At 45.1% G+C, this 72,089-nt stretch overlaps 1 protein-coding gene across 1 annotated transcript; it reads right to left on the bottom strand.

Annotated features, from left to right (window-relative positions):
• Positions 1-13,015: 13,015 nt before the first annotated feature.
• LOC121864027 lies at positions 13,016-69,402 on the bottom strand. Its single transcript, XM_042362913.1, has 6 exons — positions 69,306-69,402; positions 69,016-69,222; positions 68,614-68,687; positions 19,773-19,777; positions 18,687-18,882; positions 13,016-13,048 (listed from the first exon to the last, which is right to left on the bottom strand). The coding sequence occupies exons 1-6, from the start codon at positions 69,400-69,402 to the stop codon at positions 13,016-13,018; spliced, it is 612 nt and encodes a 203-aa protein (XP_042218847.1).
• Between the last annotated feature and the right edge of the window lie 2,687 nt (positions 69,403-72,089).

Below are 72,089 nucleotides of genomic sequence, written 5' to 3'. Positions count from 1 at the left end.
TGAACGCCCGCTTGTGGAAGCCATGTTGGGAATCATTGATCAACTTGTGCTTCTCCAGGTGATTTCGAATAGAGTTTGAAATGATTGCTTCCAGTAATTTGCCTACAATTGATGTTGGACTGATTGGTCGGTAATTAGAGGATAGTGATCTATCTCCCTTCTTGAAAATCAGTATTACATTCGCTATCCTCCAGGATTCTGATATTACACCCGTTTTTAAGGACATGTTAAACAACTTTGCCAAAGGCATACTAAGCTCTTCCTTACATTCCTTTAATACTCTGGCAAATATCTCATCGGGACCTGGTGACTTATTAGGCTTTAGTTTGTCCATTTGCTTACTAACATCGTCACTAGTTACTACTATCGCCTCTTAATTTATTTTCTTCGCTATCTCTGTATAGAGTCGGTGCCTCGGGTATCATGTTGAAATTTTCGGTGGTGAAAACTGTTGAAAAATATTTATTCAGATTATTATTCATTTCTCTGTCGTTGTCAGTTAGCTCGCCGGTATCTGACTGTAATGGTCCGATCTTTTATCGTGTTTTAGTTTGATACACTTGATAGAATCCCTTGGGGTTTGCCTTCGCTTCCCTTGCTATCTTTAGTTCATTATTCCTCTTTGCTTTTCTTATCTCGGTCTTAACCCGACCGGCCAATACCTTATAATAATCTCGGAGGTAGACTTCACCACGATTCATTCTCCTACCTATAGCCTTCCATTGTCCAATAATATTCTTTAAATAATTATTTATCCATTTAGGGTCATTGTTGTTTGATCTGAGTTTTCTATAGTGGCTTAGCACCCAAGTATGACGTAACGGCCATCCAGACAGTGGGTGCCAACATCAGGTCACAGGAATGTTTACAAGTCCAGCTCAAACATTACCAGATCTATAGTTAATCTATATGTTGATTCTTTGTTTATTATATTTTTGTATTGAAAGCTTCTGTCAATCAAGTGACCTACTCCCCGCTTCCACCATATGTAACCTGTCACCTCTGTTCATTGTATATTTTCAGCCTTCGGGCTGCCATATTATCTTAATAAACCGTTAATTATTATTATTATACACCAACACACACACATACACCAACACACACACATACACCAACACACACACACACACACATACACCAACACACACACACACACACATACCAAACACACACACACACACCAACACACACACACACACACATAGACCAACACACACACACACACACACACACACACACAGGAGGTATCATGCACACACATACACACATACACACACACACACACATACACCAACACACACACACACATACACTCACACACACACACACACACCAACACACACACACACACATACATACACCAACACACACACACACACACACACCAACACACACACACACACACATACACCAACACACACATACACACACCAACACACACACACACACATACACCAACACACACATACACCAACACACACACACACCAACACACACATCCTACATCAATCCTACATTAATCTGTATGTTCACTGTATGTTCCTTTACCTTTCTCTAATGAAGGCTTTTGTTAAACCACCAATGTATGTAATAAGTCATTCATATCCAATGTATATTTTCAGCCTTCGGGCTGCAGAACTTTTTCAATAAACCGTTAATTATTATTATTATTATTATTATTATTACACAAACATACACCAACACACACATACACCAACACACACACACACACACACACACACACACACACACACTCAACACGACCATCAATGCATTCTACATAATCAAGTCCTCAATATTAAGGGTCACGCCTCTATGGGAATTATTGACGAATTATGGAAGCTGCTTCTCTGATATGGACCTGGGGGGGTGACTGGTGGTTATGAGGAAGAGGGGGAATGGGGTGGAAGAAGTGAGAGAGGAGGAGGATGAGGAGGGAGAGGAGGAGGGAGAAGGGGAGGTAGAGGAGGAGGGGGGAAAGAGGTAGAGGAGGAGGGGAAAGAGGAGGAGGAGGAGAGAAGGAGGTAAAGGAGAAGGGAAAGAATGAGGAGGGGAGAGAGGAGACGTAAGATAGAGACGGTAAGATAGAGACAAGTAATGCATGGGAAGAGTGGAGAGGGTAGAAAGGAGAAGGGTGGAGGAGGGAAAAGGGGTGGAGAGGAAAGACGATCGGGGGAGAGGAGGAGGTCGGGAGATGGAGGAGATCGGGAGACGGGAGGAGATCGGGGAGGAGGTCTGGGAGATGGAGGAGATCGGGAGACGGGAGGAGACTGGGAGACGGAGGAGATCGGGGAGGGGAGAGATCGGGGAGAGGGGAAGAGGCCGGAGAGAGAGGAGGCCGGGAGGAAGGAGGTGAGAAGGGAGGAGGTCAGGGAGAGGGGTGGAGATCGGGAGAAGGGAGGAGATCGGGAAAAGGGAGGAGGTCTGGGAAAGATGGGAGGAGATCGGGAGAGGGGAGGAGATCGGGGAGAGGGGAGGAGATCGGGGAGAGGGGAGGGGGGAGAGGGAGGAGATCGGGAGAGAGGGGAGGCAGGGAGAGGGAAGGAGGTCGGGGACAGGAATATACTGAGAGCGGCAATTCTCACTATGTTTTGTCGACAGCAGGGTGTGTAGTAGAGGGAGGTGGTAGTAGAGGAGGGTGTGGTAGGAGGGAAGGTTGGGTAGTAGAGGAGGGGGTGGTAGGGGGGAGTAGAGGGAGGGGGGGGTAGTAGAGGAAGGTTGTGGGTAGGAGGGTGTAGTAGAGGGAGGGTGGGTAGTAGAGGAGGTGTGGTAGTAGAGGGATGGTTGTGGTAGTAGAGGGAGGTGTGGTAGTAGAGGGAGGGATGGTTGTGGTAGTAGAGGGAGGGTTGTGGTAGTAGAGGGAGGGGTGTGGTAGAGAGAGGGTGTGGTAGGGAAGAGGGTTGTGGTAGTAGAGGAAGGGTTGTGGTAGTAAGAGGGAGGGTTGTGGTAGTAGAGGGAGGGGTGGGTAGTAGAGGGATGGTTGTGTAGAGAGGGAGGGTGTGGGTAGTAGAGGGGAGGGGTGTGGTAGTAGAGGAAGGTTGTGGTAGTAGAGGGAGGTGTGGGTAGAGGAGGGTTGTGGTAGTAGAGGGAGGGTTGTGGTAGAGGGAGGGTGTGGGTAGTAGAGGGAGGGTTGTGGTAGAGGGAAGGGTTGTGGTAGTAGAGGGAGGGTTGTGGGTAGTAGAGGAAGGGTTGTGGTAGTAGAGGGAGGGTGTGGTAGAGGGAGGGTTGTGGTAGTAGAGGGAGGGTTGTAGTAGAGGGAGGGTGTGGGTAGAGGAAGGGTTGTGGTAGTAGAGGGAGGGTTGTGGTAGTAGAGGAAGGGTGTGTGGTAGTAGAGGAGGGTTGTGGTAGAGGAGGGTTGTGGTAGTAGAGGAAGGGTTAGGTAGTAGAGGAAGGGTTGTGGTAGAGAGGTGAGGGTTGTGGTAGTAGAGGGAGGGTTGTGGGTAGAGAGGATGGTTGTGGTAGTAGAGGGAGGGTTGTGGTGGTAGAGGGAGGGTTGGGTGGGGAGAGGGAGGGTGTGGTAGGAGGAGGTTGTGGTAGTAGAGGGAGGGTTGTGTAGTAGGAGGGATGGTTGTGGTAGTAGAGGGAGGGTTGTGGTAGTAGAGGGAGGGTTGTGGTAGTAGAGGGGAGGGTGGGGTAGAGGGAGGGGTGGTAGTAGAGGGAGGGTGTGGTAGTAGAGGGAGGGGTTGTGGTAGTAGAGGGGAGGGTTGTGGTAGTAGAGGGAGGTTGTGTGGTAGTAGAGGGAGGGTTGTGGTAGTAGAGGAGGGTGTGGGGTGTAGAGAGGGTTGTGGTAGTAGAGGGAGGTGTGGTAGTAGAGGGAGGGGTAGTAGAGAGGTTGTGGTAGTAGAGGGATGGTTGTGGTAGTAGAGGGAGGGTTGTGGTAGTGAGAGGATGGTTGTGGGTAGTAGAGGGAGATGGTTGTGGTAGTAGAGGGATGGTTGTAGTAGGAGATGAGTTGTAGAGGGGAGGGGAAGTGTGTGTAGAGGGAGGGTTGTGGTAGTAGAGGGAGGGTTGTGGTAGTAGAGGGAGGGTTGTGGTAGTAGAGGGAGGGTTGTAGTAGAGGGAGGGTTATGGTGGGGGTAGTAGAGGAGGGGTGTGGGTAGAGGGAGGTGTGGTAGAGGGAGGGTTGTGGTAGTAGAGGGGAGGGTGTGGGTAGAGGGGATGGTGTGGTAGTAGAGGGGTTGTGGTAGTAGAGGGAGGGTTGTAGTAGAGGGGAGGGGTGTGGTAGAGAGGGAGGGTTGTGGTAGTAGAGGGAGGGGTGTGTGGTAGAGGAGGTGGTGTGGTAGTAGAGGAAGGGTGTGTGGTAGTAGGAGGGGAGGGTTGTGGTAGTAGAGGGAGGGTGTGGTAAGAGGGAGGGTGTGGTAGTAGAGGGATGGTTGTGGTAGTAGAGGGAGGGTGTAGTAGTAGAGGGAGGGTGGTAGTAGAGGGAGGGTGGTAGTAGAGGGAGGGTGGTAGTAGAGGGAGGTGTGGTAGAGGGAGGGTTGTGGTAGTAGAGGGAGGGTGTGGTAGTAGAGGGAGGGTGTGGTAGTAGAGGGAGGGTGGTAGTAGAGGGAAGGTGTGGTGGGGAAGATATAAACAAACTGTTTTACCAATATATGTTGTTTTCATTAACAGCATCAACAAAACGTTTGATGTAAACAACAGCACTAAAACAACTTATTTAAATCAAGAGCATAATAAAAACAACTGCTGTAATAAAAAGGAACATGACAATAACACAGCTGCTGTAACATAGACGAACAGCATTACCTGTGATCGCTGTGCCGCACTCTACAATCTGGCAATTTTCTGCTTCAGTTAGAACCAAATGATAAGATTTTACGAGATGTTGTAAACCCTAACACAGACAAGTTCCTCGGCACGTTAAAACAATTTATTTTATCCCTCTTGTGTTCTAGTCAACAGCCATGACCCGGCCACCATCACGTTGTAATAACATATGATAATTACTTAGACACTTTTTTATTATTAATACACGTCTAGGGACCAGAAATTGGTAGGAAATGTGGACGTCACTTGTAAGGAATGTGAGAAACGTGAAACTTGCGGCCATAGTTGTGAAGACGACTGGGTGGAGTCTTTGGGCTGTTGTGTTTACCTTATAATCCCATACCTGTACACATTCCCCACACCTGCATCACTCACCACATACCCCCAACACCTGCGGACAGTCACACACCTGCATCACTTATGTCATACTCCGACACCTGCAACATTCACCTCAGACTAAAATACCTGCGACTCACATCTACAACACCCCTACAACCATAACACCTCCATGCTTATAACACTACTATCTACACTGAATGTTTTTACGAGTAAATCAGAGTTTGCGCCCGCAGCCTCATGTGAGCTTACCAATTTGAACCCACGGTAAACGATCATAGCAGCTCACATCTACAACACCAGAGGGTCATCACACTCCAGCACACACGCGACGTGTTAAGGGTTTCTTCAGGTACAGTATATATTTAAAGACGGTCATTAATAACGTGGAAGGTTACGTGTTTGTGTTAGTATAAACAACCTTGATGATCACGGTGCCTAACCCGAGTCTTGACAAAAGGCTAACCTTATATAATAAGTTTTTTGTTTCTTGAGATGAGAGACCAGATTTAATAATGGTTACAGTCGAGTCTCAGAACATGTGTGATACCGTGTTGGCCGCGAACTTTGTGTCGTATCTTAAGTGAGAGCCAGTGTGTTCTTACGCAGTTAATGATTAATAACATGAACTTGTGTTACTCTGAGTGGTCATTGATGAGTCAGCTGTGATTTACCTCCGAGTCAATTGTTACTCACCGAGTCAGATGTTATTCACCACCGAGTCAGCTGTTATTCACCGATCTGTTATATATCCGCCGAGTCAGCTGTTATTCACTTCCAAGTCAGCGGTTATTCATCGTGTTAGCTGTTATTCACCGAGTCAGATGTTATTCATCTTCGAGTCAGCTGTTATTCATCGCCGAGTCAGCTGCTATGCACCGCTGAGTCAGCTGTTATTCACCGCCGAGTCAGCTGTTAGTCACCGAGTTACCTATTATTCACCGAGTCAGCTGTTATTCACCGCTGAGTCAGCTGCTATTCACCGCCGAGTCAGCTGTTATTCATCACCGAGTCAGCTGTTATTCACTGTCGAGTCAGCTGTTATTCACCGAGTTACCTATCATTCACCGAGTCAGCTGTTATTCACCGCCGAGTCACCTGTTATTCACCGCCGAGTCAGCTGTTATTCACCGCCGAGTCAGCTGTTATTCACCGCCGAGTCAGCTGTTATTCACCGCCGAGTCATCTGTTATTCACCGCCGAGTCAGCTGTTATTCACCGCCGAGTCACGCATTCACCGCCGAGTCAGCTGTTATTCACCGCCGAGTCAGCTGTTATTCACCGCCGAGTCAGCTGTTATTCACCGCCGAGTCAGCTGTTATTCACCGCCGAGTCGCTGTTATTCACCGCCGAGTCACCTGTTATTCACTGCCGAATCACCTGTTATTCACCGCCGAGTCAGCTGTTATTCACCGCCGAGTCAGCTGTTATTCACTGCCGAGTCATCTGTTATTCACCGCCGAGTCACCTGTTATTCACCGCCGAGTCACCTGTTATTCACCGCCGAGTCACCTGTTATTCACCGCCGAGTCACCTGTTATTCACCGCCGAGTCACCTGTTATTCACCGCCGAGTCACCTGTTATTCACCGCCGAGTCACCTGTTATTCACCGCCGAGTCACCTGTTATTCACCGCCGAGTCACCTGTTATTCACCGCCGAGTCACCTGTTATTCACCGCCGAGTCACCTGTTATTCACCGCCGAGTCACCTGTTATTCACCGCCGAGTCACCTGTTATTCACCGCCGAGTCAGCTGTTATTCACCGCCGAGTCAGCTGTTATTCACCACCGAGTCAGCTGTTATTCACCGCCGAGTCAGCTGTTATTCACCGCCGAGTCAGCTGTTATTCACCGCGAGTCACCTGTTATTCACCGCCGAGTCAGCTGTTATTCACCGCCGAGTCACCTGTTATTCACCGCTGAGTCACCCATTATTCACCGCCGAGTCACCTGTTATTCACCGCCGAGTCACCTGTTATTCATCGCCGAGTCACCTGTTATTCACCGCTGAGTCAGCTGTTATTCACCGCCGAGTACCTGTTATTCATCGCCGAGTCACCTGTTATTCACCGTTGAGTCACCTGTTATTCACCGCCGAGTCAGCTGTTATTCACCGTCGAGTCAGCTGTTATTCACCGTTGAGTCACCTGTTATTCACCGTTGAGTCACCTGTTATTCACCGTTGAGTCACCTGTTATTCACCGCCGAGTCACCTGTTATTCACCGCCGAGTCAGCTGTTATTCACCGCTGAGTCACCCATTATTCACCGTAAGTTATACTCGTAAGGTCAACAAACACAGCCATTAATAAGTCACTGAGAAACACACATCTTTCTTCTCTGGATATTTGGTCCAGATTAAAATACATTTCCTAACGTTAACAGTTGTGCTTTAAGATATACTGCACTGTTGTGGTTAGGAACGATCAGGTGTATGAACTGTTGTGGTTGTGAACGATCAGGTGTATGAACTGTTGTGGTTGTGAACGATCAGGTGTATACTGAACTGTTGTGGTTGTGAACGATCAGGTGTATATACTGAACTGTTGTGGCTGTGAACGATCAGGTGTATGAACTGTTGTGGTTGTGAACGATCAGGTGTATGAACTGTTGTGGTTGTGAACGATCAGGTGTATATACTGAACTGTTGTGGCTGTGAACGATCAGGTGTATGAACTGTTGTGGTTGTGAACGATCAGGTGTATGAACTGTTGTGGTGGAACGATCAGGTGTATGAACTGTTGTGGTTGTGAACGATCAGGTGTATGAACTGTTGTGGTTTTGAACGATCAGGTGTATGAACTGTTGTGGTTGTGAACGATCAAGGAAACTGTTGTGGTTGTGAACGATCAGGTGTATGAACTGTTGTGGTTATGAACGATCAGGTGTATGAACTGTTGTGGTTGTGAACGATCAGGTGTATGAACTGTTGTGGTTAGGAACGATCAGGTGTATGAACTGTTGTGGTTGTGAACGATCAGGTGTATATACTGAACTGTTGTGGCTGTGAACGATGATATAGAAGTGTTCCCTAACCTCCAGTTTTAGGTCAACATGAGGTCCTCAACTATTGTGGTTGTGAATGTGAGTGTAGGAGTATTTCAGCACCACCAACACCATTATTACCATCAATACTATCATGACCCCTTAACAATCGCCGCCACCAATCTCTAATGGGATATAAAGACAAAAAACATAACTAATTTCCCGTGATCAATATTTTTCCTGTCATATTAAACGCATTACTAGTTACACCAATTAATTCTTGAAAAACAATTATGTCAGGTTGGCGTCTTTCCAACCACACTCCTGTTGCTTAACAAAACACGTATTGCTTTATCAGACATACGACCGTTGCCTCACCATAATAATGTTTCCTCAACACACCCTGCCTCGCAACACTCCTGACTCGCAACACTCCTGACTCGCATCTCTCCCGACTCACAACACTCCTGACTCGCAACACTCCTGACTCGCATCTCTCCCGACTCACAACACTCCTGCCTTATAGCACTCCTGCCTCACAACACCCTGCTGCAACTCCTGACTAACACTCCTGACCACAACACTCCTGACTCACAACACTCCCTGACTCACAACACTCCTGACTCCACCTCTGCCTCACAACACTCCTCTGCCTCACAACACCCTGCCTCACAGCACTCCCGCCTCACAGACTCCCTGCCTCACAACACACACTCCTGCCTCACAACACACACCCCTGGCCTCATAGCACCTGCGCCCTCACAGACTTCCTGCGCCTCACAACACACTCCCGCCTCACACAGCACTCCTGCCCACAGCACTCCTGCCCCCACGCACTCCTGCCTCACAGATCTCCTGCCTCACAACACACACCCCTGCCTCCACAACACTCCTGCCTCACAGCACTCCTGCCTCACAGATCTCCTGCCTCACAACACACACTCCTGCCCACAGCACTCCTGCCTCACAGCACTCCTGCCTCACAGCACTCCTGCCTCACAGCACTCCTGCCTCTGCCCCCACACACACCCCTGCCTCACAACACACACTCCTGCCTCACAGCACTGCCCCACAGCACTCCTGCCTCACACACTCCCCCACAGCACCTCCTGCCTCACAGCACTCCCTGCCCCACAGCACTCCCTGCCCCAGCACCCCGCCTCACAGCACCCCCCTGCCCACAGCACTCCCGCCTCACAGCACTCCCTGCCCCACAGCACCTGCCTCACAGATCCCTGCCTCACAACACACTCCGCCTCACAGCACCCCGCCTCACAGCACTCCTGCCTCACAGCACTCCTGCCCCCTGCACTCCCGCCTCACAGATCTCTTGCCTCACAACACACACTCCTGACTACAACACCCTGCCTCACAGCACTCCTGCCTCACAACACACACCCTGACTCACAACACTCCTGCCTCACAGCACTCCTGCCCCCACAGCACTCCTGCCTCACAGCACTCCCGCCTCACAGCACCTCTGCCCTCACAGCACTCCCTGCCTCACAGCACTCCCGCCTCCGCACTCCCGCCTCACAGCACCCTGCCTCACAGCACTCCCGCCTCCACAGCACTCCTGCCTCCCACCTCTGCCTCCACACCCCTGCCTCACAGATCTCTTGCCTCACAGCACCCCTGCCTCACAACACACACTCCTGCCTCACAACACACACTCCTGCCTCACAACACCCCTGCCTCACAACTCCTGCCCACACCACTCCTGCCTCACAACACACACCCTCCTGTCTCACAACATTCCTGCCTCTCACCACCCTCTGCCTCACAACACACACACCCCTGCCTCCACAGCACTCCCTGCCCACAGCACCCCTGCCTCACAGCACTCCCGGCCCCCACAGATCTCTTGCCTCACAACACACACACTCCCGCCTCACAGTACCCTGCCTCACAACACTCCTGCCTCACACACCACTCCTGCCTCACAACACACTCCTGTCTCACAACATTCCTGCCTCACACCACCTCCTGCCTCACAACACACACTCCTGCCCACAACACACTCCCTGCCTCACAGCACTCCTGCCTCACAGCACTCCCGCCCTCACAGCACTCCTGCCTCACACCACTACTACCTAACACCACTCCTGCCCCACAACACACACTCCCGCCTCACAGCAATCCTGCCTCACCACACTACCACCCAACACACACTCCCGCCTCTGCACCACCCTGCCTCACAGCACCTGCGCCTCACAGCACTCCTGCTTCACAACACCCCTGCTTCACACAACACTTCCGCCTCACAACACTTCCGCCTCACAACACCTCCTGCCTCGCAGCACTCCTGCTTCACAACACCCCTGCCTCACAACACTTCCGCCACAAACACTTGCGCCTCACAACACTCCTGCTCACAACACCTCGCCTCACAACACCCCTGCCTCACAACACTACTACCAAACACCACTCCCTGCCTCACAACACACACTCCCACCACAGCACTCCTGCCTCACAACATTCCTGCCTCACAACACTTAAGACCATAAGAAAAGAAATAAGGAGTCTGCACAGGCCGGCTGGCCTGTGTGGCAGCTCCTGTCGAGAGTACACCACTCTCTATCATCCATGAATCTATCTAGCCTCACAACACTACTGCTTCATAGTACTCCCGCACAACACCCCTGCTTCACAATATCCTGTCTCGCAACTCTCCTCGCTTGCAACACCCTCCTGCCTTACAAGACTCCTGCCTCACCACCCCCTGTCTCACAACACCCTGCCCCATCACTACCCCCTGCCTCACAACATTCCTGCCTCACAATACCCCCTGCCCCACAACACCCCTGCCTCCACCCCTGCCTCACTACACCCCTGCCTCACAACACCCCTGCTTCACAACACTTCCGCTCACAACACCTCCGCCTCACAACACTTCCGCCTCATCACCCCCTGCCTCACATCACCCCCTGCCTCAAAACACCTCAGTCTCAAACACCCCTGCCTCACAATACCCCTGCTTCACAACACCTCTCCTTCACACCACCCCTGCCTCATAACACCCTGCCTCACAACACCCTGCCTCACAATACCCCTGCCTCACAACACCCCTGCCACACAACACCCTGCCTCACAACACTCCTGCTCACAACACTCCGCCTCACAACACCCTGCCTCACAACACCCCTGCCTCACAACACCCCCCCTGCCTCAGAACATTCCTGCCTCACCTTGCTCGTCAGACTCCAGGGTGACGTTGACAAGAATGACAGGTGATCAATAGCCCAGGATAGCCATCATATCTCCCTCCCAACACTACATTTTATACTGTTAAATATTACCTGGGAAATTTAGACAGCGTGTCAGTGTGTGAATAGTGGATAGCCTTACAATTATTTTAGATGCTGTTGTAACTTTGACTACGGATACCTGTGTACTGATAGCTCTCTCTCTCTCTTTTTGGTTTACTTTTGTGTGTGTGTGTGTGTGTGTGTGTGTGTCTCTGGTACAATGAAAAGGTGTCAGATGGGTGTCATACAAGAGAGGATTATGTATCAGATATGTGTCATATGAGAGTGATATGAATCAGATGTATCATATGAAATGGTTATGTGTCTAATAGGTGTCATACGAAGATAGGTTTGTATCAGATGGGTGTCATACGAGAGAGGGTCATGTATCAGATATGTGTCAAATGTTTCATAGTTATACAGGTTCCATACACTAATGACATATACCAGCACTAGACACCAGGTGACTCGCTTTATACGTGACTGAAGTATTAGTGATCAAGACTCACACAGTGTATACGAACGCCACTGCAGGCAGAGGGTGGGATAAGGTTAGTGTTGCCGACATAAGGGCGTTATTGCTAGATTTAGGAGAACATCGGGGGCTGGTGATTGCTCGTGCTGCCGGTGTTTTATAAGTGGTGGGTCTGTCGTGTTTATCTTTATGTCTCGTTTATTGTTGATGAGGAAATATACTGTATATATATTACATATATACCTGAATATAACAGTATATAGTGTTAGTAAAAGTACATTTATGTATTACAATTGTACTGGTATATAACACTTTACAATACTTGGTACACTATATATGTTGTTATTCACTACCGAGAATATATACATAACAATGTAAACTAATTAATAGGAGGCAATCACCAGCGGCTGGCATCCTTCACTGAGTAAGGATACGCGTGTGAACTACGCCAGACGAACAGAAGGGTCTTGACAGTCCAATGATTCATACACTTACTATCTTATGTGAACCTTGCTCGCTTGGTCTCTCTAACGCTCGTTGTAATTTCTTTGTTTTCTCATTTTTTCTCTGTTTATTCCTTTCTTTCTTCCTGTATTTTATATCACAATTTTTAATGATAATAAATGCACTGTGTTACAAGCGGCAACATATCATAATACTGAAGGTTCTATTGAGAGGACCAGAACTGTAAAAACCCCGCCTTACTGACCTGGCGCCCATACACCTCCTGATTGACACCTGGATGACATCCACACCTCCTGACACCCAGACTGACAACAACTCCTGTCACTCAGGCTGACATCCACATCTCCTGACACCCAGATTGACATCCACATCTCCTGACACCCAGATTGACATCCACATCCTGATACCCAGGCTAACATCCACACCCCTGGACAACCAGACTGACAGCCACACCTCCTGATACCCAGATTGACATCAACAAGTCCTGACACCCAAATTGACATCAACAACTCCTGACACTCAGACTGATATCCACATCACCTGACACCCACACTGACATCTATTCCAATGATATCCATACTCTTGACACCCACATTAACATCCACACTGACTTTGACATCCTGACTGACACGCTTAGCCCCTTGACACACCACGTCATTGTGTTCTGGACCCTCATAGGGGGAAAGGTCACGGCAGCTTAGCTCAGCTCCCGGGGATAATTACTGTGATATGGCTAGTGCTACTTGTAAGCGGGGTTATGCCCTTCTGTGGGCTGAAATTAGAGAATACCTCAAAGAGAAAACCAGAAATTGTACAAAGAAATCTTTGAAAATTAAAGGGAAGAGATAGCAAAGATGAAGGAAGAATGACGAATGGAAGGTTGTGGGAGGAGAGGGACTACCAAGCTGGTGGTCAAGAAACACACCATGATACAAATAACGACAACAACAGCTAAGTGTACCAACTCGTTCAGTCCCTTGATAAAGCGAAAATGGATGTTAGTGCCAGCCAGACACAGGGCTGACAAGGAAGGTATAAAAACTTTTAATTGTTGGTGACTCACAGTTAAGGTACTTGGACAGACTTTTGCGGTAAAATAAAAATAGGATGAGGGTGTGTTTGCCAGGGCTGTGGGTGGGGATATAGTTGATGGATGGGAAATATCTTATTCGGTAATGTGGAACAAATCCATTATCTGCCTTAGTGCAGGAGGCAAACGATATTGGCCGGTGTTTGAGTGAAGAGCTCTTGATAAGTTCACATTGCAGCTATAGATCGTATTAGTCTATGAGGATCCCTATCATATGTGTACTGCCCAGAAGGAAAAGTTAGCAACAGTTTTGCCATGGCAGTTGGAGGTCAACGGTCGTCTTGACGGATACGCAAGTCATTATCAGTCCCATCCACACATCGTAACTGGGACACTTCTACGGCAGGCACCCATGCTAGGGATGGGGCACACCTGTCTCGGGATGGGGTGGCAACCCTGGTTGGGTCTCTAGAGGGGGCAGTTCAAAAGATATCGAAGTCTTTAAACTGCTAGGGGAACATACGGGCACGGGGGTGGAGGAGACTGCAGTGGGAGTGGGTAAACAAGGTGAAAGATTACAGGGAAATAGTGTTAGGAATGATGACAAAACTAAATTAGACGGAGTTTAAACCTAAACGCGGTAAAGGGAGGACTCACAACAAGACTAACTTAAATGTCTACTATGCAAACAGTAGAAGTATGAGAAACAAAATGGATGATTTAAGGGCCATGGTATGTACCGAAAAAATCGACATACTAGTATTCACTGAAACATGGATCAACCTAGACTCACGTGAGTTACCGGTCGAATACCAAATTGCGGGTTACAAATTGTTCCATACCGATAGGCAGACCAGGAAAGGAGGCGGAGTAGCAATCTATGTCAGGGATAATCTGAAGTGTGAAATAAATAAGGAAATAAAAACTGAGCGGAATACAGAAACAATTTGGATAGACTTAATCGACGGTAGGGAAAAATTAATCACAAGAGTAATATAAGAACCTCCCAATCTTGATAGAGTCAATGAGAGACTTATCTGGGATGAAATGCGCAGGGCATCTATACACAACAAAGTCTGTATAGTAGGCGACTTTAACCTTGGCCAAATAGATTGGACTGACCTTACGGGTAACTCAGAATCAGAGGATTTTCTCGAAACGATCCAGGACTGTTTCATAAGTCAACATATAACCGATCCCACCCGGGGTAATAATATACTCGATTTAGTTCTGTCAAACAGAGAAAACCTCATTAGCAAGGTCGAGGTAGGGAACGAACTTGCAAACAGCAATCACAAAGAAATTAGATTCCAGCTAGATTTTCATGGCAGACGTAAGGAAAATTCCACTAAAGTACCAGATTTCAGAAGGGCAAACTTTGACAGTTTAAAGAGGCAGCTGAGAGAAGGGGTGTCGCGCTTGGGCGCGAACTTGACAGATGACACCGACCTGATAATGAGATCTGAGATTGCCGAGTTCCACGACAATTTAAATAATGAGTTACTTAATGCACAAAGGCAGAACATACCATACAAAAACTCAGATCAGACAACAATGACCCTAAATGGATAAATAATTATTTAAAGAACATCATTGGCCAAAGGAAGGCTATAGGTAGAAGGATAATTCGTGGCAAAATTTACCTCCAGGATTATTATAAGGTAGGGTTAAAACCGAGATAAGGAAAGCCAAGAGGAAAAATGAGGTAAGGATAGCAAGGGAGGCGAAGACAAACCCCAAAGGATTCTACCAAATGTATCAAACTAAAACACGAGAAAAGATTGGACCAATACTGTCAGATACCGGCGAGCTCACTGACAACGACAGAGAAATGAGCAATAATTTTAATAAATATTTTTCAACGGTTTTTACCACCGAAAATTTAAACATAATACCCGAGGCACCAACTCTATTCAGAGATAGTGAAGAAAACAAATTAAGCGAGATAGTAGTGACTAGTAACGATGTTAGTAAGCAAATAGACAAACTAAAGCCTAATAAGTCACCTGGTCCCGATGAGATATTTGCCAGAGTATTAAAGGAATGTAAGGAAGAGCTTAGTATGCCCTTAGCAAGTTGTTTAACATGTCCTTAAAAACAGATGTAGTACCAGAATCCTGGAGGATAGCGAATGTAATACTGATTTTCAAGAAGGGGGATAGATCACTATCCTCTAACTACCGCCTAATCAGCCTAACAACATTAGTAGGCAAACTACTAGAATCAATCATTTCAAACTCTATTCGAAACCACCTGGAGAAGCACAAGTTGATCAATGATTCCCAACATGGCTTCACAAGCGGGCGTTCATGTCTAACTAATCTATTAACATTCTTTTCATCAGTTTTCGAATCGGTGGAAGAGGGGCACAATTATGATGTGGTATATCTCGACTTTAGTAAAGCCTTCGACAGAGTCCCCCACGAAAGACTAATTAGAAAGGTAGAAGCACATGGCATCAAAGGTAATATCCTTAAATGGATTAGGGCGTGGTTACAGGACAGGAAACAGCGAGTGAGCCTTAACGGCACTAAGTCCCATTGGAGCAACGTCACAAGTGGAGTTCCCCAAGGCTTAGTACTTGGACCATTATTATTTATTATATACATAAACGATATAGATATCGGCATAGACAGCAACATAAGCAAATTTGCTGATGACACTAAAATAGGACGTGTTATAAATCTGACGAGGACTCCGCAAAACTACAGGAAGATCTAAACAAATTTTTCGAATGGTCTGAAAAATGGCAGATGAAATTCAACGTCGACAAATGTAAAGCACTCAGTATAGGAGATGTAAACAGGGAAACCAGATGAACAACGATGCCATAGACACATCCGACTGCGAGAGAGATTTAGGAGTAATGATAAGTAGGAACCTTAAGCCAAGTAAACAATGTGTTTTTGCTCATAACAAGGCTAATAAAGTACTTGGGTTCATACAAAGGAGTGTTAGTTACAAGACTAGCGAGGTCATCCTAAAACTGTATCTTGCACTTGTGAGACTACTCCTGGATTACGCAGTTCAGTTCTGGTCACCGTATTACAGAATGGATATAGAATCCTTGGAAAGAATTCAGAGGAGAATGACAAGACTAATCCCGGGCATTAGGAACCTTGAGTATAGAGACAGGTTAAAGCATCTTAATTTGCACTCCCTCAAGAGACGTAGAGCGAGGGGCGACCTGATAGAGGTGTATAAGTGGAAGGCAGGGCTAAACAAAGGGGACATTGCAAAGGTACTCAAACTATCCAACCAGGAGCGAACTCGTAACAATGGTTTTAAGTTAGACAAATTTAGATTTAGGCGCGAAATAGGTAAACACTGGTTTGGAAACAGAGTAGTGGATGAATGGAACAAGTTACCAAATATCATCATTAACTCGAATACGCTGAATAGCTTCAAACATAGGTTGAATGCTTATATGAGCAATTGGCGGTTGGGTGTAAACGGGACTGCCCAGTATGGGCCAATAGGCCCGCTGCAGTTTCCTCCATTCTTATGTTCTTATGTTCTTATACCCATACACACCAACAACACCACTTCCTGATAGCTACGAACGCTTAGACATCGCGGACAGACAGACAGACTGTAATGATTGTTTATCAGACCACAGCTTTCAGCCCAGAGAAGTACAGCACATATAGCAATGACCGGAAGCGCAGGTGTGTACACCCTCGTAAGTTGACCCACCCTTCGTAATTAAAGTGAGATTAAGACCTGACCCAAGAGAGGTCGCGGTCACAATGAACCAGAATTCTCCCCGCCGCGTCATTAGGTAACCCGGCGACAGGACCGTGTTATTCAAGAGACTACCCTCCAGCCAGTACACCTGTCACCTGGCCAGACACACCCATATTATTGACGTCATCTGCCGGCTTGAGATCTCCAATATAAGAGCCCTGCAGCTCCTTCCAAGGGGTATTATAATTATTATTAGAACAGGGAAGGGACCGACAGCTCCTTCTCAGAGACAGAAACAGATGGAGACAGACAGGGAGAGACACAACTCAGAAGAAGACAGGAGCCACGCTCGTCACTAGTCGAGGTAAGGAAGGAGAATTTCCTCCCCACTCCCAGCACCGAGTCCCCAGCTAGCAAAGTCTCCCACAGGAGTCAGAGCCCAGCAGCACCTGCAGACATTCCCCAGCCGCTGGGCATCCCTCAGGTCACACGTGAGTCATTGTCAGAGCGATTCAAGGGTGAGTAACTTACGGGAGGAAGTGTATCCATTTCATGTTTGTGTCCGAGAGTCATTGTCTAGTAACTTAAATATAATTAGTTATTAATTTGTCCATGCTATTCAGTTAACTAATAAATAGTTGAACTTAGAATTGGTGTTTAGAAAATTCCCCCTAAGAATATATTAATAGTTAAATAACTAATCGACCACGCTACCACATCTTCCTTACTTTATCCTGCAACTAATAATTTTTACTTTACTTGTAACTTTTAATTTACACTTGTTATAAGACACACACACACACACACACACACACACACACACACACACAGTTTGAGTGCGTCCCACTTTCGGGGTGGATGGACGGAAATAGTATGTGTGTAAACATGGCTTCAGTAAAAGTCACGCGTGAAAATTGTCAGCGTGTTGGTGTTGGGTTATGGTTGACTGAGAATGTTTGTTTGGTGGTGTGTGTATGTATGTGTGTGTGTGTGTGTGTGTGTGTGTGTGTGTGTGTGTGTGTGTGTGTGTGTGTGTGTGTGTGTGTGTGTGTGTGTGTGTGTGTGTATGTATGTGTGTGTGTGTGTGTGTGTGTGTAGCTACGGCGTCTTTGTCGTGGTTTATGTATGTGGGTTCGATACCAAGTTAATAACCAGTCACTAGTCAACAATTTACATGAAGCTTCGACACCTACCTCAGCTTGTACACTGAGCTAACGACAAAACACAAAATAATCCAGAAACTATAACATGTCCTGCTTTGCTGTCCATATCATTAAAACTCTCCACCCACGCACTATAACTCTGACAATATGCATCACAGTTTCAACACTCGGTACGACCATTCTTGAAGTCATCATACACAAACTGATATAAAAACATTGTCTTCATTGTTATTACCACCGTTTATTTCATCCTAACATACCGAGGAAACCACAGTACCTGGCCGTCCTCACCCTCTCCCTTCACCATGTATATTCCCAGGAGACAAAATAACATTGTTCTCTCCCTCACTCCCTTCAACCTAGAAACCACTTTTTCACATTAATATTAAAAGCTTTCTTGTTGTTAATATCTCCTCTTTGAACTGTTGTTATTCGTGGTGGTAAAGTGGTAGTATTGGTGTAGGAATAAGCAGCAGATATTATTACTGTGTGGTAGTAGTAGAAGACACACTGGATGCTGCAGGACACACTTGGTGCTGCAGGACACACTGGGTGCTGCAGGACACAATAGGTGCTGCAGGACACACTGGGTGCTGCAGGGCACACTGGACGCTGCAGGACACACTTGGTGCTGCAGGACACACTGGGTGCTGCAGGACACACTGGGTGCTGCAGGGCACACTGGATGCTGCAGGGCACACTGAGTGCTGCAGGACACACTGGGTGCTGCAGGAGACACTGGGTACTGCAGGGTACACTGGGTGCTGCAGAACACACTGGGTGTTGCAGGACAAACAAATGTACTGTGTTAAGTGTCGTAAATCTGGGAGAGTGACAAGAGACGCATGTGGTGAGGTCAAGTTGTACACACACACACACAGGTAGTAAATTCTTAAGTGTCGAGGGAGCGAACAGAGAAGTAAGGTGTCCAGTAACGTTTGGTGAACAATATAGAGGTGGGAAAATCATGCCCATTTCCGGTTAGTAATATGACGCCACAGAACGAGGTTGGGTCGTGTACTGGACACAGTAATATGTCCATAGTAATACGTAAATCCATCACACCTGCCTCAGTCACCTGGAGTACACCTGGTCACCTGCCTCAGTTATATGTGTAGTGGATAGGCATCTATCACACCTGCCTCAGTCATATGTGCAGTGGGCAGTTATCCATTACACTACACCTGTCGTCATCTATGTAGTGACCAGGTGTACACCACATCTGCCTCAGTCACCTGTGTAGTGGCCAGGTGTCCTGCCTCAGTCGTCACCTCGTAAGACCAGCGCCATAAACTTGAGCGTCACAGGTAAAAGTGACCAACACCTCCACTATGACCTGCTAGCAAGACATATTCCCCCCCCATAAACCTGATGACCGCCATTACTTCCCCGACGACGACGGTGTCCAGCGACAGTGTGACATACTGGTCAGTTTACCTCCCCCCTGAGGCTCGCCGGCCCTCCTGCCGTCCATCTCCCCTACCGCCCACTGCCTTACCTATATCCAGCCTCCTTACCCAGCTTCCCTTCCTCAGCATTCTTCTACACTTCAGTTCCACTTCCCAACAAAGTCCTCTTCTCTCCAACCCGTCCGTCCTCAAGCTTTCAAAACTCACCAGACCTGTTGAGAGTTAAGTGAATGGCAACATATATTCTATAGTGTAGCCGTCGCCATCTTGCTTCTCCACAATACGTCTCTACACTATCTCACCTGAGGCCGCTTGTGACACTGCCACTTGAACATGTAACACCACCACTTAAGGAAGTAACGTCACCACTTAAGTTTGCAACACTACCACTTAAAAGTTACACCGCTACCATTTGAGACAGACAGTGAGTAACAGTAAGTCAATAAGTGTTGTCTAAGGCGACCTTCCTCCCGACACTTTACCACCTCTCTCCCGCGAGGATTTTCTCAGAGCCCACCTGAAATATTCCACCAATTTACCTGTCAGTCACACCCGCTGCTTCGAGTAAAGTAACCCAAGGCGCTGGCGGATTCCTCTCTCACTCTTTCACTCTCTGTCTTTTTATCTATCTCAAATTTTCTCAATTCACCTCTATCTCATTTTTTTCTTTCTCACTATATCTCTCTCTATCTCTTATTCTGCCTGTCTTTCTGTCTGTCTTTCTTTTTCTAATTAAGCAGTAAACACTAGTTTAGTCTTTGTGTTCATCAGTGCACCCACTCATGCACGCACGCACTCACATCATCCTAGACAAGAGAAAAATTCAGTGGTCTGTTTTATCTCTAATTTCACCCCCAAATTAAAAATTCGCCCCATAAAAAAGGCGTCTGATTTAATCTTTGATAAAATTGTCCTATGTTTTTCACTGACAATTTTCTTAATTGGCTCTCGTAGGGCGGCCACCAGCATCCTGTGACACAACACCAGCACACGGGACTATTTCTAGTCTCGTGTGATCCTTTGTGTACATTATATGGGTCAACCACTCGTGGCGCAGACCTCCTCCGCTCATCCGACGGTAACTCCCTAATTAAAGACGATGAAGGCCTCCTTCAGCGCTGGAAAGAGCACTACCATTCACTGCCCAACAGAAACACCGGTGTGGATGTCCTGACTACCCAGCAGGTCCCTCAGCATCCAGAGTTGACCCACCTCAGCTATCCTCCATCCCTGGATGAGGTAGCTACTGCCATCAAACAGATGAAAAATAACAAAGCCTCAAGGCCTGATGGAATCCCAACCGAGGTGTATAAAGCAGGAGGACCTCTGCTTACCAGCCATCATCACTGTCTCCTGGAGAATATACAGTATGGGAAAAGGAGGAAATCACCCAAGCTCTTAAAGACGCCTCCATCATTAATATTTATAAAAACAAGCGACCCGGCCAGACTATGGCAACTACCGCGGAATCTCTGCTGTCCGTAGCTGGCAAAATTATATGCCAAGTCCTCCTAAACAGACTTCTCCCTGAAGTGGAAAAATTCCTCCCAGAATCTCAATGTGGCACCACTGACATGATCTTTTCTGCCCGCCAGATACAGGAAAAGTGCAGAGAACAGCTTCGTGACCCGTACATGGCTTTCATCGACCTAACCAAAGCCTTAGACTCGGTCAACAGGGCAGCCCTCTGGCGGACCCTCAGCCGTTTTGGCTGCCCACCAAAATTCATTGTCATTGTGAGGCAACTCCACGGTGGCATGAACAGCAGTGTCCTGCACAGTGGCACTCAGTCTGAGTTCTTCCCCATCCAAACGGGGGTTAAATAAGGGTATGTACTGGCACCAACTCTTTTCCATTTTCTTGGCTGCCTTCCTCACTCGTGCCAATGCCAATTTAGCCGGCGGGGTGGACATCGCGTACCGGATGAAGGGTCTTTTCAACATAAGACGACTCCAGGCAAGAACAAAGGTGTAGGCAGCTTCCATTACTGAACTTCAGTATGCAGACGACCTCACCCGTGTTGCTCACACTAAACACGACCTACAGGAGATCCTGAACACCTACGCAGATACATAAGCACACTTCGGCCTTGAGGTGAATGTACGCAAGACTCGGATGCTCTTTCAATCTGCTCCTGGTTCAGATACACCTCCACCATCCATCCAGCTTAACAGTACTACCCTCTGCAATGTTACCCACTTTCAGTATCTCGACTCCCACCTCTCCACCACCGCAGACATCGATGAAGATTTTCAGCATCGGATCAGATCTGCATCTCAAGCCTTTGGAAGACTCCGAAACCGTGTCTTCAGCTGTAGGAAGCTGAAATTATCTACAAAGTTACAAGTATATCGAGCAGTGGTCCTCCCCACCCTGCTACATGGCAGCGAGACATGGGTCACATACAGGAGGCACCTCAAGGCACTTGAAATTTTTCACCAACGTAGTCTACGTTCCATCCTCCAAGTTCGCTGGGAAAACAAGAGAACAAATGCCAGTATTCTTGCTGACACCGACTGTAGGAGCATCGAGGCTGGACTAGCCATGTTACCCGCATGGACGACAGTAGATTGCCAAAGCAGCTACTTTACAGTCACCTAACGAATAGTAAACGTAATGCCGGCGGGCAACTGAAAATGTAAAAGGATAGTCTTAAGACAAATCTGAAAAAGGGGCCAAATCGTAACGCTTGGAGGAGCACCACACGAGAAGGTGTCAATACTTTCGAGTTAGCCCGACTGCAAACCGAGGCAGACAAGCACCAACGCCGGAGAGACGCTACCACCGCCCCTCCTGCACTCGATGTAGCCCTCCATATATGCAACTCATGTGAACGACGCTGCGGGTCTCGAATCGGCCTCTTTAGTCACCTCATCATTGAAGGTGACATCCCTCATAACTCATATTATTGTATCATAGCTGGATGATCGTCATACTCGATTCTGAGTGACAGCAAAGTAGTAGTAAGTAGCACGTGTGTGTTTGTGTGCTTGTAACTGATTGTAATAATAATAATAATAATAATAATAATAATAATAATAATAATAATAATAATAATAATAATAATAATAAACGGTTTATTGAAAAAGTTTGCAGCCCGAAGGCTGAAAATATACATTGGACACAAATGACTTATTACATACATTGGTGGTTTAACAAAAGCCTTCATTAGAGAAAGGTGAAGGAACATACAGTGAACATACAGATTAATGTTTACACACGTAGATCATGTAAGCTGAGGTGTTGAACAGCAGACACATAGTGTAGTAACTCCCTCACAGATGGCGTTATGAGGGGCCTGATGTGGTGTAGTAATTCCCTCACAGATGGTGTTATGAGGGGCCTGATGTGGTGTAGTAATTCCCTCACAGATGGTGTTATGAGGGGCCTGATGTGGTGTAGTAATTCCCTCACAGATGGTGTGTGAGGGCCCTGATGTGGTGTAGTAATTCCCTCACAGATGGTGTTATGAGGAACTTCACATGATGCTGTAGCAACTCATTCACTACGTGGTGTCGTAGCATCATGGGGACACCACGTGGCCTGAGGTGTGGTCCCAGGCCTCTCTATCGTGGAGTCTCAGGGGAATTATCACTGGGCACCTGGGACCTCACTGTGTGAAGGTTGGCTTGGGCAAGACTCAACTGCCGAGTTGTTTTTCACTGACTTAAGCACTTTTCACCACTATTCAACACTGGTTCCATTCCTTTCCCAAATGAAATAGTAATTTCTGGCGAGAACTTGTTGATATTCCGGTGGGGAGGAGGGTTCAGGGGAGGGAGTTGGTATGGGCCAACAGAATAGTTGACGTGGCTGCTGCTGAGCAGTGCCAGGTGCGTCTGACCCGTCTTGACACACACACACGCACACACACACACACACACACACACACACACACACACACACACACACACACACACACCGCATGTACACACACACACACACACACACACACACACACTAATAGATATAAGAACAGCACCATCCCATCTATTTTTAAAATAATAAAACAGCTCCTGATTTATGTACTGTACAGCCCTGGAAATGTATTGAACGTATATTATTATGTCTAAATCACATGTAAGTTTGTATATTTTCAACCAACGGCTGCAACTCTAATAAACCGTTATTATTATTATTATTATTATTATTATTATTATTATTATTATTATTACGTAATATGTTTCTACACACTTTACACAGCTTCACGTATTTATCCAATTAGCAGGTGAAAGTGACTGTTCTGGATCATCACTGACAACCACCCTTCTCATGCATGTTTATATGTGGCCCAGGTGATGTGTGGCCCTGGTAATGTGTGGCCCTGGTGATGTGTGGCCCTGGTAACGTGTGGCCCTGGTGATGTGTGGCCCTGGTAACGTGTGGCCCTGGTGATGTGTGGCCCTGGTGATGCGTGACGCTGGTGATGTGGCCTAGGGATGTGGGGCCCTAGTGATGTGTGGCCTGGTGATGTGTGGCCCACAGTGTGGGGCCCTAGTGATGTGTGTCCCTGGTGATGTGGCCTGGTGATGCGTGACCCTGGTGATGTGTGGCCCCTGGTGATGTGGGGCCCTGGTGATGTGTGTCCTGGTGATGTGTAGCCTGGTGATGCGTGACGCTGGTGATGTGTGGCCTGGTGGTATGTGGCCCTGGTGATGTGTGACCCTGGTGATGTGTGACCCTGGTGATGTGGCCCTGGTGGTATGTGACACTGGTGATGTGTGACGCTGGTGATGTGGCCTGGTGGTGTGGGGCCCTGGTGATGTGGCCCTGGTGATGTGTGACCTGTGGTGCGTGACGCTGGTGCTGGCCCTGGTGGTGTGTGGGCCTGGTGTGTGACCTGGTGATGTGTGACCCTGGTGATGTGACCCTGGTGATGTATGTGGCCTGTTGATGTGTGTGGCCCCTGGTGATGTGTGGCCCTGGTGGTATGTGACCCTGGTGATGTGTGACGCTGGTGATGTGTGGCCTGGTGATGTGGGGCCCTGGTGATGTGTGGCCTGGTGGTGTGTGACGCTGGTGATGTGTGGCCTGGTGATGTGTGGCCCTGGTGATGTGTGGCCCTGGTGACGTGTGGCCCTGGTGATGTGTGGCCCTGGTGGTATGTGGCCCTGGTGATGTGTGACCCTAATTAGATAATATATGTTACTCTACACCCATCTAGAAGGAACTGTTTCTGGTCCACTCATTATCTCTAACTGGCTGAGACAGAACGTTATGGCAGAAAATGTGTAAGAAATATTAAGAAAAACTATCAATAGCGAGGCGCCAACATTACACTGATAATTAGCTACATCATCTGGGAAACACCACAAATTTACAGACACAAACTGAGTCCAAAGGTACAGGAAGTGAAACAAGTAATGCAGCTGTGAGTATTATCGGGAGTTGCTGTGTCATCTTCACCTGGTAAAGTGCTCACACCCTCATACTCAACCACCATCACAGGTGCTGTTCAGTTCACGTCTGAGCACCACAGGTATGGGGTGAACAACATCAACAATATATCTGGTCTTCATAAGTGTTTACTACTAGAGCCGCGGTAGAGAGGAACAAGTGACTTATTCCGGCCATAGAAAGAATAACTTCCTTCACCAGACACACACACACACACACACACATGTAGCACCTTATCGCCACATCGTCATGTTAACGACCAGTCTGCCGTTTGGCCACAAACAATTTGGTCGTCACGAAACACCATCACGCCAGCGCTCGGCAATTAATTTCCCGCGGAAATGAATTTCACACATCAGAGCAGATCTCAGGAAATAACCAAGATTTATCATTACTGGCGGTGGGTCATGTGAGGTCCGCCATGTTGGCTGTATGACAACACCTAATATACGGTGCCACAGCTACGGTATATAGTGCCGCAACTTACAGTGATACAGTGTATAGTGCCGCAGCTTACAATGATACAGTGTATAGTGCCGCAGCTTACAGTGGTACAGTATCGCAACTAACAGTGATACAGTATATAGTGCCGCAGCTTGCACTCATACAATGTATAGTGCCTCAGCTTACAGTGCTACACTATACTGTATAGTGCCCCAGCTTATATTGATAGTGTATAGTGCCGCAGCTTATAATGATAGTGTATAGTGCCGCATCTTACAGTAATAGTGGCTAATGCCACAGCTTACAATGGTACAGTGTCGCAGCTTACAGTGATACAGGATATAGTGCCGCAGCTTACAGTGATACAGGATATAGTGCCGCAGCTTACAATGATACAGTATATAGTGCTGCAGCTTACATTGCTACAGTATATAGTGCTGCAGCTTACAATGATAGTGCATAGTGCTGCAGCTAACAGTGCTACAGTATAGAGTGCTGCAGTTTACACTCGTACAATGCACAGTACCACAGCTTACAGTGATAGTGTGTAGTGACGCAACTTAGTGACACAGTATACAGTGCAACAGCTTACAACGTTGCAGTATAATGATATAAATTACAATGATAAAATTTATTGTGGTAATTTACAATGAAGCAGACAACAGTGAGAGGCCCAGAAATGTACAGTACTTAAAGTCATTTGCTATATTAAGTTCCTCTATTATAAAAAAATATACTGCTTACTTTTACGAATCATTTGCAGCTCCTCTTTCACGTCCAACGTAGGGTCACGAAAATCAGTTTTTGCTGGGAGGCCTATGGGGGGTCAGAGGGGAATTAGCGTCCAGGTGTGGCGAAGACAGTTGCTTCTCGTCCTGTGGCATATCATTTCACTCCACCTGCCTCTGATATGAAGCCAGTAATAAGAGCTGCCATCCGCTCGAGTTGGCAATGCAGGTGGGATTTTGTCAATGCAAACAAGCTCCGCGACATCCACCCTGCAGTGGGTGCCTGGGGGTGAGGATATCAGGGAGACTGCTTTGGCCCGCCTCCGCATTGGTCACACACGGCTGACTCATGTTTTTTTAGTGAAGAGGGCACCCCCTCTCCACTGTGATGCCTGCCTGGTACTACTGACTGTTCGACACCTCTTGGTTGAGAGCCCCAGTCTCAGAGTCCTTCGTCATAAGCACCTTTCTCAGTGCCGGGAGGGAGACGGATCCTATCGTCTCTATTTGGTCCTGGGGGTAGGGGGGGGTAGCGTGGGAGGGGACGTCCTCTCCTTCGTGGAGGAGGTCAGCCTTCTACACAAGCTTTGAGTTTTATCTGTTAACGTCTAAATGGTTTATACAAAAGTTCTGTTATTTACTTGGGATTTTTATCTTGCATTATTTGATTTTAGTCTCTTAAGCCTTCATTTTATTTCGGCGACAAAAGATCGAAGCTGTTGCGTCGCCAGGGATGTAATTACCACAATAAATCAATCAATTTACAGGTCTCAACGATATATTTATTTATTTTTTTTTTTTTAACTCTAAGGGAGGATGACAGCTAAAACAGGTAAATCAACTATAAAAAAGATATCTTTTAGAGAAACTGACATCAAGCGCTGTACTGTATATTATATATATTTTTTTTTTACGGGAATTAGCCCACCCGGGCACAGGTCAAACGACCCACAACTTAAGATTTAAGAGAGAACAGAAAGAAATTGAAAATATAGACAAAAAAGGCTATACTGTATTAATCAACACCACGAAGAAAACTCAACGGTACATGCAGTTAACTAAATATTCAAGTTTGTGGTTATATGACAGACATAACTAGAGTGGTTCCTTGTGGTGAAATGTGTTCTAGAGGTGATTTTAATAAGATAATTATGGGTCTACTTTGAAATATAGGCATACTTTGAAGAATGGGCCTACTTTGAAGAATGGGCCTACTTTGAAGGATAGGCCTACTTCGAGATATAGATCTATGTCACAGTTTCTGGCTAGCAGGTGATGCAATAAGGTTGAATGATCGACCACATATTAAATTTATATGGTGATCTTCTCAGTGTCAATAAATCGTAGTTCCATTAGTAATCTGGTTCTCGAGGAAGGGCGACTTCACCTGTGATTGCTTTGGAATAATTCAGGTGAATATAGAACGTGGACGATTCCTGGAGGCTGTTAATTAGTGAAGGGATCCTACATGAAAAAAATCCACCTGCAGGTAAAGCGAGAGAGATAAGGATTCCAGGAAGAGAGAGAGAGAGGCGGACTGCAGGAATATATATATATATATATATATATATATATATATATATATATATATATATATATATATATATATATATATATATATATATATATATATATATATATAAAAAGAAGAGAGAGAGACTGCAGTTATACCTGTCGTTGATAATTAGATTTATCAACACAAGTATTGCGATCATGAAATACCTCTTCAGGATTTACCTTAGAGATAATAGGTCCCGTTAATGCCCGAATATTCTGGTACATTACACCATGGACCACTTAAGGGGAGATAAGATACGACCCAGATCATGGTTGCTACAAGTATCATCTTTGGTAATGTCATCAGCAGGCACCACAGGTCATGGTAGACACAAGTATCATCCTGGTGACGTCATCAACAGCCAACACAGGACATGGTAGCTACAAGTATCATCCTGGTGACGTCATCACCTTGAACATACAAGTAATATCAAGTCAACGTCAACAAAATTACTTTAAGGTCTCATATCCAGCAGAACTTTGCCAGTGAAGCTTTCTATTAAGGCACAGAGCGACCATTAAATTTTATATTAACACTTACAGGAGAAAAAGTGGAGTGAGGGGGGTGTTATGGGGAGGGGGAGAGAGGTGTTATGAGGAGAGGAGGGGCGTTAGGAGAGGGTGTTATGGGGAGGAGAAGTGTTGGAGGGGTGTTATGGAGAGAGTGTTGTATGGGAAGGAGAGAGGGGGGTGTTATGGGGAGGAGCGAGGGAGGGTGTTATGGGGAGGGAGAGGGTGTGTTGGAGAGAGGGGGTGTTATGGGGAGGGGAGAGGGGTGTGTTATGGGGAGGAGGAGGGTGTGTTATGGGGAGGAGAGGGTGTTATAGGGGAGGAGAGAGGAGGGTGTTATGAGGGAGGGAGAGGGTGTGTTGGAGAGAGGGTGTTATGGGGAGGAGGAGGTGCTTATTACTAGAAGAGAATTATTGGGAGGGAGAGGAGGTGTTATGGGGAGGGATTGAGTGATGGAAGGGGTGATTGAGAAAAAGAAAGAGGGTGATGGAGAAGGAGGATGGGGTGATGGGGAGAAGGGATGGGGGTGTATTGGCGAGAGAAGGAGGTTGGTGTTGAGGAAATGGGGAGGTGTGTGTTGGTGAGATTAATGGATGTGAGTTGGGGAGTGGAGGAAGGTATGTGTGTGGGAGGGGGTGTTATGGGGGGAGGGGGTGCGTTGGAGGGGAGTGGTATAGGTAAAGGGGAGGAATGTGTTGGGGAGAATAGATGGGGTGTTGGGGAGATTAAAATGGGGTGTTAGGGGAGAGAAGTGTGAGTATGACCCAATGGTAATACAGACAGATAAAGATGACAGGTAGGCAACAAGGACAGGTAAAGATGACAGGTAGACAACAAGGACTGGTATTATAGCAGGTAAACAACAAGGGCAGGTAAAGATAACAGGTAGACAACACTGACAGGTAAAGATAACAGGTAGACAGGTAGTGGAAAGTGGGTCAAGGGACAGGAAACTACAATTAAAATAACCAGCTGTTACACCACACTTTCTGACGTATATGCTATATTGTATCTCTTCAGCTCGATTTATATCCCGGAATGTAAGAAACGTCGCCGCTGGCAGTAGGACGGGTAAACGTTCGTCGGTCGCAGCGTCTGTTAGAGTCACTGCAGAGATCTAAAGTCGAAGCTAACGCCAGACGGTGTTGAATACTCGTGCTGGCGACTTTATTTTAATGCAAAGAGCTCTAACCACATCCCTTAGTACGCATCAGCTGGGTCACGCAAGCACGAATTTTATTTTTTTACCTGAGAATAACCCACCCGGGCACAGGTCATCGACCCACAACGGGGCCTGGGGGGCGAAAAAATAAGAGTAAAAAGAAATTAAAAATAGAAAAGAATAATATTATATTAATTTACACCACGAAGATGCCTGAAAACCAACTTTTTGAAGTGAGACAGATTGTATGTGTATGGAAACACAGAAGGCAAAGCATTCCACAGTTTGGCTGTGTGAGGAAAGAAGGATGCACTATAACGGGTTATTCTAGTGTGACCGACATCCACAGAGATTCTGTGGGCACCGTGGGCAAGACGTGTGTTACGAGCCCACCGGTCCATGCGCCTTACTCACATCCAACCTGGATAACACACCAGCAACCCTACGAGTGGAATTATAGTAAAGTGCATAGGTTCAGTCGGAGCAGCAGTAGGAGGGATAGAGTTGGAATCATGTCTTTGGTTAAGGACCAGAAGGATTTACTAGAAGAAGAGTTAGTCAGGTCAGCGGTCTTTCTTTTCATAAAATTCCGCTTGGCCCTATGAAGAATAATCTTACAACGATTCCCAGAACTAATGTCAGAGGAGTGGGTAATAGGAGAAGGAGATAGTTTCATAACTTGATACGCCCTATCTCTCTCCTTACATGCAAGAGAACAGGAGCGATCAAACCATGATTGTAAAGTGAAAGTTTGGGTAGAAGATGGGATAAATGCACTCATGCCACCCAGTATAACCCCAGCAATGCTGTCAGCACATACTGAGGCGTCCCGCGTGGAAAAGCAACATTCATCCCAAGGAAAGTCGTAGAAGAATTCTTGCAAGGATTGCCAGTTTGCCCTCCGATAGTGCCATAGTTGACGTTTAGAGGGGGGTGGGGAAGGTGGTCGTGCCCAGTTTGGTTTAATAGAAATAAGATTGTGATCAGAAGACCCTAAGGGGCAGAAATTGAGTATGAATAGAGTGAGGGGTTAGAGGTTAAACAAAGATCAAGAATGTTAGTAAGTTGATCGTGTCGATCTGGAACACGCGTAGGGTGTTTAATTATTTGTTCCAGATCATTAAGTAAGAAAACAGAGAGTGCCTCAGCTCCACCTGGGTCATCTTTTGCAGAGCCAAGCCACTCTCTGTGATGTACATTGAAATCCCCTAGGTAGAGGATCTCGGTGTTGGGGTGTGTGGATAGCAACGACTCATGGCAAGAAGTGAAAGTCAAAGAGTTCTAAATAGTTGGTAGAGTTGGGAGAACAGTATAGAAAATAAGAAAAATAGACATAGTTGGGAGAGATATTCTGAGCCAGATGACATTATAAAGAAAAGATTCAAGATCCGTGAGTCGAACTATATGTCTGTGTGTGTTGCATTAGGCGCATACACCTCCCTTAGAACAGAAAGAGGTATAAAGGTTGTAGTTGGAGACTTGAAAAGGTTTGAGTGAAGCTGCTTTGGACAGTTGAAGTTCAAATAGTAGTAAGTGGTCGGCGGAAGAGGTAAATAGGTGGTGCTCCACAGAAGAAAAATTGGATCTCAGGCCGCGAATGTTGGAAAAATGAAGTGTGAAAGAAGCTGTTCCTCCAGCGACCGCGGTAACGTCAATTGAGGCCCCAGTAGTTTGATGATGATCAGGTCGGCCCTGGGGTACACAACCTTCCCGACCAGTTAGACCAATTCGAGAAGGCCCCGCTTTAATATTATTGTCAACTGACATAGGAGAATAAAAGAATAGAAAGAATAGAACAGATCACGAGTGAGAAGGGTTGTATGTTGTATTGTCAATAGTAAGAGAGACAACGGAGACCCTGCAATTGTGTGTAAATAGGCAGAAAGACAGATCAGCAACCTGAGACTTGGTCACAATTTTCGAGATGCCATATGGCAACAGGGTCTACCATTAGACAACACATTATGCTTCCAATATTTTCCCAGGCGGTAGTACCTCCCTGTTTGGTAGCTGTCTACTACCTACTACTGCTGCAAAAGAAAGAAAAAATCTATATTTGTATTACCGAGACGAAGACTTTTGAAGCATAAAACATAACTGGACATGAAGTACGTGACCACACACACACACCAGAACACTCAAATACATCACCACACAGATAAACGGATGTGAGGTGTCAGGGTCTTGGTATATTATATCGTGTTCATGAAAGTTTATACACTGACACATTACTTATATGATGAATGTACATCAGGTAGCACACACAAGTTTTTTTCTCTCTCTCTCTCTCTCTCTCTCTCTCTCTCTCTCTCTCTCTCTCTCTTACTGTGTTTGCTGCCACTCAGACTCGACTATGACGATAATCAATATATTTTCATTCGGTAAAATCGTCAGACAAGTTCACATTGTAGACAAGTTCACAGTGCTGGTATACAAAATTATAGATTTACATAAACAATGGTGAACATGATGTAAAATTCTTGATAGAGTCATCTTTGTTGTTGAGCTCTAAGGCAACTCGAAAAGTCATTACGGGATTGACAGGATCATCCTCAGATTAAACAAACACACGTGAAAAAGGTGAACATACCTATTACAATGCTTTCTGGTGCCCGTCAGCTGTCTCACCTGAAACAAGAAATTTATGAGGAAAATGTGAATACTTCCACCTGCCCCACATACCTCCACCTGCCCCACACACCTCCACCTGACCCGCACACCTCCACCTGACCCGCACACCTCCACTTGCCACGCACACCTCCACATGTCCCACAACAACCTCCACCTGTCCCACACAACCTCGACCTGCCCCACACACTTCCTTCTGCCCCACACAAACTCCGCCTGTCCCACACACCTCCACCTGTCCCACACAACCTCCACCAGTCCCACACAACCTCCACCTGTCCACACCTCCACCTGTCCCACACAACCGTCACCCCACACCTCCACCTGTCCCACACACCTCCACCTGTCCCACACAACCCCACTTGTCCCACACCTCCCACCTGTCCCACACCTCCACCTGTCCCACACAACCGTCACCTGCCCCAACAACCTCTGCCTGTCCCACACACCTCCACCTGTCCCACACACGTCCACACTGTCCCACACAACCTCCACCTGTGTCCCACACAACCTCCACCTGTCCCACACACCTCCACCTGTCCCACACACCTCCACCTGTCCCACACAACCTCCACCTGTCCCACAGCCTCCACCTGCCTCCACACACCCTCCTCCTCCTCCTGCCCCACACACCTCCACCTGTCCCACAACCTCGACCTGTCCCACACAACCTGCATCTGTCCCACACACACTCCACCTGCCCCCACACCTCACACCTGCCCCACCTGCCCCACACAGCCCCACCTGGCCACAACTCCACCTGTCCCCACACCACCTGCATAACCCACCCCCCACACACCTCCACCTGCCCCACACACTCTGCCCCACACACCTCCACCTGCCCCACACAACCTCCACCTGGCCACATAACTTCCTGTCCCACACACCTGTCCCACAAATCCACCTGCCCCACACCTCCGACTGTCCCCACACACCTCCACCTGTCCCACACCTCTACCTGTCCCACAGAACTTCCACCTGCCCCACACAACTTCCACCTACCCCACACAACCTTCACCTGTCCCCCAACCTCCACCTGCCCCTGTCCCTGCCCCACACACTCCCACCCAACCTCCACCTGCCCCACACACCTCCACCTGCCCACACACCTCCACCTGCCCCATGCAACCTCCACCTGCCCCACCTGCCCCCACACCTCCACCTGCCACACACCCCCACCTGCCCAACACAACCTCCGCCTGTCCCACACAACCTCCACCTGTCCCACACCTCCACCTGTCCCACAACCTCCACCTGTCCCCTGCCTCCACCTGCCCCACACAACCCTCCACCTGCCCCACGCAACCTCCACCTGCCCCACACACCCACCTGCCTCCCACCTGCCCCACACACCTCCACCTGCCCCACCTCCACCACCACCTGCCCCACACCTGCCTCCACCTGCCCCACGCAACCTCCACACACCCCACGCCCCACCTCCACCTGCCCCAACACCTCCACCTGCTCCACCTGCCCCACACACCTCCACCTGCCCCACACAACCTCCACCTGCCCCACACACCTCCACCTGCCCCACACACACCTGCCCCACCTGCCTCCACCTGCCCAACACACCCACCTGCTCCACATAACCTCCACCTGCCCCACACACCCCCACCTGTCCCCAAACAACCTCACCTGCCCCACACACCCTCCACCTGTCCCACACACCTCCACCTGCCCCACACACACACACCCACCTGCCCCACAACACACACCTCCCACCTGCCCCACACCTCCACCACCTGCCCCACACACCCCTGCCCCACACACCTCCAACTGCCCCAAACCTCCACCTGTCCCACACACCTCCCCTGCCCCACACACACCTCCTGCCCCCACACACCTCCACCTGCCCCCACCACCTCCACCTGCCCAACACACCTCCACCTGTCCCACCTCCCACCTGCCCCACACCCCCACCTGTCCCAAACAACCTCTACCTGCCCCACACAACCTCCACCTGTCCCACACACCTCCACCTGTCCCACATCTCCACCTGCCCCACACACACACCACCTGCCCCACACCTCCACCTGCCCACACAACCTCCACCTGTCCCACACACCCCCCACCCTGCCCCACACCACCCCACCTGCCCCACACACCTCCCACCTGCCCCACACACCTCCACCTGCCCCACAACCTCCACCTGTCCCACCTCCACCTGCCCCACACACACCCACCTGCCCCACACACACCTCCACCTGCCCCACACACACACCCCACCTGCCCAACACAACCTCCGCCTGTCCCCACCTCCTGCCCCACATAAACACACCTGCCCCACACACCTCCACCTGCCCCACACCCTCCACCTGCCCCACACAACCTCCACCTGCCCACGCAACCTCCACCTGCCCCACGCAACCTCCACCTGCCCCACACAACCTCCACCTGTCCCACACACTCCACCTGCCCCACACACCTCCACCTGCCCCACGCACCTCCACCTGCCCCACACAACCTCCACCTGCCCCACACACCTACCTGCTCTAGACCTCCACCTGCCGCATACCTTTCTCCTTATACTGCCATACACCGCTGTGAAAATCTGGGCCTTGCATTACTGAGATTTACCCATATCTTAAAGCAGTTTTAGCAGGCTAGTTAGTACACTCCGTCTTTGTAAAGTGCCCTGCGATCACCTTGCAACTCAATGTACACTTAACGACAGCTTGTAGGAAACAGGATATTTTTAGTTGCGTATGTTTAAATAACTCCTCTATGATGCCCTTACACCTCACTAATGTCAGAGTTGAAAGTCTTTACATTGATGACATTAAAAAATTTCCCATATTGAATCAATGTTAAAATGTTTCTTAAAAATATGTTATATAAAATAAATATATTCGTAGAACTTCCACATATTGTAGCCGACGTATTTACACCATATATTAATGTCAATATGAAATTACAATATGATTTACGATTGTGGTTTATTGATAGCTAAATAAAAACACGTAAAATATCACAACTGTTTACCTAATGTAAATATCAATTCAATGGTTGTGTTTTGGTCTATTTTTTGTTATTGTTGTTGTTGCATATCGAGAATTGCTGGACCTGCTTTCTGATAATGGTCGTTTTATATACAGGTCGTTTTGTATACAGGTCGTTTTATATACAGGTCGTTTTGTATACAGGTCGTTTAGTATACAAGTCGTTTTGCTTACAGGTCGTTTTGTATACAGGTCGTTTTGTATACAGGTCGTTTTGCTTACAGGTCGTTTTGTATACAGGTCGTTTAGTATACAAGTCGTTTTGCTTACAGGTCGTGTTGTGTACAGGTCGTTTTGTATACAGGTCGTTCAGTATACAAGTCGTTTTGCTTACAGGTCGTGTTGTATACAGGTCGTTTAGTATACAAGTCGTTTTGCTTACAGGTCGTGTTATGTACAGGTCGTTTTGTATACAGGTCGTTTTGCTTACAGGTCGTTTTGTATACAGGTCGTTTAGTATACAAGTCGTTTTGCTTACAGGTCGTGTTGTACAGGTCGTTTTGTATACAGGTCGTTTAGTATACAAGTCGTTTTGCTTACAGGTCGTGTTGTGTACAGGTCGTTTTGTATACAGGTCGTTCAGTATACAAGTCGTTTTGCTTACAGGTCGTGTTGTGTACAGGTCGTTTTGTATACAGGTCGTTCTGCTTACAGGTCGTTTTTACAAGTCGTTACAGGTCGTTTTGTATACAGGTCGTTCAGTATACAAGTCGTTTTGCTTACAGGTCGTTTTGCTTACAGGTCGTGTTGTGTACAGGTCGTTTTGTATACAGGTCGTTCTGCTTACAGGTCGTTTTGCTTACAAGTCGTTTTGCTTACAGGTCGTTTTACTTACAGGTCGTTTTGTATACAGGTCGTTCAGTATACAAGTCGTATTGCTTACAGGTCGTTTTGCTTACAGGTCGTGTTGTGTACAGGTCGTTTTGTACACAGGTCGTTCTGCTTACAGGTCGTTTTGCTTACAAGTCGTTTTGCTTACAGGTCGTTTAGGACACGGTAATCATGGTCGTTATGTATACAAGTTGTGAATAATTTTTTTATTAGAAAATTAAAATGTATAATTTTAGGTTAGGTTTAGGTTAGGTTTAGGTTAGGTTAGGTTAGGTAAGGTTAGGTAAGGTTAGGTAAGGTTAGGTTAAACTAGGGAAGAATAAGTTGTGTTATATTTCATTAGCTTACTATATTGTATTCATGAAATTCTCAATTACTGTAACTAACAAGATTTTTTTTTTATTTGTTTGTTTATTTTTGTAATGATTATTTCACCACTTAACAGTTTACTACCTGTTCGGGCGGTTGGTCAGTTCTTTGTTACTTTGCAATGACCTTTACTGTCCAGTGTTAGTACAGGAGAAAACCAGAGAACCCGGATAAAACCTGAGATATTTAGCAAGGTCACACTGGGGAACACCCTTCCCACGATTGTCCCGGCCAAGATTCGATTCCAGGACAAGGCATGACACATTATAGGTCTGTGTTCAAGGTGACGCGTAACAGCAAAAGTTTTTACCCAAAGCAACTCATAAACGTTTTTAAGTTGTTTATCATGGGAGTCTTTTTTTTTTTTTTTACTAGGATTAGCCCACGCAGGCACAAGTCACTGACCCACATCGGGGTCTGGGGAACAACAACAACAACAACAACAACAACAATAATAATAATAATAATAATAATAAATAATAATAAAGACATACAACAATGAAAACAAAAGATCAAGAGTGAGACAATATATGTATGTTGTGTTATCAAAGTTAGAGAAACAATTGAGACCCTGCAATTGTGTGTAAATGAGGCAGAAAGTCAGATGAGCAACCTGGGACTTGGTCACAATTTTTGTGGTGCCATATGGCAGCAGGGTCTACCATTAGACAATTCATTATGCTTCTAATATCTTCCCAGGTGGTAGTACCTCCCTGCTTGGTAGCTGCCTACTACCTATAGTGCTACCTACAATAAATAGTCATATCCCACAAACACTACCAAAAGCTTTTGACCAACGAGACGAGCAGTTATGGTGTATTTACGTAATCAATATTTACTGTGATGATCCTATTAGTAAAGTTCAGAGGTTAACTGTTTGATGTATCTCGTGTGTGTATGTATGTGTGTGTGTGTGTGTGTGTGCACGCAGGTTGGTGAAATGCGTCTAGTGTGGCAGCATTATGTAAGTGTTATGGTGCAAGCACTGCTTGCTTCCTCTCGCTTTCAGGTACCGCCGCTGGTTAACCCTAGTGGCAAACAAGGAAGCAACTTGCATAAGTCCTCTACTGCCAGTACACGGCCTCTTCACCATCAAGAATCCTGCTGTGCCTCTTTGTGGCAACACATGGCAACTGGGGGCCTCGTGGGCCCAGGCTAGACCAGCAGTGGGACCCAGGTGGACGGCAAATAGGCCCACTGGCATGTGGACACGTCCTGGCGTCTACCAACCATTGCCCAGCTGCCTTGCAGATTAACCTCAGTAGGTACAAGGTTACGGGAGTAAATCCCAAACGAAAAATCTGTGGCGAAGTCCCGCAATAGGCAGACACGCTTACAGAGCATGGAAGAGATGATAGGCTACTATGGCGAAACACAACAAACTGGGCTATCAGCAGTCCATTGCTACTCTTCCTCTCCCCAGTCGTTGCAACACCACTGGATCACCACATCAATGAACTCACGTGCAGTCATCATCCAGCTCATCATACTTCCCCTCATCATCAAAACCCCTATACCCCCAAAAGTCATATGGCGATGGGAACAGGCAGAGATGACTGCAGGGAGTCTCTCGTCACAACTCTGCACATGGGCGTTTATGCATTGGGATTTAGGAAGCAGTGCAATCCGGTCCTGTCTGTGCGATTGAGCAGCCCTTTCCAGGAGCCACTCTGCTCACCCCACATGGGGAGGGGGCTAGAAAGGGTGGCCTAAACATAGTCTGCCTAAAGAACCAACCTGACTTGGCAACCGCACCCATTAAGGTCATTTGTATGTGGTCGAAAACACATTCATACTCACAGATCAAAACAAAAACAAACTATACAACCTCTTATGGTCGCTGCATGGAATGTCAGGACCCTTCTGGATACTGGCACAAATGAGCGTCCTGAAAGAAGAACCACACTTGTGGCAGAATAGCTGGCTCGGTATAACATCGACATAGCAGCCATTCCCTGAGTCCCGGCGAAGAGAAACCACATTTATGGAGTTCGCTTTGCCATCCGCCAATGCATCCTACAGAGGCTAACTGAAATGTCTGTTGGGATCAACGAGTGCCTCATGACGCTGTGAGATCCCCCCGAATCACTCACGTCATGAATTCTTCATCAGTGCATATGCCCCAACACTGGATGCAGAGGAATGACATCAAGGAGGCCTTTTACGCTGACCTTGACAGATAAGGTTGTCTTCCTAGGTGACTTCAATGCCAGAGTTGGCAGAGATGCTGACATATGGCAGGGAATTAGCAATGGACTAGGCAAGTGTAATCTCAAAAGCCTATTCCCCCTCAGCAAGTGTGCTGCACACAATCTCACTATCACCAATACCTTGTTAAGACGGGCCTTTAAGTTCAAGGGTTCGTGGCAACACCCACGATCCAAACAGTGGCATTTCATTGACTACATCTTTGTCAGAGAAAGAGATTGCCGAGATGTCCTCATTACCCGAGACATACATGGCTCAGACCACTGTGACATTGATCATCAGCTCGTCAGACCAAACTCTCATTTCACATCGCCCCAAAGCGGTGAAGGCAACAAGCCACCAGAACAGGTTTTAACAGTAAGCATCTGGAGGATCCAGCGGTAGCACATGCTTTCAAAGAGCAGCTCGAATATGGGCTGATAAACAACCCGACAACAAACAACCCATATCCCAGTGCCGAATAGGGTATTCTCGACACTGTCATGACAAAATCCTGCAGAGACCCTCGGCCAGATCGAAACAATACACCAGGATTGGTCTGATGAAAATGACCTCGAAATCAATGTACTCGTCGATGATAAACGTGCTGTTTAAACTGACTGGCAGAACAACCCTCAGTCTCGGATCAAAGCTGATACCTTCCACAAGAAGAAAGCGGCGGCCCAGCGCAAACTTCGCAATCCAATGAACGAATGGCTGAAAAATAAAGCAAGTGAAATGCAAAAACTTGCAGATCAACACAAGATGTGGTAATTTTTTAAATCAACCAAAACATTTTATGGGCTAATCACTCATGGTTCAACCCCTCTATGCTCATCTGATGGTAACTCCTAATTAAAGATGAAGAAGGCATCCTTCAGCGCTGGAAAGAACACTACCATTCACTGCTTAACCAAAAACCGATGTGGATATCCTGACTACCCAACAGGTCTCTCAGCTATCTTCCATCCCTGGATGAGGTAGCTACTGCCATCAAACAGATGAAAAATAACAAGCCCTCAGGGCCTGATGGAATCCCAGCCGAGGTGTATAAAGCAGGAGGACCTCTGCTTACCAGCCGTCTCTATTCTCTCCTCGAAAATATATGGGAAAAAGAGTAGATCCCCAAGCTCTTAAAGACACCTCCATCGCCAATATTTATAAGAATATGGGAGAACGGTAAGACTTTCAATTACTGCGGGATCTCGTTGGTGTCTGTAGCTGGCACCCAGTCTGAATTCTTCCCCATCCAAACGGGGGAAAAACAGGGATGTGTACTGGCACAAAACTCTCTTTTATATTTTCTTGGCTGCCTTCCTTTCTCGTACCAGTACCAATTTAGCCGGCGGGATGGACATCCAGTACCGGATGAAAGTTCTTTTCAATACAAGACGACTACAGTCAAGAACAAAGGTATCGACAGCTTCCATTACTGAACTTCAGTATGCAGACGACCACACCCTCTTCGCTCACACTGAATGCGACCTACAGGAGATCCTGAACATCTACAAAGACGCAAAGATGTGTATGCACACTTCGGCCTTGAGGTGAATGTACATAAATCTCAGATTCTTTTTCAGTCTGCCCCTGGTTCAGCCACACCTCTACCATCCATCGAGCTTCACAGCACTACCCTCTCTAATGTTACTCACTTTCAGTATCTCGGTTCCCACCTGTCCACCACCGCGAATATCGATGAAGAGACTAAACATCGGATCAGATGTGCATCTCAAGCCTTTGGCAGACTCCGTACCTGCGTCTTCAGGTGTAGGGAACTGGAATTATCTACAAAGTTGCACGTATATCGAGCAGTGGTCCTCTCCACCCTGCTATATGGCAGCGAGACATGGGTCACATACAGGAGGCACCTCAATGCTTTTGAAAACTTTAACCATCGTAATCTATGTTCCATCCTCAGAGTTTGCAGGGAAGACAAGAGAACAAATGATAGTATTCTTGATGACACCAACTGTAGGAGTCATCGATGCTACCTTTATCCATTAACAGCTATGTTACCCACATGGATGACAGTAGATTGCCATACTAGCTACTTTACAGTCACCTAACGAATAGAAAATGTAACGTTGGTGGGCAACTGAAAAGGTATAAGGATAGTTTTAAGAGAAACCTGAAAAGTGCCAAATCGACCCCCTCACCTGGGAGACGATCTCTCCACGCCGAAACGCTTGCAGGAGCACCACACGAGAAGGTGCAAATATTTCCGAGTTAGCCCCACTGCAAACCGAGGCAGACAAGCGCCAACGCCGGAAAGACGCTGCCGCCGCACAGTGGTCCCAAACCCAGAAAATCTAACCAAAGCCCCCAAATAAGCTAATTTAAAAAAATAAAAAAAATTAAAATTAAAAATCTTAAGATAAACGTGTTTGGGGGTTCATAACACAAAAAATTGATGCGATGCTAGTTTTAAGTTTCGAGAGCCTTTAAGTAGTTGCACTGAAACTACAAATGAGTGTTTTGGGTTCTGGATACCTCTGGTAATACTTAAAATATATTGTATATATTATTTTCTATCAGGTATTACATGTCGGATACAAAAAATGCATTAAATGCCATATGTTTCATATTCGTTGCATGTTGCAAATGTATAAAATTAACTATGAATTCCATCGAGTTCCATTACAAGATGCATAACATTGCGTAGTGGAATATACATAGATAATAATTCAGTAAAATACAGATTCCAAAATGTCCCTAATCGGCAAATAATGGATGTTGAAAACATAGATTAGCATTGGTGCCGACTTGTCCGGTTTGAATATTGCGCCATAACTCCGTTTTCTTTTGGCACGTGTGTTGACATAACTCCAGCTGTCATTTTTATTCACGAATCATTTTAAAGTAGGTTCATAAGCTGTAGTGTCAATTTTCTTAAAAGAAAAGTATAGCAGTACTTTCTAAACCTTATAAAAGCAACTAAAACGTGTTTTGGTTTGTTTTTGTAGAGAGGGAAAATTACCCGACTACCCGCTTCAATCGATGGAGAAAATATAATAGTTACTCCTACTTAAGTCAACAACTTAGAAAATGTTCGAAGGTAATCTTTAATGCAAGACCAGGCCACACCTGCAAAATATCAAGGCAAAGAACCAATCAAGACTTAATGAAATGGCTTTTAGCGACGTCTGATCCTGTGGTAGCCAGCTACAGGAAATTAAAACGTAAAAATGCACATGCACCATTAACAAAGGAAGTGAGGGGAGCCTGATGTGCCAAGGAATCTTCCTGAAGATGAATGAATTCAGCCTGCGTATTGTATATAATACTTTAAGTAACGTGAGTGTGCATTATTTATTGTTTATACGTAGGAGGCAGCTACCAAACAGTGAGGTACTACCGCCTGGGAAGATATTGGAAACATAATTTTTTGTCTAATGATAGACCCTGCTGCCATATGGCATCACAAAAATTGTGACCAAGTCTCAGGATGGTGATCTGACTTTATGCCTCATTTGCACACAATTGCAGGGTCTCAATTCTTTCTCGTACTATTGACAACACAACATACATAAATTGCTTCTCATTTTTTATTTATTTTTGTATTTTTTGTATTTCTTTATGGTTCTTTATTAGTATTAGTAGTAGTAGTAGTATTACATTTTCGCCCCCAGGCCCTGATGTGGGTCAGTGACCTGTGCCTGGGTGGGCTAATCCCCCTAAAAAAAAGAAGTGAGCATAAGTTTTTACTCTTAATGATAATAGTGTGTGTGGGGGGGTATGTGTTTGTGTGATTACAAAAGAACGCAATAGTGTATATAATTATTTATAATTATTAATAAGCTAGCTGTAAGATAATTCGTACATATATCACGTTTATGTAATAAACTAAGCATTGTCAACAAAGTGTCTTTTATGTATCTTATTTTGACATTATATTTGTGATAATGAATATATACATTATACAATGCTGAAGTTATTTGAAATCGTGTTTAAATGTCCGTAGAATTTGTCTGGGGATTTCTCGGTTTGGGGCCAGCCACTGTGCGCCGCCCCTCCCGCACTCTGTGTAGCCCTCCACCGTGCGACATCTGTGGACGGCCCTGCCGGTCCCATATCGGGCTCTCGAGTCACCTCAGAGTTCACCAACGAAGGTGACATCATTAATATCTTATATCGTTGTATCATCGCTGGATGATCGTCATACTCGATTCCGAGTGACAGCAAAGTAGTAGTAGTAGTAAAGAAAAGTAGTAATAGTAGTAGTCGTGGTGTGTGTGTGTGTGTGTGTGTGTGTGAATAAAGAAATATAAACTAACCGTTTTTATTATTCGGCGTTTGATAGATACAATGGTCTTCCCTGGGATTAATTGTATTTATGTCAAAACAACAACACAACCTTTTATGTTGAAGGTCTTTTTAGTCTTCTGTTTTGATTAATAATAATTTTTTTACCTAATAAAATAAAAAATAAAAAGCTTTTTATTAGATGACTTTATTAAGGTGTTTCTGGTCATTGATACTGCACGCTTTAATATATTGTCCCTGCCTCACATCACCACGGACCGTTCACCAGTCATCACCACAGACCGTTCACCAGTCATCACCACAGACCGTTCACCAGTCATCACCACACACCGTGCACCAGTCATCACCACGGACCGTTCACCAGTCATCACCACACACCGTGCACCAGTCATTACCACAGACCGTTCACCAATTATCACCACAGACCGTTCACCAGTCATCACCACACACCATTCACCAGTCAACACCATTCACCAGTCATCACCACAGACCGTTCTCTAGTCAAAATTACGCCGTTCACCAGCGGTTCACTATTATATTTGACTCGCATTCCGTTTGTGATCGTAAGTGAGCGATGATTTATGAGCGAGTAATCAAATTCCGGATCATTTTCGTAAATGACCAGAAAAAACAGCAATTAGGAAAATTATCATTTCCAGAATTAATTATCACAAGCAATTAGGTACTGTAATAAATGATAATTAGTGGACAAAATGTTGCCGTAAATAAATATTTAGCAACTGAGTGAGAATGTTTATCGTCTGTTTGTTGAGAAAAATATTGGTTGTTGACGGGGAACAGATGTATGTGTGTGTGTGTGTGTGTGTGTGTGTGTGTGTGTGTGTGTGTGTGTATCAAGCTCAGACAGGTATAGTATAACAAACAATTACTGTATCTCCCCCAAGTTTGGTCAATACATCTCGTCATAGTAGAACCATCCGACGCGCGCCTCTGTGTACGTACCTCATATATAAGTGTACTGTGTATTAGGTGGATTTCCATTTTTTACTTGGTTTTCGTATTCTTTAAAGTCACTTACCTGTTGAAATTTGTGTTAGAATTAGTAAATATTATAAAAAAGAACAATGATAAACTCAGAAGGAACTTTGTAACATATAATGAAGTCGAGATGATAAAGATAAATACGAACATATGAGTCAACCTTTGAGAGCAGTTGTCCTGGAGTTTAAAAATGTGTTACCAGTATATACCGTACAACCTGTAACAATATAGGCCAAATATAAAAGACAAAGAAATATATGTACAGTACTTAGTTCAGGGTTTATTTAAATATATATTACTTCCACTTATTACTATGATAATTGTTTTCCTCTCGTTGTATTGTTTAAGTCTTTACTGTTGTTTTAAGTCAATTTAGATTTAAGTAATTTTCTCCCAAACTTATGTTAGCATTTACCTAATATTATATCACCCATAATAATCATACCGTATTTAAAACGGAAAAATAAATAAATAATAAGAGTGAGGTTAAGTCAGTTTAGGTTATCTGCGAAACCATTCACTTAAACCTAATATATATATGTATATGTATATATATATATATATATATATATATATATATATATATATATATATATATATATATATATATATATATATATATATATATATATATATATATATATATATATTGCCCGTATTTCACAACTAGAATAGTAAGTCCACTATTCGAGTCATCTTTCGTTGAGCAACTCAATTTATTCATGGTTACGCTGCCGCCGCCGGCGCCGCCTCACTAAAGCACATTTCTATTCGTGTGTCGGAGAATCAGATTTTTACCTACGTCACAAAAGTACATTTAGTTGCGCGTGCGTGTAGTGGGGGGGGGGAAACAACATTTGTATACATACATTCTTATTCTTGTCTGAGCTTGGTACAGAACGTGGCCACCAGAGAGGTTCACGCCACCACCAACACCTGACTTATGTCTATATCACAGGAGTCACGTTGGTGAGAGTTTCTATACAGCTGCGGTACACGACACATTTACATAATTATGGTGAATCACTATGAAAGAGCGCCACTATAAAGGTGAGTTTTGAAGACTCAACACACTGAGCGCCGTAATAAAAACACCTGAATAGCGAGCTGAATAAGCCATAATATGCGCCGTTATAAAGTTGTGTCACCGTAGATGTTTTGATACAACACACACACACACACACACACAAAATATTCATACAATCAACTCCTTGATCACGAAAACTAAGGTGGGGGGGGGAAGTGGGGGAGCGAGATATTGGAGGAAGGTAGAAGAGGTGAGGGATGGCGGTAGGGGAGGAAAGGGAGGGGAAGCTGAAGAGGAGAGAAAGGAGGGTAAGGGGCAGGTCAAGGAGAGAGGGAGACGAATGGAGTTGGAATGGTAAAGGGGAGAGGGAGAAGAAGGGAAGTAAGGAGGAAGATGGGAAAGAAAAGAAAAGGGAAGGAGGCAGGGGACAGAGGAAATAAACTGCGGGGGAGAGTAAGAGAAGGAGAGTGGAGGAGGTCGGAGGGGAGGAGAGCAAAGGAGGAAGAGATGAGAAGGTGGGAGGGTAGGTAATGGGAAATGAGAGGAAGAAGGAAAGAGGGAAGAGAGGAAGTGATGTCGAGGAAAATAAAGAGAGGACGGAAAGGGGAGAAATAAGAGCAAGTGCAAGAACACAGACCAAGAAAGAGGAATGGGGGAGGAAGAAGGCAGAGAGACGTAAGAGGTAAAGAATAATGAAGGGAGTGAGAACAACCACGGCGGAGGAGGAAGAGGAGGAGAAGAAGGAAAGGGAATAGAAGAAAAGAAGGAGGAAGAGGTATAGGAGTAGTGAGGTGCGACACTTGTGAGGGGAGGCAGATATGAGGTGAAGCTAGCATGATGCGAGGCAGGAGTGAGGCGAAACAGGTTTGAGGTGATGCAGGTGTGTAACGAGGCAGGTGTGTAAGGCGGCAATGTGTGTAGTGAGGCAGGTGTGATATGAGACAGGTATGAGGTGAGGCAGGTGTAAGGCGAAACAGGTGTGAGGTGAGGCAGGTGTGTAGTGAGGCAATTGTGAGGTGAGACACGTATGACGTGAGCCAGGTGTAAAGCAAAACAGGTGTGAGGTGAGGCAGGCGTATAGCGAGGCAGGCGTATAGAGAGGCAGGCGTATAGCGAGACAGGCGTATAGTGAGGCAAGTGTGTAGCGAGGCAAGTGTGAAGTGAGACAGGTATGTTATGAGGAAGGTATTAGATGAGACAGTTAAAATGCGAATCAGGTGTAAGGTGAGGCAGGTGTGTAACGAGGCAGATGTGAAGTGAGACAGGTGTGAGACGGTCGACTCAGGCAGCTCACTGGACACTACGATCACCTCTTCTTCGACTAATAACACTAACGTCGGATGGGGGGAGACTACAATATAATCTTACCTGCAGCTGACTGTCACAACCGTATTTTCTTCTTTTACTCGCGATACAAAATTCACTCCTACTCAATTACGAGGTTTTCTTCCGGCGAGATTTTTTTTGTTTTTTTGCGCAAAGAGCAGGACTCGAGACTGTTGAAGAGAGGGAAGAAGGGGACAAGGAGGAGGAAGATGATAATAAAGAGGATAGGTAGGGGAAGTAGGAAGATGAGGATGGAAGCTACATTGATATATGAGGAAGAGAAGGAGGAGACGGAGAGGAAGGAGGAGGAGAGATTAAGGAGGAGAAGAGGAGAGGAGGAAGGGAAGATAGAGGAGGAAAACAGGAGTGAGGAGGAGTAGGAAAAAGACGAGGAGAAGAGGAGAGAGGAGAAGGAGAAGACACGGAGGAGGAGAGGAGGAAAGGGAGGTGAAGACAATAAGGAAGAGGAGGGAGGAGAAGACATGGGAAAGAGGAGGGAAAGAGGACAACTAAACGATGGCGTCTTACAGAAGAGAATAAAACAAACCAGCATTATAAAAGAAGTTCGAGAGGCAACAGGAGACGAGGAACTAGAAAAACCCAAGAAGGATTACCATGTCGTCATCATCTTCTATCTCTTATTACACCATCATTCTCCTCTATCTCTTATTACACCATCATTCTCCTCTATCTCTTATTACACCATCATTCACCTCTATCTCTTATTACACCATCATTCTCCTCCACTTCTTATTACACCATCATTCTCCTCCACTTCTTATTACACCATCATTCTCCTCTACTTCTTATTACACCATCATTCTCCTCTATCTCTTATTACACCATCATTCTCCTCTATCTCTTATTACACCATCATTCTCCTCTACTTCTTATTACACCATCATTCTCCTCTATCTCTTATTACACCATCATTCTCCTCTACCTCTTATTACACCATCATCCTCCTCTATCTCTTATTACACCATCATTCTCCTCTACCTCTAATTACACCATCATTCTCCTCTACTTCTCATATTACACCATCATTCTCCTCTCTTACCTCTTACTTCTTATTACACCATCATTCTCCTCTATCTCTTATTACACCATCATTCTCCTCTACCTCTTATTACACCATCATCCTCCTCTATCTCTTATTACACCATCATTCTCCTCTATCTCTTATTACACCATCATTCACCTCTATCTCTTATTACACCATCATTCTCCTCCACTTCTTATTACACCATCATTCTCCTCTACTTCTTATTACACCATCATTCTCCTCTATCTCTTATTACACCATCATTCACCTCTATCTCTTATTACACCATCATTCTCCTCTACTTCTTATTACACCATCATTCTCCTCTATCTCTTATTACACCAGCATTCTCCTCTACCTCTTATTACACCATCATCCTCCTCTATCTCTTATTACACCAGCATTCTCCTCTACCTCTTATTACACCATCATCCTCCTCTATCTCTTATTACACCATCATTCTCCTCTATCTCTTATTTCACCATCATTCTCCTCTACTTCTTATTACACCATCATTCTCCTCTACCTCTTATTACTACAGCAAGTTCTCCTCTACCATATATTTCGTCAGTGTCGTCCCACAAACAACAATTATTCAACACATATATCTCACAGCTCACGAAACTGAGCCTCAGCCTGGGGGAACCAACTCATTAAAATCAGCCTTGTTAGCTTACAGGGCACTGCACATCCTCTCTCTACAATGTGTACGACTTGTTGGGTTCTAAGTCCACCCAAATACCATTTAGTTTCTGCATCTGCTTGGAAACTAGTATTGGCGATGAAGATTTATTGGAAGCTTTCAATAGGCTGGCTGAGTGGATGCCATAATTGGAACCTCAATTGACTTTTATGTCCTGAATTCCCAATACGAATCATAAGCGAGCTCCTTGCCTGCGTGAACAAGCGTAATACTCGAACATTGCAACAAAAAATCTCGGCCAAAAATCACCAGTTAAAACGATTCTCCGCCATAAAGCTTTAAGATGCAGTTAAAAAAATTATTACTTCCATTATTCATCCAGTAGTCATCGTAAATTACTTAGGAGAAAATGGACGAGGGTGGAGGAATTGGTGATGCGTGTTGGATGTGGAAGTTAGCAGGTACTGGTCGTCGTCCAAGACCCCGTCATGTAAGGCAAGCCTCCCTTTGACCCTCTTGCTGTCGTCCAAGACCTCCTTCGTGTAAAAGTTAAGACAAACCGCTCCCACCCTGACCTTCTTGCCATCGTTTGCTGCACTTTGTTACTACCGTCGCCATTGTTGCTGACTCTTGTGTTGTGGAATTGGTGATATAATCTGTAAAGGATACTATGTTAATGGTGCTCTGCTGTGCCTAACACTATAAGGTACTGGTTTTTTACTCTGTTAATACAAGCACGTATCCCCAATAGTGTGTTTTCATATTTTATTTTGTGTTATTGGTTCTTAGGTTGATGTCACATTTAGAGCACATGCTGTGATTCTTTTGATATTATGTGATTGATTCTTAAGTCACTACCACTGATTTTTTGTCGTGTTATTGCATATGAACGATCAAATATACGTACTGTATGTATAGAAATATTATTAACTATTTAAGTAATTATTCATTACCGTGTATAGAAAGGCATAATTTAAAAATTTGCAGTCTCAGAAATACGTAATTTAATTTTACCCACAACTAGTGAAGCGTGCACGGATTTACCTGCTTCACTTAATCAAACACGTAATGGTGTTGGGTTTATTTTAATACAGAATTAGCTTCAAGATGATACTGTAACTAGAAACATTCTTTGTATTAAACATGGGAACACTTAACGTATGGATATTAGAGACCTTAGTCGGAGCTCTTCTGTTTATATTGGCTTCTCAGTGGGGCTAAAAATTACACAATCTCTACACAATCGTAATAAGAACGAACACTACTTCTTTCCACACATTACTAAATACAGTTACCCACACTGGACATGTTCACCCTGGATCACCCTCGGATATAAACCTCACCCTGGCACCCTTAATGATCCACCACGCCCTCGCCAGTAAAGATAAGTGCAGGTAAACTTGGACCATAAATATGACAAGGCTTTATTGAACTAGTTGTACAAGTTAACACCTGGTAGAGCGGCACCGCCCTCGAGGCTGACACAAGTTAGCGACACTTTGATAAAACTCAAGTTTGTTGGTGTGTAAAAGTTGTATAGTTCCATGACCCATTACCTGGATTAACACATGGTAGCACCAGTTATATGTGGAGGTGAAGACACAGGTGTTATATGTGGAGGTGAAGACACAGGTGTTATATGTGGAGGTAAAGACACAGGTGTTATATGTGGGGTAAAGACACAGGTGTTATATGTGGAGGTGAAGACACAGGTGTTATATGTGGAGGTAAAGACAACAGGTGTTATATGTGCAGGTGAAGACAACAGGTGTTACATGTGCAGGTAAAGACATAGCTGTTATATGTGTAGGTGAAAACAACAGGTGTCATTTGTGCAGGTGATGACAACGGGTGTTATATGTGCAGGTGAAGACAACAGGTGTTACATGTGCAGGTAAAGACATAGCTGTTATATGTGTAGGTGAAAACAACAGGTGTCATTTGTGCAGGTGAAGACAACAGGTGTCATTTGTGCAGGTGAAGATACCAACGCCATTTTTCTCCCCTGGCCACCGCCACGCTTCTCCCCTGGCCACCATTCTCTCATCCCCTGGCCACCGCCGCGCTCCTCCCCCGGCTGAGAGACCCACACCTGGCACTAGCACGACGATGATAAAAATGACTGTTAGTTAATATTAAAGGTCACAGAAGAAATTTATCTTCCTAACAGTGAGCGGGTGAGTCTCCAGATCATCATCCACATCCCTGCACCTTCTCTTCCTCAAGCTCTTACATCTTAAGACAATTGGAACTTCCAGATCACTTCCAGGACCTAAAACTTTCACTCCAAGACACAAGACAACAACTCAAGAGCCATCATGATGTATTTCCTACGTGACACAAACATACGGAAAAGTTTTGTCATTAAAGTTTTCCAAAAAGAAAAGTCTAAATCCAATGAAAAATGTGAAAACAACGATTATGTGTCCAGGTTTTATTCCTTCCGGGGAAACATGCACAATCCACCGTGCGTTACCAGGATATTTTAGACATTGATAAAGAATAAAAAATAAAACAACATAAGAATTTTTCCCAGGTTTCCAGTAATCCCCACTACATCGAACACCCAACCTCACCTCCCCTTCTCCCCAACCATAGCCCCTCACGACCCCCCACTCCTGTCACCACTCACGCCACCATCCCCCCTCCTCACTACACACACACACCTTCCTCCTCCCCCTCATCACCAGCTGACACTCAATACACTCTCCTCCCACACTAACTCTACCTTGAATCCGGCTCCTTCCCTCACTCTACCTGGTTCACAGCACCATCAGAACCCTTCCACTATGGGCCGGACATTACTAAGACTTTATTTGTGGACTTCCACCATTAATGAAATTTATTGACTTGTATCAGCGACTTTGTGTAACTGTGTGTATGTATGTATGTATGTATGTATGTATGTATGTATGTATGTATGTTTCGACCTTTCGTGTAATGGTCAACATGATCGCCTCGCAAGCAAGTAGTCCCGGGTTCGATTCTTGGTTTTGGGTGAAACTATGGGCAAGTTTCTTTACGCTATTTGCCTCTGTCTACTCAGCAGTAATTGGGAACTTGGATGTTAATCGATTTGCGGATGGTGTTCCGTGGTAATGGTTAGCCAGTGCAGTTGGCGATTTGTCCGGTCTTCTCGGAATATTCCTTGACACTGGGTCATGCAGCTCGTTAACTCAGGGCGTGGTTGTTGTGTTGGCGACTGCTTCTACACCTAAAACAAATTCACGCCTAGGTGGCCTTTGGGCCGGCCATCCTCGTACACGAGAGGCAACCATTAACATGTATGTATGGATATAAGGATGGATGGATGGATTGGTGACTGGATGGATCGGTGCGTGCTATTGTTGGAAAAAAAATGAATAGAAATCATGGGAATGCGTGAGGAGAATTATACCCCCAAGTTTTAGGTAATTCTTAAAATCTAAATATCTAAAAGAATATTATGAAGTGAACGATGCGCTATAAAGCCCTCCCTCCAACGTGTACCGACCTACAATTACCGAGAAGCTTTTGATCTGGGCCACAAACAACAGCATGTCATCTGCACAACCAGGTATGAGGTATTTTTACACACCCAGACAGTTTTATGTCCTCACTGTCTGTCTAAAATCGAATAAAATCTTTGGTCCTGGATGTGGGAAATTATTGGTATAACTCTGGATAAGGCAGAATGGTGAGTAGTTAGTCCATCCTGGTTGGTGGTGGCTGGTTGGTAGTGGTGATGGCTGGTTGGTGGTTGTGGATGGTTGATGGTGAAAATGGCTGGTTGGTGGTGGCTGGTTGGTAATGTTGACGGCTGGTTGGTGGTTGTGGATGGTTGATGGTGGAGATGGCTGGTTGAGGGTGGCTGGTTGGTAATGGTGATGGCTGGTTGGGTGGTGGTGGCTGGGTTGGTTGGTGGTGGTGGTGGCTGGTTGGTTGGTGGTGGCTGGTTGGTAGTGATGATGGCTGGTTGGTGGTGGCTGGTTGGTAGTGATGATGGCTGGTTAGTGGTGGTGGCTGATTGGTGGTGGCTGATTGGTGGTGGTGGATGGTTGGTTGGTGGTTGTGGCTGGTTGGTGGTGGTGGCTGGTTGGTGGTGGTGGCTGGTTGGTAGTGATGATGGTTGGTTGGTGGTTGTGGCTGGTTGGTGGTGGTGGCTGGTTGGTGGTGGTGGCTGGTTGGTAGTGATGGCTGGTTGGTGGTTGTGGATGGTTGATGGTGGAGATGGCTGGTTGAGGTGGCTGGTTGGTAATGGTGATGGCTGGTTGGTGGTGGTGGTAGTGGCTGGTTGGTGGTGGTGGTGGTGGCTGGTTGGTGGTGGCTGGTTGGTAGTGATGATGGCTGGTTGGTGGTGGCTGGTTGGTAGTGATGATGGCTGGTTAGTGGTGGTGGCTGATTGGTGGTGGTGGATGGTTGGTTGGTGGTTGTGGCTGGTTGGTGGTGGCTGGTTGGTGGTGGTGGCTGGTTGGTGGTGGTGGCTGGTTGGTAGTGATGATGGCTGGTTGGTGGTTGTGGATGTGGATGGTTGATGGTGAGGGTGGCTGGTTGGTAGTGGTGGTGGTGGCTGATTGGTGATAGTGGCTGGTTGGTGATGGGTGTAAATGTCTGGTTGATGGTGATGATGGCCGGTTAGTGATAATGGTACAGTAATGTGATCCTGGCGACACCTTTCCCTCATATCCTTCAAGTCATCAATACAAAAGAGACGTATCCTTGTAGACTTCTTAACATATTTACCTCTCTATACATCCATCAACCTCCTATAACCACACTTGTATACCCAACGAAGACATTTGTTCGAGTCTATGAAAACAGAAGGCAAATATGGCAGCAATCAGTACAGTCAGGTAATAATGGGAAGGGTAATTCTTCAACCTGTCAAGTGCATTACAAGATTTAAAAAAGTATATTATTCGGAAACTGAGGAATAAAATTAACCTGGATAGTCGCTGTTAAATTATGTCATTAACTCCGTCATTAATGTTTTATTTGATATTATTGGATCACTTGTTGTTCTTCACCTGTTGAACACAATCAATAACTTTTAAATAAAAAAACAAAAGTGAAGCAAAAGAACAAAATAAACAAGCGTGACTAGTGTGTCAATGGCCCTGTTGACTCCTCTTTCATTCTGTCTTTTGTTCAGGAGTAAGTGGAGCCCGCATGTTGACTCGTATTGTTCGTTCACTTGGCTATCGTCAATCAACCACTTAACTATACACGGAGTTTGTGGCTGTGGTGCGTCGTGGTGGGGTGGGGTGTGGTGTGGGGTGGGGTGGGGTGGGGTGGGTGGGGGGGATAGGATAGAAGTATGTAAGGATGGAGGAGTGGGTGGGAGAAAGGAGGAAGGAGAGAAGTAAGTGCGGCTGATATTGGTTTTATTTTTTTATTTTTTCATTTATTTTCCTTAGAGAAAGGACGGGTGAAAGACGATTAGAGGTGGGGGAAGGAAGTTATAGTTCGGAAATTAAAGACATTTAGGAGGAGGCAGGAGAAGGCGGGCTGACCGCCCTGCTGTGTCATGGGTTAGTTATTGTCTGATAAGTGATGTCACCAAGCAGTTTTATTTTCTCAGGAAGCGCGTTAAAGCGGTATAGTTTTCTCAGCTTTCTTCTTGCCTTTTCCTTCTTGGTGTGGACATGATGGGAGTAACCTGTCGTGGATATATGTAGGCCCAGGAGGGTGCCTCTGCTTTTGTATTCTATCTGGGCATTATTGGTTACTAATGAATGGGTTTTCCTTCTGCATAAGGGTATCACTGTGAATTTCGGTAGACTGCTTTGGACATTCCATTGTTTTTCGTAATTATTTACCCTTTCTAATTCCAGTCTGGTGTTGTCGACCTGTAACGCTCGCGATTTTCCTTGATGTGTGTTATTTGAGTGATGCCATCTGTATACATAATATCTTCGTTTCCTATTCTAGTGGGAGACGGGGTGTCACTTGTGTAGGTGATATATAGGGTGGGAGAGAGGACGCTGCCCTGAGGGACTTCGCTCATGAGTGGGAAGGTCTCTCCTGTGTGTTGTCCCACCCTCAGTCTGGCATTTCTGCCGTCAAGAAAGTTGCAAAGTGATGGGGTGCGTAGTGGTGTGGGACGAGATAGGGCGTGGGTGGGGTGGGGTGGGGAAGAGAGGAAGGGGAAAAATATATAAGGGTGGTTGGGTGGAGAGAAATTGTGTAAGGTTATAGGAGGGGAGGAGGAGACAGGGATGAGAAACGGCCGTGAGAGGGTCGTAGAAGTGGGGAGAATAGTGTGGGGGAAGAAGAGTTGGATAATTTGTATGTGGTGGTGGTTGGGGAGGGGTGAGAAAAAGAGTGCGTGTGAGTGGAAGAAGAAATGTGTAGCTGGAGTAAGGAATGTGCAGATGAGAACAGTTTTAAAATAAACTTTATTTCTGATTTCAATTCGCAAAACTTACAAGACCACTGTCTATAACCAAGTTCCATGTCCCACTATAACAACACTTAGGGTGACCTGACAACATTATATAACCTTCAATAACATTACAAGATGAAGTGATAACATTGAGGGAGGTGTGATAACATCTCCGGCAGGTTGATAACATTGAGGGGGATCTTGTCAACATTACCAAGACGGTCTCTGGCCTAGCTGAGGCCATTCCCTCTACCTCATTACCTCCACCTTACACGTGAGACTCTCTGGTGTAAGGTCAACAGTGCTACATAGCTCTGGCACTAAGAGCGTCGTGCACTGCTTCCTTGACTAAGAACTCGACCTAAACAGCTACACCAGCACAGGTCTCTCCTGCACCAGAGACTGTGATGCTTTTAGTTGACTGTGCCGACTGGTTTACACTGTCGACCTACACCCAGTTAATGGTGTTGTAGTGTTTTGTCAGTAATACTAACGCACGCACACACGCACCCTTCCTTAGCCTTCCCCAGCTTCCCTCACCCTCCCCAACCTCCTTCAGTCTCCCCAACCTTCCCCAGCCTCCCTTAGCGTCTCCCAGCCTCCCCAACTTCCCCCATCATCCCTCGGTCTCCCACATCACTCACGAACAAGAACAAATACTTGCACCTAAAAGAACACCTCTTGGCATTTTATTACAGAAAATCGACACCATCATATTTTTTTTTTCACCCAAAGCAACACAAAAGTCGTCTTCGCTCACAAAATAAACAATATCATCAATTTTCGTCAGTTTTCGCCGCCAGCAGCACTGGTATGTTTTACTAACATTCTTTCACCAAACCCATTATGGCACAAAGTTAGGGTCAAACTCCTTAAAATTCCTCAACGTTGGGGGAAGGAAAATTCACTCTCAAAATAAGATAACTTGGAGGGTGGGAGAACCTGCTGTGCGCCTTCTCACGTGTAAATAAACAATACTTAAAAACTGGTATAGTGTGTGTGTGTGTGTGTATATACGTGCTTGTAGGTATGGATTGACGTGCTTGTATGTACATGTGTGTGTGTGGGGGGGATTTGCTTATTTGAGTATGTTTGCTGAAGTGCTGCTCATAATCAGGTGAAATATGCAAAATTAAATCTTTACCCGAATCGAAAGAACAAACCGTAAACTATAAAATCATAAATGAGTAAATATTTATGGACATTGAAAAAGTAACTTTACATTTTTGTTATCAAATATAATCACAGCCTCTCACACCTGGACTATAAATCACGTACCAAGCTACATACTAGGAAATATAACAACCTGGAGACTGTCAATTTACAACAGTCGGCAGAGGCAGTTGAGTAGACTAACCTCATCCTGGTCTAGGCACCGCTGTATGCACTAAATTAATACTTCTCTCTGAACCAATGACAGGATCGCGTGTCTAAATCTCCTCGTCAGGGTTACATTCCACCCAGCAGGAGTGGAACTGCAGTTACAAATAGAAACGTAAAAAAATTAACCTAAAATAAAGAAGTGAATGAGGCAATAAAAGAAATGACGAATAATAATAAGCATATATGATAAGAAGTATTGCTAAAAAAACGCAGAGAACACCTATGACCTTGAGCACCTATACCTATGACCTATGACCTGCTTTACCCTGCTTGACTGTGTTCACTCAGGGATGCTCTACAACACAACATATTTGTTTGTTTTTCCACTCAGTAATACATTAATCTCATAAAACTTAATTATATCTTAACACTAATTTAACGTTAGAGAAGTTCAGGAGTGACGAGAGATGAGACTGTTAATATTTTAAGTCATGGTGTAGTATTGGTCTAAGTATTCCTCCAGTTGATGCTCATTTGAAAACAAGTAGTCGGCGAAAGTGGGAAATTGTATACTTGCAATCGTTAAATCAATCAAGGGGAATCAATCAATTAATCACCCAATCAATGTAACTTTCTGTGCATGTGAGGCTGTTCTTGAGTGTCGTGGTGCTGGTTACGTCGTCTAGAAACTTCTCCGATATATAAACTCATAAACGTCTTCCTATCAATGAAGTCGACCACACTGACATTTCACTCATTTCTTTCTATATAATACAAGATATTTTATATAATTTCTTCTACGTGTGGTATAGTGTAGTCAAGAGCGAGTGCCACAGTGCCAGGCCTCAGGGTCTTGTTTAATTCATGCTCAGATCTATTCTTAACTTCCTGGAGGGGGATTCGAACTCGGGTAAATATTTTCCAATGGGAAGACCCACACCTTCGTCACAGTGGTCTTGGAAGGCAAGGTCAGTCTGGCAGTGTTGGTAGCAGGGTGAGTCTGATAGTACTGGCGGCAGGGTGAGTCTGACAGTGTCAGTGGCAGGGTGAGTCTGATAGTACTGGCGGCAGGGTGAGTCTGACATTGATGATGGCAGGATGAGTCTGACAGTGATGGTGGCAGGGTGAGTCTGACAGTACTGGTGGCAGGGTGAGTCCGACATTGATGGTGGCAGGGTGAGTCTGACAGTACTGGTGGGAGGGTGAGTCTGACAGTGTTAGTGGCAGGGTGGTCTGATGAGCTGGCGGCAGGGTGAGTCTGACAGTGCTGGTGGCAGGATGGGTCCGGCATTGATGGTGGCAGGGTGAGTCTGACAGTACTGGTGGCAGGGTGGAGTCTGACAGTGATGGTGGCGGTGGAGTCTGACAGTGATGGTGGCAGGGTGGGACTGACAGTGGTGGTGGCAGGGGAGTCTGTCAGTGTTGGTGGTTGGGTGAGTCTGACATTACTGGTGGCAGGGGTGAGTCTGACAGTGCTGGTGGCAGGGTGAGTCTGTCAGTGTTAGTGATTGGGTGAGTCTGACAGTGATGGTGGCAGGGTGGGTCTGACAGTGCTGGTGACAGGGTGAGTCTGACAGTGATGGTGGCAGCAGGTCTGACAGTGCTGGTGGCAGGGTGAGTCTGTCAGTGTTAGTGATTGGGTGAGTCTGACATTACTGGTGGCAGGGTGGTCTGACAGTGATGGTGGCAGGGTGAGTCTGTCAGTGCTGGTGGCAGGGGTGAGTATGAGTGTTCGTGGCAGGGTGGGTTGACAGTGCTGGTGGCAGGTTGAGCCTGACAGTGATGGTGGCAGGGTGAGCCTGACAGTGATGGTGGCAGGTTGAGCCTGACAGTGATGGTGGCAGGGTGAGCCTGACAGTGATGGTGGCAGGTTGAGCCTGACAGTGATGGTGGCAGGGTGAGTCTGACAGTGTTGGTGCCATGTGAGTTTGTCAGTGTTGGTGGCAGGGTGAATATAACAGCATTGGTGGCAGGGTGAGTATGACAGTGCTGGTGGCAGGGTAAACCTGAAAGTGCGGGTGGTAGGGCGAATCTGTCAGGTTAAGCGAGATATTAGTGACTAGTAAAGTTGTTAGTAAACGAATAGACAAGCTAAAGCCTAATAAGTCACCAGGTCCCGATGAGACATTTGCCAGAGTATTAAAGGAATGTAAGGAATAGCTTAGTATGCCCTTAGTAAATTTGTTTAACATGGCATTAAAAATGGGTGTAGTACCAGAATACCGGAGGATTGCTAATGTGATACCGATTTTAAAAATGGGAGATAGATCACAATCCTCTAACTACCGTCCAATCAGTTTAACATCAATTGTAGGCAAATTGGTGGAAGCGATAATTTCAAACTCTATTCAAAATTATCTCGAGAAGCACAAGTTGATCAATGATTCCCAGCATGGTTTCACAAGTGAGCGTTCATGTCTGACTAATCTTTTAACATTCTTTTCAACTGTTTTCGAATCAGTGAATGATGGACACGATTATAATGTGGTATACCTGAACTTTAGCAAAACCTTCGACAGAGTCCCCCACGAAAGACTAAAACGAAAAGTGGAGGCTCGTGGAATTGGAGGAGTCATTCTAAAATGGATTAGGGCGTGGTTACAAGACAGGAAACAGCGAGTAAGCATTAACGGCACTAAATCCGATTGGGGTAACTTAACTATTGGAGTACCCCAAGGCTCAGTACTTGGACCATTACTATCTATTTTATACATAAACGACATAGATATAGGCGTAGACAGTAACATAACTAAATTTGCTAACGACACTAAAACAGGGCGTGTCATTAAATCTGAGGAGGACTCCACAAAACTCCAGGAAGATCTAAAAAAAAATTTTCGCATGGTCTTAGGAATGGCAGATGAAATTTAATGTGGACAAAGTAATGTAAAGTACTTATTTATAGGAGATGTAAACAGAGAAACCAGATATCAGATGAAAAACGTTGTTATACTGAAATCCGACTGTGAGAAATATTTAGGAGTAATGATAAGTAAGAATCTTAAACCAAGACAGCAATGCGTATTTGCTCGAAACAAGGTTAACAAAGTGCTTGTGTTCATAAAAAGGATTGTTAGTTACAAGACCAACAAGGTTATCCCAAAACTATATCTTGCGCTTCTGAGACCTCCCTTGGATTACGAGGTTCAGTTTTGGTCACCGTACTAAAGAATGGATATAGAATCCCTAGAAAGCATTGAGAGGGGATGACAAGACTAATCCAGGGCATTAGGAACCTTACGTACAGAAACAGATTAAAGCATCTTAATTTGCACCCAGTCGAGAGACGTAGAGTGAGGGGCGATATGATCGAGGTGTATAATTGGAAGTCAGGGCTAAACAAAGGTGATATATAAAAGGTACTCAAACAATCCAACTAGGAGCGAACTCGTAGCAATGGATTTAAATTAGACAAATTTAGATTTTGACTCGAGATAGGTAAATATTGGTTGAAAATAGAATAGTGGATGAGTGAACAAGTTATCGAACTTTATAATTAACTCGAACACGCTGAGTAGCTTCAAATATAGGTTGGACGGATACGTAAGCGTTAGGGGATCGGTGTAAACGGGGCTGTCCAGTATAGACTAATAGACTCGCTGCAGTTTCCTCCATTCTTATGTTCTTATGACAGTGAAGGTGGGAGGGTGAGTCTGACAGTGTTGGTGGGAGGGTGAACTGGCAGTGTTGGTGGCAGGGTTAATCTGACAGTGCTGGTGATAGGGTTTGTCTGACAGTACTGGTGGCAGGGTGAATCTGACAGTGCTAGGGACAGGGTGAGTCTGACAGTGCTGGTGTCAGGGTGAGTCTGACAGTGTTGGTGGCAGGGTTGAGTGTGTCAGTGCTGGTGGCAGGGTTGAGTGTGTCAGTGCTGGTGGCAGGGTAAGTGTCACTACTGGTGGCAGGGTTAGTCTGACAGCGCGGTAATAATGAATATCTCCCGTGTAAACTTTCCCCGTTATAACAACTGATATTGTTGAGGTAAAACCTTAAATCAGACACAACAACAGTGCATCTGTCATGACACATCTGACTGTACGAGTGAGGGGACAAGCGAGGGGAGATTGGAGGAAGAGAAGAAGGAGAGGGGAGAGCAGGGGAAGAGAAGAGGGAGAGAGAAGAGAAGAGGGAAAGGGCTAGGAGGAGAAGAGAGAATGGCGAGGGGGAGGGAGTTGATGGAAAGAGGATGAAGTGAGGGAAAGGAAATGGGATGGAGGGAGAGAAGAGGAAAAGAAGGGGATGGAGGGATAGGATAAAAAATAAAGAATAAAGAACGTCTCGAAGAGTCAACCCATCTCCTGTGTCTGTTGTGTGTTTTGGCGCTCCCTTTGTTTGGTTGTGATGTGCCCTGTTTGTTTACATTCTCTAAAAAATACAATACAGTTTCCTCAGACGACGAGTGACAAATAACTTTTCCTCTAGAAGGTCAACCCAACCCTTCAGCGACACTACCTGTATTACATAGTATCGGTACCTGGCCAGCCTGCAGGTAAGAAACGCACAACATTCATCAACACTTCACTAAACTATGAGAAAAATCAGTTGATGAGAAAATATAACTCGACATATAAACCTCAGGATATCTAAGACATATATTCCAGGCTGAACCTTAGTGTTTATGTCCTCGTTCTATGAATCTCTTCACTCCTCCCTCAGCTCTCCCCTGTCACCACCACACCTACACCTACTGTACTCCCACACTTTATACTGTACCGTTCATGTGGTGTTCACCTCACCAAGTGAACATTACGTGGAACATGTTCACGTCCCTCCCTGTCGGCCAAGTTCACACGGCAGGTACAGTTACCACCTGGCTGCACCACCTGTGTGTGATAGGTCGTTGTGGGCAGGAGCAGCAGTAGGGGGCGGCCTTCCACCACACCAACAATGTTTGATTTTCGTTAACGCAAGAAGTAAATACTGTACCAGGAGGCAATGGCAACTAAAAACTCGAATCCGATATTCGAGAAACACAGCAATACAAATATTGTAAGAGAACCACAAACAGTAACCGAGGGAGAATGAATTTTTAAATAACTGGAGATTCGGAAGAAGTTATTTAAGGGTTTCACCATAGCGGACATTATTTCAAGATACAGCTGTTATTCTCGCCATGGAAGAGTCGTAGTGGTGTTACACAAGGCCACATTACACATAGGTACATATTCCCAGTAATTTTTCTTTTTTGTTCTCTTCCATCATGTACAGTCAGCAAAAAATTATTCTGCGAGACTGACGCCAGGTATTGGTAAGGTTGATATCTCTGAGTGTGTGTGATTGATTGTAAAACTAATGTGCTTTTATTCCTTATATCATGTGTAGTAACCACAGGGACTCATCTATGCACCTGTAACATCTCAAGTTATCATAATGAACACAATGTAACACTCATGGCGCAGTACACGATGTTGTACCTCAAGTTTGGTGTTGTTCTTCATCAACCCTCCACGCCTTAGTGCTTTGTTCTTGAGGATCCTCTTCCTTGTTTAAAGGTGGGGACGAGCCCTCACCTCCACCTGCTAGTACTGGCAGGTGTGTGTGTGTGTGTGTGTGTGTGTGTGTGTGTGTGTGTGTGTGTGTGTGTGTGTGTGTGTGTGTGTCATCCTTGCTTACACTCTTCTCTCTCTCTCTCTCTCTCTCCGGTAAGCAATGTGCTCTGTGTAGGAATATGGGACTGGCCAGATCAATGTTCAGAATCTAGATGCTTAAGATTTACTGAGACAAAGTGTGTGTGTCTGTGTGTGTGTGTGGTGTGTGTGTGTGTGTGTGTGTGTGTGTGGTGTGTGTGTGTGTGTGTGTGTGTGTGTGTGTGTGTGTGTGTGTGTGTGTTGTGGTGTGTGTGTGTGTGTGTGTGTGTGTGGTGTGTGTGTGTGTGTGTGTGTGTGTGTGTGTGTATGGTGTGTGTGTGTGTGTGTGAATGGGTGTGTGTGTGTGTGTGGTGTGTGTGTGTGTGTGTGTGTGTGTGTGTATGGTGCGTGTGTGTGTGTGTGTGTGTGTATGGTGTGTGTGTGTGTGTGGTCTGTGTTTGTGTATGGTGTGTGTGTGTGTGAATGGGTGTGTGTGTGTGTGTGTATGGTGTGTGTGTGTGTGTGTATGGGTGTGTGTGTGTGTGTGGTGTGTGTGTGGTGTGTGTGTGTGTGTGTGTGTGTGTGTATGGTGTGTGTGTGTATGGTCTGTGTTTGTGTATGGTGTGTGTGTGTGTGTGTGTCATGGTGTTTGTGTGCGTGTATGGTGTGTGTGTGTGTGTGTATGGTGTGTGTGTGTGTGTGTATGGTGTGTGTGTGTGTGTATGGTGTGTGTGTGTGTGTGGTGTGTGTGTGTGTGTTATGGTGTGTGTGTGTGTGCTGTGTGTGTATGGTGTGTGTGTGTGTGTGTGTGTGTGTGTGTGTGTTGTATGGTGTGTGTGTGTGTGTGTGTGTGTGTGTATGGTGTGTATGGTGTGTGTATGGTGATTTGATTTTTTATTTGCCGCTTGCAGCGCTACTTTATTGTTCACACACTCATCCTGTGAGCGGTAGCGCAAAAGGATTACAGAGTAGGGTTTACAAAGGGTCATAATAATTAACCCCCGTTGTCAGGATATTATGGCACTGAATGTTACACAGTATTTCATTTACATTAATTGTTTAGTTCTATACATAAAGGTAACTTATTCACAAATGCGTGAGTACAGGCGTGTGAGGCAGTATGTCTGGCCTCACACTTTGTTATTCACATTTACGTGAGAGGTATTCAAGCACATTGCGTATTTGGTTCTGTACATGAGAATTGATGGTGTGTGTGTGTGTGTGTGTGTGTGTGTGTGTGTGTGTGTGTGTGTGTGTGTGTGTGTGTGTGTGTGTGTGTGTGTGTGTGGTGTGGCGTGTGTGTGTGCGTATGGTGTGTGTGTATGGTGTGTGTGTGTGTGTGTGTGTGGTATGGTGTGTGTGTGTGTGTGTGTATGGTGTGTGTGTGTGTGTGTGTATGGTGTGTGTGTGTGTGTATGGTGTGTGTGTGTGTATGTGTGTGTGTGTGTGTGTGTGTATGGTGTGTGTGTGTGTGTGTGTGTATGGTGTGTGTGTGTGTGTGTGTGTGTTGGTGTGTGTGTGTGTGTGTGGTGTGTGTTGGTGTGTGTGTGTGTGTGTTGTGTGTGTGTGTGGTGTGTGTGTGTGTGTGTGTGTGTGTGTGTGTGTGTGTGTGTGTGTGGTGTGTGTGGTGTGTGTGTGTGTGTGTGTGTGGTGTGTGTATGGTGTGTGTGTATGGTGTGTGTATGGTGTGTGTGTGTGTGTATGGTGTGTTGGTGTGTGTGTGTGTGTTGGTGTGTGTGTGGTGTGTGTGTGTTGGTGTGTGTGTGGTGTGTGTGTGTGTGTATGGTGTGGGTGTGTGTGGTGTGTGTGTGATGGTGTGTGTGTGGTGTGTGTGTGTATGGTGTGTGTGTGTGTGTGTGTGTGTGTATGGTGTGTGTGTGTGTATGGTGTGTGTGTGTGTATGTGTGTGGTGTGTGTGTGTGTGTATGGTGTGTGTGTGTGTGGTGTGTGTGTGTATGGTGTGGAGTGTGTGAGCCTAGCAGCGGGTGGCAAGAAATCAATTATTACGTGTCAGTCTCACGGAGGCCTGGAAATTACATACTTGACTCCTTGACGCCCCTAAACACATACACCAAGACAGACATGCAGACACACACACACAGATATACACAGTATATAAATAGAGACAGAGACAAAGACAGACAGACAGACAGACAGACAGACAGACAGACAGACAGACAGACAGACAGATAGATATACTCTAGATATTCGGGCAGACGCAGATTGAATCTTGTAAAATATAGCTTCAAAAAATATCGAAAATTCCACAAGAGATTCACTTTGTACACACGACCTGGCAGTACTGTACGGTCTACTAACAGTCTCTTGTGGGCGCGTCGAGCTGGAGATCAGTGTTGGGACCTTCTCCATCTTCCTTGTTTATATGAGGACACGAGACCTTATTTAAGGGTTAGATTATGGCCTTTTAGGTGTTTAGCACTGTGAAGTAAGCCATTGGATTCATAGAACAATGGTTTATTACCACAACAATAAAGTAGAAAAGGCAGAGTTATTAAAATACAGCAGATGTAGTAGAGTGTCAGGCAGTGGTGAAGCTTTGGTCTCAGCCCAGCAGTGAGTCGCACCTCAAGTACGCACAAATTTATCTCTCAACCTCAACCTTGATAATAAAACCTCCATAAAACGGACCTCTCTCTCTCTCTCTCTCTCTGCATATAATCCGCTAGACGTGTTTCACATCTTATGGGCCCTCAGTATAACAGGCTTTTCATCTCTATATAGTATTGTCTAAAGCTCTTGTAATACTTTCACTTTATGATACTCATTCACGGTGGGACGGACGGACGGACGCACGCAAGGACAGAGGAAGGACGGACGCACGCAAGGACAGTAAAGGACCGCCTCTCCTTCTTCATCATAATACTGAAATAAATCCAGAATTAACTCACTGGTATTCACAGTCATAAATATATTCAAATTAAAACCATTTGTAAAAATTCAGAACTAATGTTCTTATTATCAACATCTGACGTTCTATGATAATTCAACATCAGTAAACATTATATATACATGGACAATGAATATGAGTAAGGTAATATACATGCAAATATTATTGATATTGGAACAACATGAACAAGTAATTACAAAACAACTTTTTGACAGGAGGACATTTCATTCCTTACCAACTCGGTCTGATTACAATGTTATCAACTACAAATAAGACATAATTATCTTCATCATCAGTTCAGTAATGTACATTTATGGACAATGTTTATATAAATAGTGACTTTGAGAGGAAAGCTCGCGGGATGTTAATAATCTCCCTTTATTCCTCAACACACTGTTCATGTTGTTTTAGGTTAACAGTGAATTTGCCTGAGTCACCACGCGGCACTGTCCATACATCCACCTGGAGCAGCTGACATGCGTATAGCTTAGGTGCGTTCACCATTGTAAGCTGACAGGTTACCTTATAGTCCACCCTACCTCTTTCTTAACCTGTCACGGACTGTCCACTATTACTACAATTTAACAGGTCAACCTCACTAGTCACTGAACAACACGGAACCTCATCATTATACACCTGTCCACTACTAAGGGTTGAGACAGGTGACACACACTTTAAGTCACGATCATAGACTGTTAAAGAGTATATAGTTAAACTGGACATAATTTATCTGTGTCCTGTTTCATCTTACGCTCCGGATATGTCGAGTACTTTGACGATACTTAATTTACGTAGTACTCTTTGTTATCATCTTCTTGGCGAGTCTAGGTTTTAATGAAGGCGGTACAAGGCCGAAACATTACATAAACAGAAAAAAATATTGTTGATAAACTGAAAATCACAACAAATTCTACTTGATTTAAAGATACAACTTAAAAAATATCCGCCACTTTACTCCCTACACCTCAGGCTGTGTACATAGGTTACAGTCAGTGTTTTTTTTATGTTAAGTTAATGTTATCGTCTGTTATGTTTATGTATTTGATTTTCTGGTTTAATGGTACGTGGCTGCCATAGTACTGTAAATGTTTGGACAATGGTTGTAAAGGTACACTTAAAATGGTCATAAAAGGTGTTATTTTAGGCCCCGGTACTGCAAGACTTAAAATTCGCAAAATCTGTGTCCGCCTTCTCTTAGTTAATGTTGTTAAGCAGAACTGTACTGCGTGGGTGTGTAAGTGTCGTGGAGTCTGATGATGATGATGATATAGTGTTAGTATGATGATAATGATGATGATGATGATGATGATGATGATACCACTGCTATATCACCATCATATCACTACTCCAGTAAATCATCATCATCATCATCATACCACCACTATATTATCATTACCATCATTTATCATTATACGACTACCACCGTATCATCATCATTCCACCACTGTATCATCATCATACCACCTCTGTATCATCATCATCATACCACCACCATTTCATCATCATCATCATACTACCACCCCCTTCCATTACTTTAGGCTCAAAAACACTCCAGGTTGTGGGCTCCGCTAAGCTCCTCGGCGCCACTATAGACAATAAACTAAATTGGAAAACACACGTCAGTAAAGTTGTCAAATCCTCCAGTTTCCGTCTCTACCTCCTCCGCCGACTCAAGTCCCTCGGAGTTCCTGCGCCCGAGCTCCTCAGTGTTTACTCGACATTCAAACTTCCCAAGCTCACCTATGCCTGGTCTTCCTCCCTAAATGCCACAGAACGTAAACACCTAGAAAAAGTGCAAAAGAGGACATGCAAGATTATTCTCTCCCCTTCCTACTCCACATATCAAGAAGCACTCAACACACTGACCCTCTCGGCTCTCTCTGACCATCACCGCGACTTCATCTGCAAATTTGGCGAGAAGCTTCGCATCCATCCTCGACACCGGCTCCTCTACTAACCGAGATCCCTTGTCCGCGAATTGCTGTTCGACACCACAACCGCATCCAGCCCAAACGAGCAATTAAATCCATCGCTATAAGAACAGCCCAGTCCCAACCATTGTAAAAATTATCAATAACTCGTAATCAACCAGTGTATTCACTCCCAGTCAATCTTTCTTTTGCACTGTCACTATGTTGAAATGACCTGTAGCTTGAGCTTCTCCCCACCTAGTTATTATATATCATATTTGTATCACTTATGTTACTTGTATATTATTTGTAAATCAAGAGACCCATTCTCAATTATGTAGCTCTATATTTTCAGCTTTCTGGCTGTCATGTTCTTTCAATAAACCGTTAATTATTATTATTATTATTATTATTATTATTATATCATCATCATCATCATACCATCACTATCATCATCGTCATACCACCACTATATCATCATCATTATTATACTACCACTATATGACCATCATACTTCCACTATATCATCACCATACTACCACTATATCATCACCATACTACCACTATATCATCACCATACTACCACTATATCATCACCATACTACCACTACATCATCATCATACTATTATATCATCATCCTAGCTGCTGCCTCTACAACCTCTTAATATAACGTATACTTCCCTAAAATACAACCCCTTGCTATCTTTCAGGGTTGTTTGCTTAAAAAAAATTATAATTCACTCAACAGGACTATTACTTAACAGCACCATTACTTATCTAACAAGACTATTACGTACTTGACAAGACCCGTATTTACCTAACAGACTATACGATTTACTTAACGAACACTTAATAGACACTCAGTCAAATACACAAGTCATTAAGTGTTACATGAGAATATAACTAAACCTACACAAACATCATAGATACTCACTATTAAAATTCACTGATACTAAAAAAGAAAGAAAATAAAAGTGTATTTCCCAGTAACATTTTTCCCACAAGGTTCCAAAAAAATATGACCTAGAAAAAGTTGAACATAGGTAGGTCGTTTCACACCTTCAATGAGGAATCCAGGTAAATGTCCACCTCAAATATTGGAAGAGGTTCTCCCTCACCAGGCTCATTTCACCTTACACCTGTGGACGGCCAGATATACCTAGAGTGGTCGCGAGCCAATACCAGCACCTAAACTGGTGAACCCAGGTGGAGGAGACGACTGGAGCGTACTTAATGTTCGAAATAAGGCAAACAGAGTATTAGGTTTTATATCTAGAAGTGTAAGTAATAAGAGTGCGGAGGTCATATTGCAACTATATCTTGCACTAGTCAGGCCGCACCTCGATTATGCTGTTCAGTTCTGGTGCCCTTATTATAGAATGGATATTAATTCACTGGAGTCGGTGCAGCGAAGAATGACGAAAATGATTCTGGGACTTAGAAACCTTCCATATCAAGATAGATTAAAGAAACTAAACTTGCATTCCTAGAAAGACGAAGAGTACGAGGGAGATATGATAGAAGTATTTAAGTGGGTGAAAGAAATCAATAAGGGATATATATATATATATATATATATATATATATATATATATATATATATATATATATATATATATATATATATATATATATATATATTAGGTTCTTATTATATCGAGCTTTTTATCTGAGAGAGAGGAGGTCGAGATACTGTAGCGTCACGTTCTGCGTAAAACAACAAACCACCAGTCGCACGCTAACCCATCTGTCAACTCTCTTACCGAGCTCCATTTGCCACCACAATTCACCAACCTCTGGGCCCATCCATCACCTGTTAGCGACGCTCAGCCGAAGATCAAGAGGCTGAACCATCGTACAAGTTATATACCGCTTCTTGAGTTTTGATTCTTGGGAGTCAGATATTCGTTGGTGTTGTGAGATGAAAATGAAACGAGATACAAATTATATTACGTGAAGATTAACCGGATGGTACCATTATAGTCGGGATGTCCTACACCACACTACACCCTTACCTTACACCATCTACACACCCTACACCACCCTACACCACCCTACACCACCCTACACCACACTACACCACACTACACCACCCTACACCACCCTACACCACACTACACCACCCTACCCCATAGAGATATAATGGGGCACTACGTACAACATTCAAGCTATGTGGGCGTGTATGACTTGTCTTCTTGTGTACATGACTCTCGTGTGTGTGTGCGTGTATGACTGTCTTGTTGTGCATATGACTGCCATGTATGTGTGTGTATGACTATCTTGTTGTGTACATGACTGTCGTGTGTGTGTGTGTGTATGACTTTCTTGTTGTGTACATGACTGTCGTTTGTGTGCGTGTATGACTGTCTTGTGCATATGACTGCCATGTATGTGTGTGTATGACTATCTTGTGTATATGTCTGTTGGATTCTCAAGTCTTTGTCCACTAAATTCCCTCACCTAAACCTTCTCCATTACCACACCCCTCATCCCCCACCCTCCACCCTCACCCCGCCAACCCCCATCCCCCACCCTCACTCCCCCCACCCTTACCCCCAAATGGTGAATTCATCTACTGTAAGTCACTCTTTTAAATTGGGGCATTAAAAAAACAAAAAAGCGTCAAAACAACAGAGACTCGACCGGCTCACTACCTACCATGTTGATTGCCCGCACAAGATGGACGAACAGACAGAATCTTATAAAAAATAAAGTCAAATAAATGATACACAAAAGAGAGAGATAGAGAACACAATATCAACATTGAAGCGACTTAGTAAATCATCCTTCCATTTCATTTCCAGGAACAACTTAAGTTCTCCACGAGGTTCGAACACTCGATTCACAACATTACCCGTGGAAAGCCATCGCACTTTGGAGTAAAAGAGGAGGGTTTCGTGCTCTGAATCCATGCCTCTAACAGAGGTTCTGGAAAGGGTGAGAGTTCAAATCTCCTGCTTTCTCAAAGTTGACGCATTTTACCACTGCCTCCAGGATCATGCAAAGGGCATCAGGGAGGGTTTTCGACGCCAGTGCAAAACGATGGATCATACAATGAACCCCTTTGGCATTCAGGTGATCCTGTTAGCTGTGAAGACAGAAGTCAACTTTTCCATCACACCTAAAGCTGTTGTTTTAGTTTCAAGCTGTGTACAAAACAGATATTCGTCACGCAAGAATACATACCTAACAAACACGAGTAGCTGTGCACAAGAACTCACATCCGTTGACTCATTCAACTGTATAGCAAACAAACCAGTTGGAGACGATTTAATCTCCTGTTTCACTTGTTCCATGATATCATCTGACATTTCACTAATTCTCCGCTTTACCGTGTCGTCTGACAAGGAAATCTGCTGAATCTTACGTTCACTTGCCTCTCCAAGAACCCGCTTGACCATCTTTAAAGCACACGGCTTAATTAAAGTTTCACCAATCGTGTGGGCCTTCTTCTTCTTCTTTGCTATTTCAATGGAAACCTCAGATGATGCTTCAGCTTACTAGGCCTCAAGGAATCTTTCCCCAGCACTTTGAAACACAACACACACTGAGGTTTCTCGATGCCATCAGCGAGGATTGGTGTAAATCCGTAGTTAATGTATTCAGCATTGTACCTCCGCTTCTTAGCAACACTGGCAGCCATCGTAAATCTAAGGAAATAAAAAAAAATGCCAAACAGACAGAAACAGACGAATGATAAAGATTAAAAATTATAATAATAAAAAACAGAAATAAAAGACAATCATGAATCTTTTGGTGTTACTAAAAATTTGTAATCTCTCTCACTCTCTCTCTCTCTCTCTCTCTCTCTCTCTCTCTCTCTCTCTCTCTCTCTAAATGTTGACTAGTTCTTTAAAAAAAACAGAATGTCACAGAAACAGACGAATGATAGACGAAAAATTATAGTAATAAGAAACAAAAATGAGACAATAATCCTAATGGCAAACATGCATGAAGTCCATACATACTGTATGTAAACACACATAAAGTGGCTATGTAATCACACGTAAAACATACACATACAGTCCACAGTCACACAGTACACATACAGTCCACTCACAGTACACATACAGTCCACTCACAGTACACATACAGTCCACTCACAGTACACATACAGTACTCACAGTACACATACAGTCCACTCACAGTACAAATACAGTCCACTCACAGTACACATACAGTCCACTCACAGTCCACTCACAGTACACATACACAGTCCACCACAGCAGTCCACCACAGCACACACACACAGTCCACCTCACAGCACACACACAGTCCACCACAGCACACACACAGTCCACCAGCATACACACAGTCCACCACAGCATACATACAGTCCACCCACAGCACACATACAGTCCACTCACAGTACACATACAGTCCACTCACAGTACACATACAGTCCACTCACAGTACACATACAGTCCACTCACAGTACACATACAGTCCACTCACAGTACACATACAGTCCACTCACAGTACACATACAGTCCACTCACAGTATACATACAGTCCACTCACAGTATACATACAGTCCACTCACAGTACACATACAGTCCACTCACAGTACACTCACATATTGTCCTCACTGTATGTATATTATGTATGTTGTATGTATACCATGCATGTACTCTATATATATATACACATTATTTCTCTAGTCAGTAGCGTGTGGCAATGCCCCTGTTTCATGTCACCACACGCTTAGATAAATGTGCCTGGCGACATCTGGAAGCTGCTAGTATACCATTTACCACATGTCGCCTGAGAGGTCAGAGTGAGGTCAGTTGACCCTATAGGAGTGTAAGGACTACCTGCGCTTGTAAGCTCACCCCTGTATACTTCGGTTAATAAGAACCTACAGAACTCTACAGGTGTTTATGTTCGCTCCTGTAGTTTGAACCAAGTACCCTGAACAACTCCATGGAGCAGTGAGTATCAAGTGATCGATTAAGTGGAAATAAGTGCGTTCGTGTAAAATCAAGGCCGGTAGACCTCCGTCAACACCGTCATCCGTCGCCATTGTCTCCCATAAAAATTCGTTTGAATAACCAACGAGTTTTGAGCAGTGTGCAGTGACTGCAATTTCCTGTGAAGTGTCTTTAAGTGCCCCTCGTGTGTGTGTAGTGTTAAAGTGGGTGTCCTTGTTTTAAAGGATTCCCGGCCGATCAGTTTGACGTCAGTAGTGGGGAAATTTCTTGAATCAATTATAGCAGATAGCATCCGATCGCATCTAGAAAAAAGCGAATTAATCTACGACTCTCAACATGGGTTTACAAAGGGAAAATCTTGTCTAACAAATCTGCTAACGTTTTTTAGGAAAGTCTTCGAGGTAGTAGATAATGACAAAAATTACGATGTTATTTACTTAGACTTTAGCAAAACATTTGACAGAGTACCGCATCAGAGGCTTCTGAGAAAAATTAAGGCTCATGGTATCGAGGGGAAAGTTTTAAATTGGATAAAATCATGGCTCACCGATAGAACACAGAGGGTCAGCGTAGATGGTGTTAAATCTGAGTGGGGCCGTGTAACCAGTGGGGTTCCTCAGGGGTCAGCACTAGGCCTACTCTTGTTCATAATCTACATAAACGATCTAGATACTGGGATCAGCAGTGACATAAGCAAGTTTGCGGATGACACCAAAATAGGGCGGCAAATTAATTCAGGGCAGGATGCAAATGCATTACAGGATCTAAATAAACTGCAGGGGTGGTCTGAAAAATGGCAAATGAAATTCAACACCAGCAAGTGCAGCGTACTTAATATTGGAAGAACAAATACTTATAATGTATACAGCCTTAACAACATCAACCTAGAGAAGTCGACTTGTGAAAGAGACCTAGGGGTACTTGTAAGCCCGGACCTACGGCCTGAAAAACAGTGCGTTAATGTTCGAAATAAGGCAAACAGAGTATTGGGTTTTATATCTAGAAGTGTAAGTAACAAGATTGCAGAGGTCTTATTGCAACTATATCTTGCGCTAGTCAGGCCACACCTCGAGTATCCGGTTCAGTTCTGGTGCCCCTATTATAGAATGGATATAAATTCACTAGAGTCGGTGCAGCGAAGAATGACAAAAATGATTCCGGGACTTAGAAATCTTCCATATCAGGATAGGCTAAAGAAACTTAACTTGCATTCCCTAGAAAGACGAAGAGTGCGGGGAGATATGATAGAAGTATTTAAGTGGGTGAAAGGAATCAATAAAGGGGATATAGATAAAGTTCTTATAATATCAGAGCAGGATAGGACTCGGAGCAACGGATTCAAGTTGGATAAGTTTAGGTTTAGGAGGGAGATAGGAAGAAACTGGTTCAAATAGGGTGG

This window comes from Homarus americanus, unplaced genomic scaffold, assembly GCF_018991925.1.
Source record: "Homarus americanus isolate GMGI-L3 unplaced genomic scaffold, GMGI_Hamer_2.0 scaffold42109, whole genome shotgun sequence".
In the NCBI taxonomy this organism is placed as follows: Eukaryota; Metazoa; Arthropoda; class Malacostraca; order Decapoda; family Nephropidae; genus Homarus; species Homarus americanus.
This window is presented reverse-complemented; position numbering and strand designations above follow the sequence as displayed.

Bases quoted from the DNA above. Each gene is read 5' to 3' on its own strand.
- LOC121864027 (XM_042362913.1), bottom strand. From the start codon at position 69,402: ATGGCTGCCAGTGTTGCTAAGAAGCGGAGGTACAATGCTGAATACATT. The intron at 68,688-69,015 runs GTTTGTTTGCTA...CACCCTTTCCAG, and splicing joins GATTAAATCGTCTCCAACTG to AACCTCTGTTAGAGGCATGG. The intron at 13,049-18,686 runs GTGTGTCCTGCA...CTCTAATTTCAG, and splicing joins AGTGTGTCCTGCAGCACCAA to CCCACAGAAGGGCATAACCC.